The 72,089-nt window shown below is 38.7% G+C and overlaps 1 protein-coding gene and 1 non-coding gene across 3 annotated transcripts; one reads left to right on the forward strand and one right to left on the reverse strand.

The window, feature by feature from the left end:
- Positions 1–417: 417 nt before the first annotated feature.
- On the forward strand, positions 418–28,434 carry GPR180 (G protein-coupled receptor 180). 2 transcript variants are annotated; one of them, XM_055542781.1, is made up of 10 exons: positions 418–689; positions 2,810–2,968; positions 9,985–10,185; positions 15,859–16,039; positions 16,182–16,231; positions 19,269–19,426; positions 23,046–23,237; positions 24,982–25,028; positions 25,113–25,190; positions 26,194–26,351. In XM_055542781.1, the coding sequence occupies exons 1-10, from the start codon at positions 545–547 to the stop codon at positions 26,204–26,206; spliced, it is 1,224 nt and encodes a 407-aa protein (XP_055398756.1). In that variant the 5' UTR covers positions 418–544; the 3' UTR covers positions 26,207–26,351. The 2 variants fall into 2 exon arrangements, with proteins under 2 accessions (XP_055398756.1, XP_055398755.1); XM_055542780.1 differs by lacking the exon at positions 24,982–25,028 and having other exon boundaries at positions 424–689; positions 26,194–28,434.
- Positions 28,435–62,669: 34,235 nt separating this feature from the next.
- On the reverse strand, positions 62,670–62,860 carry LOC129624872 (U2 spliceosomal RNA). The gene has a single exon (XR_008701199.1). It is a non-coding gene; the product is annotated as a U2 spliceosomal RNA (small nuclear RNA).
- Between the last annotated feature and the right edge of the window lie 9,229 nt (positions 62,861–72,089).

Below are 72,089 nucleotides of genomic sequence, written 5' to 3' on the forward strand. Positions count from 1 at the left end.
GTCGGACACGACTGAGCGACTTCACTTTGACTTTTCACTTTCATGCATTGGTGAAGGAAATGGCAACCCACTCCAGTATTCTTGCCTGGAGAGTCCCAGGGACGGGGGAGCCTGGTGGGCTGCCGTCTATGGGGTCTCACAGAGTCGGACACAACTGAAGCGACTTAGCAGCAGCAGCAGCAGCCACGCGCAGGCGCATGCGCAGTGGCACCACGCGCGCGGCGGAGAGGAGGGCAATAATTTTTCCGTAACCAGAAGCAACATCCTCCTGAGTCTCCATAAAAAAGGCGGGAACTAGCCAACAGGCCAGGGAGTGATGGGACTCCCGTATCTGCAGTCCCGCCCATGTTAGCCTCTGATTGGTGAATATCCTTGGCTCTTGGCGGAAGGGCCCACCTCATTTGCTGCTAGTCTCCTGGGGGCGGGCCCGCGATGCCGGTCCTTCTCCCATCATCCCCCTCCCCCTCCATCTCAAGCTGTCGACGTGGGGCCGCGGCCGCGGGCGGTTAGGGGTTGAGGTGTGGGTACCGAGCAGGAGGCGGGGATGGTGGGGCTGCGGCTGCTGGCAGTGGCCCTCACCTGCTGCTGGTGGCCACCAGGCAGCCAGGGTAAGACGTTGCGGGGCAGCTTCAGTAGCGCCGCAGCCCGAGACGCTCAGGGCCAGAGCATCGGCCACTTCGAGTTCCACGGTAGGTTCGGGGCCGGGGAGAGGGATGAAGGCGCGTGGGCCATCCCGCGGGCCCTTCTCTCCCCGCCTCCCTTGGGGAGCCCGGAGCTGGCAGCGGCAAGGCTGGGGACTTCAGCCAGCTTACCTGCGCTTCCCCTGTCGCCGGTTGTCTCCCCTACCGCGGCTTCCCGGAATCGTGGGATGCGTTTATAGCCAACCCCTCTGTTGCAGCTCCCCAGATCCTCGTCAGCTCCCTCCCCCATGAGGGATTGTATCCTGCACCTAAAAGACCGTTTCCCCAATCCTCTCTTGCTGACGAATGTGCTGTTCTCTATCCTGCTGCAAGTTTCGAGATCCTTCGTTCAAAGAAGCATCGTTTATTCACTCCTGTCAGCTTGATTGTGTACACTAAGACACCGTAATTACATGTGAACATAAGTTTCAGAACTGAGATTTTCTGGGTTTTGTCCTTTATGTTTTAGTATAAATTTGCTAAAACCTGCTTGCAGCACAGAAATTTAGGATTCCCCTCTTCAACACGTCTTATAATTGTCAGAATTGTGGCAATAGTTTGGTTACTCCCCTAGCTTTACTGTGGACCACGAGGCCTAGAATGAACCGGACAGAAATGCACCCAAGTGCGTCCTGGAAGCTTCTTAATTTGTATCCTATGTGACCCTTCTAAAATGAGATTGCATTTGATTCTTCACTTCTGGTCTCCCTCAAAAATCCATAATTATTAAATGAATGAATCTGCTTTCATTCTAATTTTTGCTTCATTTGCACCCTCAAAGTCTGAGTGTTTTTCATGATATTTAACTGTTAGTACTCTTAATTTGACTACTACTATATTTTAAAAAATTATTTGCTTTGATGAGGTTAGGACCCTTATGTTATTTACTTATTTATTTTTTGGCTGTGCCGTGTGCAGCATGAGCAAGTGATAGTAATGTCACTACAATAAATGGCACAATCTGGACAGTGTCGGAAAATCTGGCATGTATGGAAGGTATGACATGGCTTATTCATGATTTGCAAACAGGCTTAGACAGCCCAGATATTTCACTGATGGTTACCTGATAGATACAGAGGAGAAACAAGTAATAAATCCAGATTTCTGAGAAAAGATTGAGGAATAGAGTGTTCCAAGTATATTAACATACACACTTTCTCTTGTGTGTGTTTTTACTATTATCAGTTTTCAGTGAATTCAAATTCAGTAAAATAATAGTACCAACACCATACTTAGGAATTGTAATTCAGAACATGATTCAAAATGTTAATGGGGGATAGAATCACTTTTAAGGCTGTTGATAATTTATAATGTGATGAGTTTATGTCAGAGACTTAAATGATTTTTTGATACACACTATACATATAAATTTGTTTAAAATGTTTTGTCAAAGTGATAATAGTATAAAACAATAACAAGATAATTAAAAGATCTTAAGATGAAAAAACTGTCCCTTGTTTTGCTTTTCCTTACTCAGAGTCCCTTTCCCTAACTCAGAATCCCTTTCCCTAGAGGGACCTACTTTTTGCCATTTCTCTTCTAGGCCTTAAATGTAGTTGCGGTGTGCAACAAGGCGCATTGTATAGTTGTCTTACAACATATATTGTTCTGAAAATTCCTGTGTAAAAGTCGCAGATGTCAAATGTATCTGAAATTCATTTATTTAAACTTTCTTGCTATATTATATATGTTTGCTTTTTATAGTAAAAGAATAATTAAATATTAGCATCCATGTTATATTAAAAACCAAAAGAAACTGGCAGGACATTTCTATAGATAATTTATAAACAAGTGTTACAGATTTGGAGTGGTTGTAAAATGAGGCGAAATTCTATTACAGTGCATGTCTACGTACAGCAGATGTTGCTGTTTATTCAGTGAAAAGCAATCAGTTATCAGCTGAAGTGTAAGGAAACACAGCACATTGTTTTGCATAATTAATGTGAATAATCACTTGACTTGTGCCTGAATGGGATGGTCATTCTAATATGAAGTACCTAGTTAAAATGAGATTTAAGAAAAATTGTGCTCTTTCAATTGCCATTTTGATAAAGAGTTATTGAATTGTCCTACCATTTCAGTTCGATACAAGATCAAACAAGTTGATAATTTTTGTTTTAATGTCCCAGGTGACCACGCTCTTTTGTGTGTCAGAATCAACAACATAGCAGTAGCTGTTGGAAAGGAAGCTAAACTCTACCTGTTCCAAGCCCAGGAATGGCTAAAGCTGCAGGAAGGAGGTCCTGAGTATAGCTGTAGTGAAAAATTATCCAAAGCTCAGTTGACAAGTGAGTATTTCCCCTTTTCTTTGATCATTATGTTGTTGTTTTTTTTCCTCAATGTTAGGAGTATTTACATATCAAGATGTTTCATGGCACAGCATACACCACACTCTGCCTAATACATTTTAAGCTAAATTTTAAGGAAACTAATCTCTTTGGTCAAAAGATAGAATGCTTTTTTTCCCTCTTACTCAAAATCTTTGAAAAAAATATGCAGATAATTTATAAAGGTATACTTTCCTTCGTTCAGACTTCTTACAGGCCACATAATTCCTGCCAATATGGCAGATGTATTTTGACCCAGTGGCAGCATGGAGTGAATGATTATATTTGTTGAGTGCTTATTATCTGGTAGCACTGAGCTAAACACTAAGCATGCGTTATCTCAATTAATTGTATAATTTACCCCAAGTGATGCTGTTTTGCAATATGCTGTACACTTGGGACCTAGTCACATAGTGCCACAGTGTGTCATTTTGGACTATCCCAGGACCACATCATTTGTAAACCGCTGGAGAAGGCAATGGCACCCCACTCCAGTACTCTTGCCTGGCAAATCCCATGGATGGAGGAGCCTGGTGGGCTGCAGTCCATGGGGTCGCTGGGAGTCAGACACGACTGAGCGACTTCACTTTCACTTTTCACTTTCATGCGTTGGAGAAGGCAATGGCAACCCACTCCAGGGTTCTTGCCTGGAGAATCCCAGGGATGGGGGAGCCTGGTGGGCTGCCATCTATGGGGTTGCACAGAGTTGGACACGACTAAAGTGACTTAGCAGCAGCAGCAGCAGCAGGTTCACCTCTGGAGAGGCTCTGCTTTTATTATTCTGGTTACCTGAATCCTTGATCTCTTCTGTTGTCATCTACATCATCCCGTGCGTTAGGGTGTTTGCCATCCAGAGTGAGTGCAGGTATTTTTAATGCAGAAATGAAGAGTCTATGCCATGCTACCCATCCTACCTCTTGGAGTTAACTGGTTATTAATTAGGAATGTGAAATATCCATGAGAAAAACTGGGAATTATCTTTCTCCCCATTTGCCCTGTATTTCCTCTACCATGTTCTAAATATTGATGAGTCTTTGAGTCTTCTTTTCGTCTAGTCAGTCAAGAACTTCTATTTCTAAACATCCGTTCTTTGTTTATTAGATAACAAGATCTTATTACAAGTTACTAACAGTGATTCTCAATTTAGCGGTCAGTCAGCAGATATCTTGTTCCCTCATAGCCTGAGTAGGGATGAGAGTACAAGTCCCATATCATCGCTGCCTATTGTGGGGATCTCTTGTCTAGGTTTCTGAGACGACATTGATAGTCTGCTGAAGAAGCCAGAATGACTAGATTCAGATATCAAAGACACAGTTACTTATTTACCCCAACCCTGAATTATAGAACTTATCTGGGAAGTTCATACAAAAGGTCATTGTCAGTTTTCTTTGCCTTTCTACACCAATTTGCTCAGCTAAGTGTTCCTCACAAGTATAAGAAGTTCTGACCCTCAGTTCCCAGTTCTCGTAATGTCCGCCACCATGCCATCCAAACCTGGTCCTCTTCCAGTGTTCCCTGTTTGAGACACTGGCATCACTATCTATCTAGTGAGTAAGCTAGAAACCAAGGAGTCTTCCAACACTCCTCTCTTTAACCTCTCTATCCCCTTCCTGTCTAGTAAGTTTCCTCTAAATATCCCCTTCCTGTCTAGTAAGTTTCCTCTAACTATCTCTTGAATTCATCTACTTTTCTTCATCTTAACCCCATCATGTTATTCCAGGAGGCCATAGTCTCTTGCCTGGCCACTGCAGCTGTGTTGCTCCCCCTCTGTAACCAGAGTTACAGAATAGCAGGTTTGATCGTCTCACCTTTACACCCTCACCACACCCTTAAATACTGTAGAAGGTTCCTACTGCTCAAGGAGAGATGACCCTCCTAACCTGATCAGGAAAGCCATCTGAGTCTGGCTGATACTAACCCCGCTACCCCCAGCTTCATCTCACAGTATTGCCCACTTTGGCCTCATTTTCTTTGTAGTGCTGGTTTTGTTTCAGAGCTCCCCTGGGCCTTTGCACTGGCTTTTCCTCTGTTTGCTCTTCTTTGACTCTTCCATCCACTAAGTTAACACTTGAGGTTTTATAGCCTATTTTCTTCCACAGCACTTGTTATAGTTACAAGTTTATATTTATTTGATATAAAATCAATCAGTGAAAGCAGAAGGACTCTTTTGACCTATTCATTCATTCATTCACAATACTTCCATACTATGCTAGGCACTAGTGATAAATCAAGGGACCAAAATCCTGACACTCTCCACAGTGCTTAAGGCTGCTAAGGGTATGGATCAAGTCACTGTGAGTAAATGCGAAACTGAGGTTGTGATAAGAAGTATGAGTGTTAGTTACTTTTATGATTGAGAGAAGGTAAGAATTTATAATCACCACAGGCTCAGTTAAGCATTGGCTAAGTGTTTGTAGGATGAATTGTCACGCAGCTTAATGCTTGAGGGGTTTTTGGTTAGTAGGTCATTTCCTTTGTATTTGGCACCTTAAAGTCTTTTTGCTTGTCTGTTAAAAATTGATCGGACAGTTTAAAGCTTTGAGCTATAGGAATCGATTTATTTTCTTATATTACGTGGTCAATGTTATACCATATTGTATATACACTTGCAAAAACATAATTTTTATATCAGTCAAATACCTTCAGTCACAGAACTTATGTATATGGAGAGACTTGGTGCACTAGAAAGACCGCTAAACTGAGAATCACTGTTAGTAACTTGTGATAAGATCTTGTTATCTTTCACCTGCACTTTACCTGTCTGGTCAACAAGGAAGTTGGACTAGTTTTCTCCAAGGTTCCTAAAAGTCTAAAATGCTGTGATTCTAATTATGACCCTTTAGGTGGAGTTGCATGTGTAGAGAGCTATAATTTATAAAACCTCTTGCTTTTGTTTCTTTTTCTATTCTCCCTTCCTCTTCCTTCTCTGTTATGTGAAGGGTATTCTTTGAACTTGTCGGAACGGAAGATCTCAGGAAACAGGAATTTTTGAGGAATGAAGATTGTTTTGTTAAATTTGAAGGTCTGAAATAAATTAAGCACTGATGGCATATATATTCCTTTCTACATATTTAATCAGTTCTTTTTCCAGTAACGAAAGCCAAGTCTTAACAAAATCTGTATTCTCTTTCACATATTATTTTCATATTTATAATATATTGTTATCTAGAAGCTTTGATGTATTGAAACAAAAAGCATATCCTTAAATTCATGACAGTGTAGTAGTATCACATATTTGAAGATAATTCCTTGTTAAAAAAATTCTCATTTCCTGACCATTAATGAGACTTTTAAATATTAATAGCCTTTCACCTGCTTGGTGATGAGCTCATTAACTGTGCCTGATTCCTGTGTAAAACCTTATTGCTGCCATGAACTATGAAAAGATTAGTAGATTTGAAAAATCTCAGTGTTGAATGTTGCTTTGATTATACGTTTTCCCCAAATTAATGTTTGAAGAATTATTTTTCAGTCTTCCTTTTTTCTCTTTCAGTAATGACATAAACCATCAGATTTTTTTAAATGGTGAAAAGTATTTTGTAGGGTTTTTTTTTTTTTTAGAGCAACCAAATAAGATATTTAAAGCACAGAAAAGGAGTTTTATGCAAAAGAAATTTGCTGTTAGATAACAAGAATTAAATGTTATTTTGTATATAAAACATTTTCAGTATTGTCTTTTTATATCATATGCATATATTTCCTTTTGTACATTTGATATATTTTATTAATTGCTTAAAAGTGTTAGTATCTTATTATTTTAAGTAATTTTGTTAACAGTATTCATTTCGTTTTATAATTCTATTGGGCAATTAGCCATTCAACACCATTCTCTGCAATTCAAGTTTTGTTAATATTTGAGGTACTAATTGCATCAGCATACAATAAGCATGCTGTGCTGTAGTCTTTTGTTTCAAAAACAATGAACATGCAGTTTTGTCAAGAGGCTTATTTCCTAGGCTTACTGAGAAAGGCAGCAAGACAAAAACTCAAGCCAGTATCTGTTTATGATGTGGTAATTTAAAATGAACACCTAATTTAAAATGAAGCATCAAAAAGTATATTGATGAAAATATAATGGTTAAATTCTTATTTTATCTAAGAGAAAATATGGAAGTGATAAAACCTCAACACAACAGAGCTTTTATATAATAAGCCCAGATTATATAATTGCAAGCTGCACATTTCAAAAGCCTTATTTCTGAACTGCTTATTGATCGTATATTGAATTCTTATTAAAGGTCTTCAAATATTTAACAGAAACTTGAGTCCTTGCTACTTTTCCCCAGAAGCTGTGCCTTAAGAAAAACAGTATAAATGTCAGCTAAATTAAGACAGCAAAAAAAAAAAAACCAATGCTGTGGTATTCTTAACAAAATCATCTTGTCCCTTTTAACTACTATTAGTGAAATTCCCAAATGTAAAGTTTTAAGTCCTCCAAATTTGAATCCTGTCTAGATAAGTCCCTGTCTCAGTGATAAAGACAACTTAAAAATAATGTTTTTCCAACTTTTTATTAGGAAAATTTTCAGTTATACATACAAGTTGAAAGCAGAGTGCAACCAGCATCTGAATATTCTTGGCTTATTATTTTGTTACATTTGCTTTATGTTTGTGTGTGTGTGTGATTTTTGTTTTGAACCGAATGAAAATAAGCTGTGGGTGTGTTGAGCAATTCACCATGTTTCAGCAGACATCTCATAAGAGTAAGGACATTCTTCTCCATAAATATTACCATAACAGTACCATCACTGCATCTAAGAAAATGAACGATTTCATAGTATCCTCTAAAATCTTTTCCATACGCAAATTTCCACAGTTATCTCAAGAAATGTCTTTTATTTATTAAAAAGTTTTGTGTTTTCACTTGAGTAAAAGATCAAGACTAGCTGGCATGCAGTGGGGGCAGTCTTGACTTGGGAATTGGGCCCATCATAATCCTATATTTTAAGAACACTTTGTGTAGAATCAGACTCTTCACTTAGGATTTTCATATACCATCTCCTTTGCTCCTCACAAGGATTCTGAGTCAGACAGGGCAAGTGTCTTAAGTTTTCTACTGAAGAAACACATGTAGAGAGGTTAAGTGTTGTATTTATATGATGAGTCCCAAGGTTATAAGACTGCTCCTCTAACTCTCCTACTGTCTTTATTACACATGGTGTTTGAGACTTCACTCTCCTACCACACTTACGGTGGTACTGAGTTTCTCTTAGGTCAGAATCATAGTTTTAGATCGAGAAGGGATCTCAGACATCATTTAGTGTTTCTCAAAGGGAGTGCTACTGGCATTTTGAGTAGGAACAGGTCTTTATCATGGGAGACTATGTTGGGTTGCATAAGGTTTAGCACTGCCCTGCTTAAAGTATGTTCTCAACTGCTATGATAGCAAAACTCTCCCTATACATTTTCAAATACTCTGTAAGAGAGTGCAAGAGTTAGACACTCAGTCGTGTCCGACTCTTTCCGACCCCATGGACTGTAGCCTTCCAGGCTCCTCTGTCCGTGGGATTCTCCAGGCAAGAACACTGGAGTGGGTTGCCATTCCCTTCTCCACAAATGCTCTACAGGGGAATAGAATTACCCTGGATTAAGAACCACTGATTAGTGTAATCACTTTATTTTAAAGAAACGAAAAGGACAACTTGTAGTCAGCAACCATGCTGAGTGTATAACTTAGTGCTTGCATTGGCTCTTTGCTCTAAGTATTATCTTCATTTTATGGATGGAGAAAGTGAGTGTCATTGCTTATGTATCTTGCCCAAAGTCATATAGAAGGTAAATATTGGAGCCAAGATTCAAGTACAGGTCTGTGTGAGGCCAACAGTTTCCACCCCCCAATACATTATGTAGATCTGACCCAGTGTAACAACTCTTGCTGCTGCTGCTGCTGCTAAGTCACTTCAGTCGTGTCCGACTCTGTGCGACCCCAGAGATGGCAGCCCACCAGGCTCCCCCATCCCTGGGATTCTCCAGGCAAGAACACTGGAGTAGGTTGCCATTAACAGCTCTTATATTCCTGTAATTTCTATTTTTCTGCTTTGCTGCTGCTGCTAAGTCGCTTCAGTCGTGTCCGATTCTGTGCGACCCCAGAGACAGCAGCCCACCAGGCTCTGCCATCCCTGGGATTCTCCAGGCAAGAACACTGGAGTGGGTTGCCATTTCCTTCTCCAATGCATGAAAGTGAAAAGTCAAAGTGAAGTCGCTCAGTCATGTCCGACTCTTAGTGACCCCATGGACTGTAGCCTACCAGGCTCCTCCATCCATGGGATTTCCCAGGCAAGAGTACTGGAGTGGGGTGCCATTGCCTTCTGCTTTGAGTACCTTTTAAAGGAATAACCAAATAGGAAGAGATTTTGGACAATCTTTTGAAGGTGTTTGTCAGCCATAGTTTTTAGATATAATAGTTTCCAAAGTTGAATGCTCCATATTTAAATATGACTCAAAAAAGTAATTTTCAGAAATGTCACCATGATGGTTCACACAGCATTGTGAATGTACTTAAGACAGAGCTGTACACCTGAAAATGATTAAAATGATAACTTTTGTGTTGTACACATTTTACCACTGCAACAAAAAAATTTTTAGTATTGCTCACTTACTTGAAAACTTTGGAAATATTTAATTGAAATTCAGGATTTCAATGAAACCTTCCTAGTCAGTTGTGGCATTTCATAGAACTCTTTTGCTTTGGAGTATAGCCGATTAACAATGTTGTAATAGTTTCAGGTGCACAGCAGAGTGACTCAGTGTGCATATTTTCATAGAACTTTTATAGTGGTTCCTTTGGTTGGTTAAATACAGTATTTTTACCTGCTTTTTGACTTACAGAACTTATTCCAGTACTACATCAGGGTTTGGATTGCTGAGGCGATCAGAACTAAGCAAAAGAATTCTAATTTCAAATTGATTGTGTGACTAAAACAATGAATACATTTGAGAGTTTTGCTTTGAAAGTACTATTTTTTTTTCCTTTGAAGTGGCCGTGAATCAGACGGAACATAACCTGACAGTGTCCCAGATTCCGTATCCGCAAAAGTGGCACGTGTTCTATGCAGACAAGTACACGTGCAGAGAGGGCGGTGAGGAGTCTCAGATGGAAGATGTCTCATTTGAAATGATGTTACTAAACCCAGATGCTGAAGGGAACCCATTTGATCATTTCAGTGCTGGAGAATCTGGTAAGAATATGTATTTAGATATCCCAAGTGTAGAAAAAGATTTATGCCGAAGAATCTTCATGTTGTGTTATTTGAATACTGAAAAATTAAAAACAACTTGTGTCCAACAGTAGAGAAATGGTTAAATAAACCTTACAGAATCGTAACAGCTGTACTATTAAGTTTAAAGGCAGAACTGGAAATTTTATGTTGTATGATTTCAATTATGTTACAAAATGCAGAGAGTCAACAGAAGTACAAAAATATGAACAGATTGTTTCCATACTTTGGCTGGTAGGATTATGGATAGTTTATAGTTTCTGCATTCTAAAATCTGTTTTTATGATAAGCTAGCTTAATTTTTATGAACAGAAGAATGTTGATAAACTGAGCAGTCTAAATTGGCAACCCAGTGATTAAGTAGGATAGAAACTCCATCACTTCCTATAGCTGTCCTTCACTAGGGTATTTGAATATTTTTAGGAGTTGCCTTCATTGGAGCTTGCATCCATTTTAGGAATGATCAAAATTGATGGAGTTTTCTGAAATCAAATCTACTCCTATAAAATATTTCATCAGAGTTTTAGGTTGACAGAATTTGAAGTTCTGACTCAGTTCTTAGTCGTGACTCCTTCTGATCTATCTTCTGTAACTGATTTTGATTTGATACTTACAGTGTGTTTAAAATCTTTCTTTTGCTCAAGTGGGGAATGTTACTTTGATCATGTCACCAAGAGTATTTAAATGAAGGGGAAAAAATCTCACTAGAATACGGATTTCCATTAAGCATGGGATTCTTTGCAAGGCTATTATGTGGGGGTTAATTTTTAAAAAGTGCCGTAAGTACTCAAAAATATTCATTGCTAGGTAGCTGGTGTAACTTCCAAGGATCTCATCATTTCTTTCTTTAAATATCTAGATACCTTAAAATCTGAATAATTCTACATTGAGGGATTAATTCATTAATTCTCAACCCACCGCTGTGGGTTGTATCTGGAGAGCTTAGGGAAAAATATAGATGTCCGCCCCCAGAGACTGAGATAGACTTGATTTGGGAGTGGAAGTGAGGCATTTAGCTAATTCTACTGTGTAGACCCACTTATCTAGAAGTCCATAGTCCATGTTGTTTTAGAAATGTGTTGGTTTTAACATAAAGCCTGCAGAAGGATTCTTCCTAGTCTGTAGCCTCAGGTATAGAATTTGTTTCCAGAGAATAATTCCCAATTAGTTCGGTTTAGAAAGTTTTCCTCATTTGACTAATTTTCTGCCCTGAGTAGAGAAAATTGATTTGCTATGCTTTTTACTCAGAATAGACTGTTAAACCATGTATCTTAGAGGTTCAAATTAGAATAACCTGGTGCAAAAAGCTGCAATTAATGTTACATGTTACTCTGATTGAATTTTATAGTTTCCTTTCAAACCAATTAGGTATTTTATATATCTACCAGACTTCAGTTACTCCTATATTTTACAGACATAGGAACTTAGGGGTTTTTTTGGATATTGACTAAGGCAAGTTTGATGCTATTTGACAAAACACTACATAGGAATATCATGCCTCAAGGTAGAATAAAATAAAATCGCCTCTTAAAAAATTAGAATCCTTGTTAATTACTTGTAGTTGGTAGAGACCAAAAGAAGTGCACAGAATCCTGAGAGTTAAAGCATCATTGTCTAAAGTAGACTTGATTTTTCTTGGAATAATATTACAGGCTCTTCTACATCTGCCATCTCACTGTCTTTAAGACTTCAGATATGTTTATTATTTTCTCTTGTTCCTTTTTTCCTCTCTGTTATCGATCTTACTTTTAGCTCTGTAACTTTAATGGAAAAGTCTACTGCAAGTAGTATAGACAGTAAGGAAATTAATTCTCTTACATAACAATAACATCTGAGATTTCTTCAAGGCAGTTTATTTAGCATTTCTCTACCCTCATATCCTCTGACTGTCAGCTTGTTAGCTCCCTCATATTCACGGTTAACTGCAGTTATCTCGTCCTTGTATCGGGACAATGGCCAAATTCAGTGTCTCTTTGTTAAGAGCAAGGAAACTTTTCCCAGAAGGTCCCTCATCACATTTCATTGGCCAGAACTCTACACATGACCTTGTTATCTAACATGGTAAGAGAAATGTTAAGTGAAGGTATCAGAAAGGAGATAAAGGTAAACCAACAAGTCAAAGTAAAGGATTAGGGTTAGGCGTACATCTTTGGGCAAAGAGAGTATTGGAATTCTCTAATTGGTTTAGACTCGTCAGGAGGTATCTTGAGACACCTGCGGGTGGGATGGACCTTGGGTTTTGAGACCACAGACATCACTGGTAGGCCAGACTGTTCCAGGGGCTGCCTTGTGACCCGTTGACTCTGTCCCTCTCTTACCCTCTTTTCTCCCATCTCCCATCATTTAGCCAGAGGTAAACTTTTTTAAAGCTGTCCTAAAAGTTTTCTTCCCACTGAATTTTTTTGCTAATGTTTCTTCCCATTAAGTTTGCCTTAAAATCTACTCATTCCCTTATAAGTCTTTGTCACCCATTGCATGGTGATTTAAGAGTGTTTTTCTTCTTTTGTGTATAGGCAAGACTTAATACCTAGTATCCACCTGTTTTAAAATTAGATTTTAGTTTCAAGGTGAACATAGATTGCTCTCCTCTGAGGGATGTTGGCAGAACAAAGTAAAGTTGAAGAGGAAAGAAACAGACTTTTTTCCTAGAGGTGGTTTGTTTAAAAGAACCCTGAGTGCAAAAGCAGAGTTTTAACTTTAAAGAATCAGAGTCAAGGTAAATAATTTATGCAAAATGCAATGAGCAAAGTATAGGACAAATGTCCTTGTTCAAGTTACTTAATATATTATCTCAATGAAGTAATTTGTTGGTTACAGTGTTAGCTTTTTATGGAAAATACATTTAGTCTTGAATAATCTGAAAACATTTTTTACTAGTGACATATGTCTTATTTTCAAAAGTCCTTTCCTCTATTATTCTGGTCGCGGTTGTTGTTTAGTCTCTGAGTCGTGTCCAACTCTTTTGTGACCCCATGGACTGTAGCCCACCAGTCCATCTTTCTCAGGCAAGATTTCCCATTCTTGCCTGGGAAACCCCATGGGATTCCCCAGGCAAGACTGCTGGAGTGGGTTGCCATTTCCTTCTCCAGGGATCTTCCCGACCCAGGGATTGAACTTGGGTCTCCTGCTTGGCAGGCAGATTCTTTGCCACTGAGCCGTCTGGGAGGCTCACTATTCTAGTTACTCAATAAAGAGTTTGAGAATGTTCTTTTTCTAGTGCATTTCTAACCTAACAGAGCCTGGAACCTTAACTTGTAATGAACATTCTGTAAAGTATTATAAATAAATAAAAATTTAAGTAGAATACCATATTTAATTCTTTATACTAAGAAGGAAAGACAAAAACAGATTCAGAACACAGGATAGCATCAAGACTTTTACTGACCCACCATTTTAATGGTGTGCTTAGTTGCTCAGTCGTGTCTGACTATTTGCAACCCCATTGACTGTAGCCTACCAGGCTCCTCTGTCCATGGGGATTCTCCAGGCAAGAACACTGGATGGGTTGCCATGCCCTCCAGGGGATCGTCCCAACCCAGGGATCGAATCCAGGTCTCCTGCATTGCAAGTGGATTCTTTACCAACTGAGCTACCAGGGAAGCCCACAGTTATATGTTTAGCTTATTTTCTGCCTTGTTCTATTACTCTAACAATCGCAGGCTTATGGTCCTATTATTTCTAAAACTAGAATACTCTACTTCTCTATGTCAGGAATTTTAAAAGAACATACACCCATTCTGTTATTTGATATTCTCTTCCTGAAGTCTGAACGTGCTTTCTCACCTGGACTAGCAAAGAGGATGATCAGCATTTATGTACGAAGAGCAGGAGAGACACCCAGTGGCTGAAAGACTTTCTGTTTTCTCCTAACCATGCCTAAAACATGATTGAGATTGAACTGTTTATTGAGTATTTTTCCTACTATTGGTATCTCCTGAATTACTTTTCCAAAATGATTTTCCATATAATGGAAACATTTCCTTCTGTTGTTTCAAGTTTATCCCACATGGGAAATTGGAGCAGGTTCAGGGGTCACAGCTGGATGAAAGTGAGTGCAGTTTAGACTGTTCATTCACAGATTCAATAGAGACAGCTGTCTTCATAGCCACTGTCATGGTGTCCAGTGTTATTTAGATAGAATATAAAAGCCCTAATGTTAGGGACTAACTTTCAGTGTAACGGAGTAAATGTAAACTGTTAAACTCAGAGCTTGCCCTGGTTTGTTATAAAAAAATTTTCTGAAAGCTCTGAAAAACGAAGACACAGTCAAAAGATTCCATGTAACGCAGAAACTCCGGTACTTTGGCCACCTCATGCGAAGAGTTGACTCATTGGAAAAGACTCTGATGCTGGGAGGGATTTGGGGCAAGAGGAGAAGGGGACAACAGAGGATGAGATGGCTGGATGGCATCACTGACTCGATGGACGTGAGTCTGAGTGAACTCTGGGAGTTGGTGATGGACAGGGAGGCCTGGCGTGCTGCGATTCATGAGGTCGCCAAGAGTCAGACACAACTGAGTGACTGATCTGATCTGATCTGATCTTGAGAATGTGTGAAGACCATCCTGAAAAGTTGGTGGTAGAAACTAGAGGTCGTTAAATGCATAGCACCTTTAAAAAATTCTGCACATTTACTTTGTTCTTGTCTTTACCAGCCAACTCCCTTTGCTCATTCAAAATTTCTGCTCACTCAAAATTTTTATTTCAGTGTGGCCTGGCTTGACTCCTGTGACCTGCCCTAGCATCAGTTCTTTCCATCTTCAGTTTTTCTTGCTTCATCCTTTCTGTGTTTTATGGTTTGATGTCCCAAGAGAACGTGCTTAGCCTCTTTGAGAACCAAGTGGTGCTGTTGGCCAGTGACCAGTCTTCGGATTGGTAGCCATTTGGTCAGGTGCTTTAGTCTCAGTCGCCTGTGGAGTGGAATCATGTGGTCTCCATAGGTTTTCCTCTTTGACAGAACAAAAGCCCTTTCCTTCAGAAGGAGGATCTGGTCATGACACATATTGTGACACTTTGTCCTAGTGGGAATTTAAGGCTTCCATCCATCCCGGAGCTGTGGCTCTCAGGCTTTAGCTGCATCAGAGTCACTGAAGGACTTTTTCAAACCCAGAGTGCTGGTCCCCACTCCCAGGGTCTCTGAGACCCTAGATACAGGATGAGTCCCAAATGTGCTTTCTAACTAGGTCCCTAGTGCTGGTGCTGCTGCTGGCCCAGGGCTCACACTTTGAGAGGCATTGTCAGGGTATGTAAACTATTATTGACTGACTAAGTCTATTTTTAAACGTCTTATAGAAGAAACCCATTTTGGGGGTAAGAAACATATGTAACTGAATGTTGAAATCGTTGTTTTTTCGAACAAAACTTATTATTTTGTGGTTAGTCTGTGGGCTTATTTCCTGACCAGTATTTTTTTTTTTTAATAGACTGACCTTAGTTTAAGCTGTGCTCTTACAGTTAAGGCTTTATTCCAGAGTAGAAGATTATTTAAGTTTCAACGGGTTTTCCTTTTTTCTCTTGCAAAAGTAAATAAAGGCTATGACTCCAATTAAAAGACGAGTTCTGAAAATATATTGATGGGAAGATTTGAAAGCAACCCAACACTATAACTGGCTTGTTCCTTTCTTCTCTTCACAGGGTTACATGAGTTCTTTTTCCTCCTAGTCCTAGTGTACTTTGTGATTGCTTGCATTTATGCTCAGTCATTGTGGCAGGCTATTAAGAAAGGAGGACCCATGCACATGGTTTTAAAGGTTCTGACAACTGCATTGCTGTTACAAGCTGGTTCAGCTTTCGCTAATTACATTCATTTCTCCAGGTAACTCACAACCATTAAAACTGTGTTCATCATTATGTCTAATTAATCCTAATTAGTCCACCAAAGTTATGTTTGCTTTGATTATGAATAATTTTGTTCACATTTGTAATTTATGCTAATATTCTCCTCTTCAATTCCTCAGTTACTCCAAAGATGGAATAGGGGTACCTTTTATGGGAAGTTTGGCAGAATGTGAGTATCTTACTAAGCATTTCTTTAAAACATAAACTTACTATCTGCTTCTTGTATGTTTTCCTTTTTCATCACTTATTTTCTGTCATAATACAGTTTTTTTATCTGAGGTTGATTAGATTTGGCTCAACTGAAAATAAGATTACAGATTTAGTTTCCACATATCCTGTTTAGTTTCTGTAGGGATAGATAATGTGTTTAGCTATTCATTGTCTTTAGAGCATATTTATGCCCTTTCTGTCGTTTTTATCCTCAATAAAGACTCAGTGAAGTAGGTATGCTTATCCCTATTTTGCAGATAAAGAATCTGGGCTCAGTGACAGGAAATACATTTCCAAATGTCAGTCATCTGGTAGATGGTAGAGCCAAATTTAGACCTAATTTTCTGACCACAAAGCTAAAGATTTTTTTTTTCCCTTTTATCATCCCCTTTTTGACTTTTTCTCTCTGTTTCTAACCTGGAGACATAGAATAAACCTATAATTGAGCTGACTTCTCAGCTTTGTTCTTTGGTTTATAAGAGGAACTCTTATGAGGTAATTTTTCAATTAAGCATGATGGTGAAAAAATAAAATTTCCTATAATCATAACTTTTAAAAGAGAACTTCAGAGGTACATCAGGTCATATGCCATTCTCAGTTCTGAAAAACAAGTTAAGATTTGCTCTAAAAAAGCAGGTCCTGAATACACAGCCATTCTAGGATTTACTTTCCTTATATTTTCCACATTTCTCTTCTAGTCTCCTCACTCTTTAATAGGGTGTCTTACAGTAATCTCTGTAATCATCTCAGGACCCGCTTATCCTGATGCTGCCTATTTTAAGATTCTAAAACTTCTATAGCCTCTCCTTTTCCTTGTGAAGAGGATGTATATACTGTTCACCTCTTGGGCATGAGCAAAAGTTGACTCTCTTTCTTTTGACATTACCAGAACCCTTCTTTGTCCCCCTGTTTTCTCTTAGATGACTCAGGATGTTTATAATAGAGTCCTAGAGTTTTAAAGCTGGACAGAACATAGAAATAATTTAGCTCATGCATTTTAGATGAGGAAATTGTGGTCCAGAGAGGCAAAGCATACAGAGGCCCATCAGTAGCAAAGCTATTACTAAAATCAAGGACTTTTGAAGTTTTTTGAGTATCTACTATATACAAAACAGTTTCAGGTTGTCTGGCATCTTCATGGTAGGTTAAAAGCAAAAGTCTTTTTTAAAAATCTACAGTAAATCAATATTGATCATTTTTTGTAGTTCTGACAACAGGTTTATGAAATGATAAAATTTCTTTTTAAAAAAAATTTTGGCTGCCTTACATGGCATGTGGGATCTAATTATCAGTTCCCAGACCAGGGATCAAACCTCTGCCCTCTGCAGTGGAAGTGCGGAGTCTTAACCACAAGACTACCAGAGAAGCCCCTAAAATTTCAAGATTTTTAATTAAATTCCCAGGATGGGGTTTTTGTATGATCTGTGTACTTTGTCTATAATTAGTTACTTTTCCAAGAACAGATAAGCTGTGTTCTGCCTCTCGTCACAGTTACAGTATATTATATCAATATGTGCATTAGTTAGTACACATAGAAATGAACCAGAAAATCTATGTACCCCCCACACACTGTATTTGTAAAAACAAATAGCAAAAGCTAAGTAGCAACTTATGTAGGTATATTCCTTTGGCTGACTTCTTTAAGTAACTGAATATGTATTTGTAAAATGTTTAATAAAAATAATTAGCATCACAGTCTAAATCTCTGGTGAAAGTAAATTATCCTTGATCTGAAAGGTCATGATGTTTCATATCATTGAAATGTGATGACAGTTTGTTATTAGAATTCACTATTACAGATAAATAAGCCCAAATGTAAAGTATCTAGTTCTAATTGGGGTTAGGGTTAGAAAAATATGTCAAAATAAATCTGAGAAGATCTATTATTAATAGGTTTTTGGCTTGTGACTTTTAATATAAGTATTATACTACAACTAGTTTTATCTGTTTCTCTAATAATATCTTGGTATAAAAGAAGTAAAAGTTTAAAAAAAATTATAAAAAAGTTTATACTTTGTATAAAAAAAGTAAAAGAAGACATCAAAGTCATACATGGCAATTGGAAGGAAGTTTTATTTTGTTAAATTGGGATCAAACATTTATTCCAAAATCCACATCGAAATACACTTTTATGAAAGGTTATAATTTTTTAAAAAAATCAATAAATAGGACTTCCGAAAAAAAGACGCGTGTAAGTGGAGGTAAATGACTGATGGTTGTTTACCAGTAGCGCTGCCCTGGACGCGGGCGGTTTTGTTGCGTCCTTTCCACAGCAGCAGACCTCCCTGAAGTGTGAGTGATGGCCGCCTGGTGGCGCTTCACACCAATGCATGGAGCACTTCATCTGCCTTCAGGACTCACACTAAGGCCGGCATAACTGGATGCTACAGAATCTCTGCGTTTCTTTATTGTCATGCTATTTCTTACTAATAGTTTCAGCAACTGTTCTTCACATTGTGATTCAGCCATCAAAAAAACATTAACAACCCAGAAATATGTAGTGTTCTCCACACTGCAGAAGTTATATTTAAAATGTGTTTTCATAAGTGGTGAGTTATAGATAGTAGTTAGAAAAACTAAGAAAAATAAGGAACACGAACAGATTTAAAGCTGGCCTTAAAAATATGTACAGGTACATATATATATTTTTAAAAATAGGAGTTTTGCATTTGTGTTAGCTATTTTCAGAAATGTTTACAAATTTAATGGCAGAATTTTTATTCTTTAGATTTATTATTGAATTTTGGTAGTTTCTTTTTGAAAGTGCCTGTCTTTTGTGCTTAATAAAATAATTATGTTCTCAATGCAAAAAGGATAAAATTTGGGAATTCCCTGGTGGTCCTGTGGTTAGTACTCTGAGCTTTCACTGCCCAGAGTGCGGGTTCATTCTTCACTTGGGGAACTAAGATCCCACAAACTGTGGCATGGCCACAAAAAAAAAGGAGATTTGTTGTATTGCAAAAGCTCAGCTGACTTTGGTTTTCATTTCCCATTAGTTTTTGACATTGCTTCCCAAATTCAAATGCTATACCTACTTCTGAGTCTGTGCATGGGTTGGACAATAGTCAGAATGAAGAAGTCTCAGAGCAGACCTCTCCAGTGGGACTCTACTCCTGCATCCACTGGTATTGCTGTATTCATGGTCATAACACAGGTGAGTAGTGAAACCAAATATTTCTGTTTTATACTATTCAAAAATGCAGACTTGAACACATCTCCTGTCAAAATTGAACCCCGGGACCCATGAGAAATTTGTGTCGTTTTAAACTATGAGTTTAAAGTGTGATAGATCATAAGTGAAGTAAGTCAGAAAGAGACAGATACTATACGGTATCACTTACATGTGGAACCTAAAATATGACACAAGTGAAATTATCTATGAAGCAGAGTTTGTTCTCAGACACAGAAAACAAATTTATGGTTACCAAAGGGAAAAGAGGGTGGAGGAGGGATAAATTAGGAGCTTGGAATTAGCAGATACACAGTGCTATGTATTAAACAGCAAGGTCCTACTGTATAGCACTGGGAACTATATTCACAATCCTGTAATAAACCACAATGGAAAAGAATATGAGAAAGAGTATGTATATATGTGTAACTGAATCACTTTGTTGTACATCAGAAACTAAGACAACATTGTAAATCACTTATAGTTCAATTTTTTTAAAACATGGAAAAAAAGAGTGATGGATCAAATAACCTGTTAATTTTCTGAGTGCTAGTATATGTAAATTGTAAAATTTCATTGTAATTTACCTGAATATGAGCTTCCTATCAGCTTATTTAAGCACAGTATGTTTAATATTCAGTTAGATTCTCATTTTCTAATTAAGAGCTTTCTTTCATATTTTCTAACACTTTGTAAGTACTCAGTATTAAATCAGTCAGTGAATGAAGATTCATTCATTGGCAGGAATCTACTTTATACATGAAAGAATTCAAGTGAATATCAGATTAAAGAAAAAAACAAAATGTAGAATAAAAAAGAAGGGGATCTTGTTTTTGAAAGCAAATACACCCATGGCAACCCACTCCAGTGTTCTTGCCTGGAGAATCCCAGCGACGGGGGAGCCTGGTGGGCTGCCGTCTATGGGGTCGCATAGAGTCGGACACGACTGAAGCGACTTAGCAGCAGCAGCAGCAGCAGCACACCCAAAACAAATTTGGTCTTTTAGAAGGGTCCTCTCTGCTCTTGTTTTGTTTTCCTCTGTTGTGATATGTAGACATTCTAGGATCTCTGTATGCTTATATACAATGGATTTATAAAAATTTAGATGAAAGAGATAAACATAAAAATTTGTACTGAATTTGTGACCAGTATAAGTTACAGATGAAAATGAAATATACACTTGGGTTCTATGTAGGACATCATAATTTGTTTTAATGCATTAAATAAATGGAAAAACTCAGTAGTGGAGGGTAAAGCCTGTGCTTTATTCATCTCTGTACCTCTAGTACTTATTTAGGACTGTAAGTGCCGAGTGATGGTCTATTGAATTTACATGATTGATTTAGAAAGGGACCATATCTTAGGTATTTATATTTAAAAAGAAAATAATGCCAGTAAGGGAGAGTTAATGTGAAAGAACTGAATTGGAGATGATTAAAATAAGGGCAAGATCCTACCAACTTAACATTTCTGATCCAGGGTTTAGGGAGAGTAATGTTACATCAAGTTCAAGTCTCATTTCTCAGTAGCCTTTTTTAAAAACTGAATTTTCATTATTTCACTATAATTTAAATTCATTATCATAAACATACAAATTGAGATTATAACTCTACATTAGACTTTCTGTGAACATTTGTGAAGACTGTGTTAGACATGGCACTGATACTCAACAATAACCAGACTAGGAGGACGAGACAGGCAAACAGAGATCATGTAAATATGTACACCATATTCCACAGGTCACACATTAGCATATGTATGTGAAAATATGGGAGTGCTGTGCTTAGTTGCTTCAGTTGTGTCTGACTCTTTGCTACCCCATGGACTGTAGCCCGCCAGGCTTCTCTGTCCATGGGGATTCCAGGCAAGAATTCTGGAGTGGGTTGCCATGCCCTCCTCCTTCAGGGCATCTTCGCAACCCAGAGATTGAACTCAGGTCTCCCACATTGCAGGCGGATTCTTTACTACCTAAGCCACCAGGAAAGCATTTGTGAACAATGTGTTAGACATGGCACTGATCCTCAACAACAACCAGACTAGGTGGATGAGACAGGAAAAGAGAGATCATGTAAATATGTACACTGTATTCCGCAGATCACGCCTTAGCATACATATGTGAAAATATGGGCGTATGAATATGTAAAAATGTGAATCATGGGAAATGGTTTTTTTTTTCTGTTTTGTTGGATTATAATTGAAAACCAGAAATTGTATAGATTCAAGCTACATGAGTTGATGTTTTGGTATATATACATTTTGAAATGATCACCAAAACCTAGCCAGTTAATATCCATCACCTCATGTAGCAGGAGATAATAGTTCTATGATAGCACTTTTTTGTGGTAAAAAGTCAAGTTTAGAAATGCATGTTGAGGAATCAGATGGGTATAATTTGGTGGGGTAGAGGAATAACTTTCAGTGAAAAAAAGATCGAATATTTGGTCCAAGAAGGAAATTCATCTGTGCAAGAGGAGAAAGGAGTTCACCTAGCAAGAATGTAGTAGGAGTAAAATTAGGGTGGAAGATTCAAGAATGAGGAAACGAGGTGGTTGCTGGTAAACCCCATAAAGCCTAAAATTAGATTTAGTAATGGAGTTTTCATCTAAATCTTTTGGAAGCCACTGAAGACTCAATTCTGAGGGCTGAGTTGGTAAATGAAGGGAGAACAGAGGACCAATGACTTGTGTGATCGTAAAAATTATCATAATTTAAGTGATTGATGTTTAGTAAAGATGGAGAGTGTGTGGGTGCTGATTTCTACTGAATAGCAGTAAACAGAACAGCTTAATCAGGACCTTGCTGAGCTTTTCACTGGTGTAGTAACCACGGGGGAGAAAAGGTGAACAAACACATAAGCAAAGTAACTCTGCCCTGGGTGCCATAATGAATATTAAAAATCCACTCTTCTTGGGACTTCCTTGGTGGTCCAGTGGTTAGCACTTACCTTCCAATGCAAGGAGTATGCCTTCAATCCCAGGTCAGAGAGCTAAGATCCCACCAGAAGCAATATTGTAACAAACTCAGTAAAGACTTTAAAAATGGTCAACATCAAAAAAAAAAGAAAATCTTAAAAAAAATCTACTCTCCTTTAACCAGAGAGGTTAACGTGGGAAAAAAGAGTGAAATCAAGAATTCAGACTTGGTAGTTTGTGTATTATAAAAGATACTGAGATATTTGAAACTTTATCCTGAGATAACAGGCTTGAATACAGAACAGTTTGATTCATAATAAGGTGTTGAAGTAAGAAAGAGATTGATTTAGAAGAAACTTTGTGCTTATTCTGTGCCTCTTTTCAACTTATTTTCATGGTAAGAGATGTGTTACTTGAATCATGGTAGCAGTAGTATTTTTTATCTCTGATACATGGTCTCATATGATAGCAAGCCCCTTCCTCCAGCTTCAGGGTGTCAATGAGGGGAAAAACTGCCCATACTTTATCAACACCTTATATAGTTTGATAAATCTTAGAACCTCTTAGGAATGAATGTACTGTTTAGGGGGATATATAAAAGAGTTGAATAAAGTACTTTATTGTAAGTAGATAAGACTTTTTTCTCTAAAAATATGTATTTATTATTATTATTATTTTTTTTTTTTTTGCAGAGTATTTTGCTACTTTGGGAACAGTTTGAAGAAACCAGTTCTCACAGCCACCATTCGCACCACAGCTTAGCAGGGATCCTTCTTATCGTTTTAAGAATTTGCCTAGCGTTGTCCTTAGGCTGTGGACTCTACCAAATCATCACAGTGGAGAGAAGTACACTCAAAAGGGAGTTCTACATCACCTTTGCCAAAGTATGGGTTTGCTTAGAAAATGACTTCTTTGCATTGTCAACTTCATTCTGCATTACTGGGAAGTTAGTATGCAACCCTACGCTAATACTTCATAAACTTTTATTATGTGCCAGGCACCACTCTTAAGCCCATTATGTGCTTCAGCTCATTTAATCTTCACAATTTATGAGCTGCAGATGATACTATCCCCATGTTACAGAGCCCATGGAACAGTAGTTTCCATGTAATCTTTGGCAGGACAGTTTTGCTTGAATTGTAATTTCTCGATCAATAGGGATTTTACATTCTTTTCTGTAGTATCAGAACTTTTTAATAAAAAAATAGATTACTGTTTGCATTTCTCAAAAAAGCAGTTTTTAATTGACTATGAACTGTTTACTCCCAGAATTATGCAATGTTTTATAACGAACCATGAAGAGCCATCCTTCAGCGTAAGCAGAGGGAGCCAGGAGACTGAGTACATGCTACACTTCAGCCATTTCATGGCATCCATATGAGAACGTGTTGACTTCATCCCCCCTTTTCATGTCCTTCCTATGCCAGTGAGAGCCAAAGGCAGATGAATTTTTTTTTTTTTTCTGTACCCATTTAATAAAGGAAAAGATCAGGAGAGAGGTTGGGGCAGTCACGTTACAGAAGCCTCCCTCCCTGGAAGGTAATACTTTTGGTATACAGATGGAGAGAATCCATAACCCATCCTCTTGGCAACTCTAAACCGCATTCTGACAAGCTGTTTGGTCACCCACCCTAGTCCACAGTCTCAGAAGAGTGAGGCTGCTATGGACAGAGGGCCAGGATTCCTTCATTATTCCTGATGTGGAGCTTTGTCAAGCTGCTGCCACAGGCCTCTTGTGTATCAAACAGGCAAGGATATGCCTTTCACTTTGGAATTCTTCACAGATACAGTAGTGCCTGTTGTCTGAAATGTTAGTTTATACTTTAGTTGTATGAAAACTAAATTTTTTCTTTTCAATGTTATGAACAGTACCAAAATTTTTCTTACAGTGAAATTTTTATATGTTTTCATATAACTATTTGAATAGGTTCAGACATCCAGAAGCATTTAAAGAGTAGCAAACACATTCTCACCTCTCTCCCATCTATGCAGTTATCACCTCCTTACATAATCACAACTATTAATTCCTAATTTATTTTTCAGAGAATTAAAAATATATATTATTAAATATTTTATATTGCCTTTTGCATTTATACAGATAGTAACTTACTAAACACATATTTATATATCTTGTTTATTTTTCTTACAACATCAAGGTACTAACCCTGTCAAGAGCTAGTAGTATTAACTTATTATTTTATTTCAAGTTTAATTTTGGAAAAGGATATTTTGCCATGTTCTAGGAAAAATAGAAAATATATATTTGAAAATATAAGTATTAAAAGTTTCCCATTCCTACTTTCCTAATTCCAGTGTCTTTTGTACTAAATCTCAAACAAGTAGCCACTGTTAATCAGTTTTTTGTGTTATTCTTACAGAATTTCTTTGTGTATCTATATGAAACTATGAATGAGTATTCTTATGTCTTTTACAGAAATATTGCACATTTGTACCTCGCTTTTCTCAATTATCGATTTGTTACTTGTTTAAACATGTTCATAGTATATCAAAATGTGTATATGTGAAAGATGGAAGATTTTAAATACTCCTAAAAAAACCACCCATTTGATTAGAAACAAAGTATCATTGTCACAACAATAGCAAACTTATTTCTGTCTTTTGTTGCAGTTTCTACTGTACAGGCCAATTGAGATCAATCAAGACCTCCTAAATAGGCTAGTAATGTTTTCTGTCTGGTACATAATGAAGACAGAGCTTTCACAGCTGCGCTTATTCAACGTATTTTTCATTTGTTTCAGGGCTGCATCTTGTGGTTTTTATGCCATCCAGGTCTTGCGTGCATTTCTGTCATTTTTGATGACTACCAGAGAGATAAGGTAAATAATATACGTGATCAAATAGTTTTGTTTGTAGTCTTTATTGGGAAATTAAGTAGGAAAAACCTATTTATCCACTCAGTAGTTTCTTTGGATTCTGTGAAATAAAACTTGGAAACAAAATGATTAAACCAGTGAGTATTTCAATTTAGTTTATAAGCAAAATGATGGAAAAATAGCTTTTGTTATTCCTATTTTATCTCATAGTACTATCTTATAAATTAACTTGTAGAACACAGCTTTGTTAAGAAAAAATGATTAAAAATGTTCACTACATAATGTTAAATATCAAGATTGCTTTTAAAAAAAAATCAGTCTAGTTGCTTTAACACTCTGCAGACTGGAGTGCCATGCTCGAGTATGTCACATTTTGGTTGTGTTAATACCTACCATCTTAGGTGAATGACTCCATCATTTCAAAGTGGAGTCTGCCAGGAGCTCTTTACAAGCAATGCCATATGTGCTTGAACACAGAAGGGTTTCTTGAACCTGAGGTATTTACAGAGGGTAAATAGATAGGAAGGTAGTCTACAAAGACAGAGAAGCTACCTGAGAATTTCTGAAAGGGCTTTTAGAGTACTCGTCAAGACTCAGGTAGGGGCATTCTTTATTCCTATTACTAGATTAGCCAGGAGCCTGATTTTCCTTATTACTTTCTTATTACTTATTACTTTTTTCAGTGCATGCACCCTGAGGAGAGAATGGTTTCGTAAATTATTCTTTTGTGTCTTATTGTGGCATCTATAAACTGCTAAAAGAATTTTACTTTTGAACAATTACAGTCCTGAACATTAGTTGTATTTTTCTCTTGAAAATTTCTTTTTAAAAATTTACCCTCAGTAAAGATGGGGAAGATATAATTTTTTATTTATATATATTAAAGTATATGTAAGTTTATGTATGATGTTTATGTATGTATAAAGCATATATAGGTTCATGATAAATTGAATACAATTTCTCTGTTTTTGCATGCAGTAAAGCATTCCCTTTCTTTTCTTTTCAGGTCATTACAATAGGTGTTATCCTTTGCCAGTCTGTTGCCATGGTCATTCTCTACAGACTCTTTCTATCCCACAGTCTGTACTGGGAAGTTTCTTCACTTTCCTCAGTAACACTACCACTGACCATATCATCTGGACACAAAACTCGGCCTCACTTCTGATACTTGCTTTTCTCTAAGGAAAAGTGAATTGATTCACCAGAGTGCAATAAGGATCCAAATACAGTGACTTTTTTTTCATACTTGTGGTATGAAAAATTGAACAGAGAAGGCAGAGCATGTTATATATATATAACTGCATTTAAGCAGTACCAAACTGAAAACTGAAAAAAAGGTAACAAATGTTTTGAAATATACTTAATAAACTTTCAAGAAAGAGCGTTGTTATAAGGTGATTTATGCAATTTCCATATGGAAATAAAGCTGAAAAGAATTGTATAATATTTTTATAAGAGACTCACCACTTACAATGCCTCATCCTACATCAGTAGTTAACTCAGGTTTGATGGTCCAAAAGAAGTGATCAGTTAAATGATTACTTACTTATATGTATCTAAACTAAGTCCAGTTATGAAATCAGTGTAATACACTGGTTAAAAACTGCTTCTTTTTATGCTTTAAGGAAAATGCATTTCATATTGGAGTTTAAAGATATTGAAAATTAAGTTACTTCAGAAAATTAATATAAAATATATTTGTAGTTAAGTGAATAAGCTTTTGTTTATTTGTGGATCGGGTTATTCTCCATTTTCTTCTATTACTTTTCGCTCTCTAGTTAGGATTTAGCTTGATTAGCAAAGGGTTTTTGGCAGATAATTTATGAAAACTTAGATACATTGCAGCAGTTATACAAAGGATTTTAAAATCTGAGCACTTAGGTGAAGGGACAAGCAGGTTAACATGTTTAAAAAGAAAGAAGGAAAAAGTACTCTATGATATGGTTACTAAAATTTTAATCCTGATATAATTCATTTCTCTTACATTGAATCCCCAATCATAATTAAGCTGTATACACAGATTAAATTAACAGAAGCATTTCACATAAATGTTGGTTTCAGTCATCAACTACCCATGAATTCCTGCCCAAGGATACTTAATCAGGATTAAATTTTCTATGAATAATTGGAAAACAAAATACTCACTGGATTTGTTATAATCCGTGTTGGCACTGGATTCTAAGTGGTTGCCATCTTGAATCCTTTGTAATAAAGCCATATTTTTTGCAAATGATGCCCTGGTATTGAGTATTCGAATACTCTATCAAGTGCCTGTTAAAAAAATTGCTAAATGGTTGTTGGTACTTGCAGTATAAAAAGACTATTCCCATTAAGAGTAACTGATCACAAATTATTCTGTCTTGCAAGTCCTTCAGGCCTTTTCATTTTTACCTCTGGCTTATTTTAAAGATTTTTTTTTTTTAATCTACTTTCAAAGGTGTTATGTTTTTAAGCAAGAAATAGTGCACTGATCTGGTAATTAACCTTTTTTAATTAAATAGTTAAAGTAACATAGCAGAACTTAAAAAATATCTATTTTTGTCTTTGTTTTTCCTTTGCATTTAGTCTCATTGAAAGTGAATAGTATTCTGCTTCATTTTAAAGGCAAAATACATGTGTTCGTGACTAGCAAAATGGCAGAATGACAAAGTTCAACCTACTCATTAAATCATCAACAGCTCTTTGTAAATTATTTAATAAATGAGAGCTACAGGTTGAGACTAGAAAGTCGACAGTATGTTTTAGATTTATGTGATCTTCTGAGTGGTCATGACCTTTTCTTTTACCACATCTCACATCTAATAACCCCAGTTATTGTCTGTTGTATTCAACTGAAGGGCAGTTAATTGAGCTGAAAAAAAAGACTGAAGCCTTTTCAAAAGTTTTGTTAACTTGCAACAATGGGAAGAGAATAATCTTTGTGTTACCTACACAAAGAACATGGAAACTGTAATCAACATGTATGAAATATATTACTGTGCTTGCATTTATGAGGCTTGAGCAATTTATTTTTTACTTTTATTTTTTAATTTATGGTTGAATTTACTGATAATTTATTTTGTTATTCAAGAGCCATTGTTAAATGAAGGAAGACAGTTTGTTAATAAATGTATAAAACAGCTGTGAATAATTAGTAATCCAAGTTCAGAATTCATAGTTTGTAAGTCATGACATGGTATCCTCTGTTTTTTCTCTTCCCGAATGTTTACATGGAGATTTGTTACCACAGATTACAGAAAGATAAGTGTATACTGCAAACTCTAATTAAAGATCAGAACTTTGCTACTTTTCTTTATTTGTCAGATAATGCTTTTTTTTTTAATCTATGTTTACATTTTTTCTTGGAGAAGTTGAATGGTCTTTCCACAGCTTTTTTTTTCCAGAAGCATTTTCTTTCTTCATGTACTAAGGTATGTGTGCTCAGATGCTCAGTTGTACCTGACTCTTTGTGACCCCATGGACTGTAGCCTGCCAGGCTCCTCTGTCCATGGGGATTCTCCAGGCAAGAATAGTGGAGTGGGTTGCCATTTCCTTCTCCCGGGGCTCTTCCTGACTTATGGATCGAAACTGTGTCTCCAGTCTCCTGCATTGGCAGGCAGATTCTTTTCCTCTAGCACCACCTGGGAAGCGCTATATAGGAAGGTACATGAAGGTGTTTTTATTGATATGTATAATCGGCACATATCACTCTAAGTGCTACTGTGATAATCATGCTCCCCTGTAACTGAGTATGAAACAGAATAAATGATTCCCCATAGCCACCTGACTTCTCTTTCACTTTTCTACTTTACCCTCATGATTTAATGAGCACCTATTACATATTGTGTTAAATTTTAGTGAGAAAGAATGGCTAGCCATAGTTAACTTTCGCTGTTGGTTTTTAACAGTAAACCTGAAATTGTGCTGAAAGTTAGAAATGAGCTTGACTATCTCTGTGTACCTCAGCTCACTTCAATATTTGAACCTTGGCTTTCAGCCAGATAGTGTTGCTAGCAGGGAGAGATAATCCAGGCAGAAGAACTTGCTTTAGGAAAAAAAATTTTCATGATCTCAAGTAAAGTAAGCCACGTCTGATGAAAATGGGAGATATACGAGTCTAAGGCCAATTCTAACGTAAGGAAACTAGAATCTATGTATCAGTATGAACATTGGCCCCTTCAACATGTTTCCCTTAGGAGGCTGTGCATGTTCTCTGAAAATTCTTTGGAAATCTGGAATTATTTGTGAAACATTCATTTTAAATAGCTTCAGTGGTGTCAAATCTTTGAGGTTCTTTGTTTTTGAGAAGTGAAATGATACAGCCAATCAGTTTGAGACTAGATCTGAAGGGGTAGCAACTGACTTTTGTTTCAACATGTATTTATAAATTGAGACTAAAATAATGACATTGGTTTTCCCATGAGATCTGAAAATTAGTGCATGAACGCATGCAGTGGTTTTCTAATAGTGCTGCTTCCACACTTGGGCACCTTCTCTGCACAACTCCAAGGGCATTGTGCTATAGGAGTGATATGAGTCCCTTCAGTTGTGTTTGGCTCTGTGCGACCTTATGGACCATAGCCCGCCAGGCTCCTCTGTCCATGGGATTCTCCAGGCAAGAATACTGGAGTGGGTTGCCATGCCCTCCAGGGGATCTTCTCAACCCAGGAATCGAACCTGCATCTCTTACGACTCCTGCATTGGCAGGCGGGTTCTTTTCCACTATAGCCACCTGGAAAGTACCCCAGGGATGACAGTTACATAAGAATAGCAGGAAGCCTGGAGTTGCAGAAGGAGTGATCCTGCTGTCTACAGCCCGGTCTCCACACAGCAAAGGGAAATCAGCTGGATGATGGAATTCTTCATGCTAACTGTATGCCTTTTGTATATTTGAAATTATTTTAAAATTTAGAAATGTAAATGAGCTCAAAGTGACTGTCTTATTAAAACTCTATTTGCTTCCCATTGCACTTGGGAAAAAGTGACTCATGCTCATGACTATGTTCTACAAGGCCCCACGTGATCAGGGCCCTTTCTCTATGTCTAATCTCATTTCTAATCTCTTCTCATCATGCCCCAGACTTATCCTCCCAAAATACCTCATTTACGTCACTGCCTCAGAGCCTTTGCATTAGCTATTTCTTCTGCCTGCAATATTCTCTTCCAAATCTTGATGTGGTTCATGGTTGAATTCTCATCATTCAAGTTCTCAGATAAAATATCTTTCAGAGACCTCTGACCATCTGTGGTGAATTTATATGGGACCAATATAGCTAAGCTGCTCATAGGTTCCTCTGAATTACATCTGCATAATTCCAGAATAGTGTGGGTCAAAGAGATGTTTGGCATGAGACTTAGAGGACTAAGGGAAAGTAACCAGATCCAGATTCTTATGATAATTGAAAGGTGCAAGCAAGGCATGCTCTGTTGCTGCCCACCTGGTTTTTTTCTTATGTGCTGGTTCACTTTCTTGGTTTGAGGACCAACAGGCAGGCCCACAGAACACCAGCTCCAGGTGGGTCACCTCCTTCAGCTTCTTTAACTCCTGGGCCAGATGTGTGTATTGTTCTGTGACAAAGGGTGCTGGGTTCTGCAGGACAACCGCGTTATTGAGGTTGGAGACTTGAAGGCAATGAGGCTGGCCTGGGTTCCGGTGCACCCTCATGAGTTCCACTCACTGCTTGTGGATCTCCTCATCCTGGCAGGTCCCAGTGCATCCTTGCTTTCCCCACTTCACATCCATCTTCCCTTCTCAGTTCAGTTGAGTTGCTCAGTTGTGTCCGACTGTGTGTGACCCCATGTACTGCAGCATACCAGGCTTCCCTGTCCTTTACTATCTCCCAGAGTTTGCTCAAACTCATGTCCATTGAGTCAGTGATGCCATCCAACCATCTCATCCTCCGTCGTCCCCTTCCCCTCCCACCTTCAATCTTTCCAAGCATCAGGGTCTTTTCAAATGAGTCAGTTCTTCGCATCAGGTTGCCAAAGTATTGGAGTTTCAGTTTCAGCATCAGTCTTTCCAGTGAATATTCTGGACTGATTTCCTTTAGAATGGACTGGTTGGATCTCCTTGCAGTCCAAGGGACTCTGAAGAGTCTTCTCCAACACCAGAGTTCAAAAGCATCAATTCTTCTCCGCTGAGCTTTCTTTATAGTCCAACTCTCACATCCATACATGACTACTGGAAAAACCACAGCCTTGACTAGATGGACATTTGTTGGCAAACTAATGTCTCTACTTTTTAATAGGCTATCTAGGTTGGTCATAACTTTTCTTCCAAGGAGTAAGTGTCTTTTAATTTCATGGCTTCAGTCACCATCTGCAGTGATTTTGAAGCCCCCCAAAATAAAGTCTCTCACTCTTTCCACTGTTTCCCAATCTATTTGCCCTGAAGTGATGGGACCAGGTGCCATGATCTTCGTTTTCTGAATGTTGAGTTTTAAGCCAACTTTTTCACTCTCTTCTTTCACTTTCATTAAGAGGCTCTTCAGTTCTTTGTTGCTTTTGGCCATAAGGGTGGTGTCATCTGCATATTTGAGGTTATTGATATTTCTCCCAGCAATCTGGATTCCAGCTTGTGCTTCATCCAGCCCAGTATTTCTCATGATGTATTCTGCATATAAGTTAAATAAGCAGGGTGACAATATACAGCCTTGACATACTCCTTTTCCTATTTGGAACCAGTCTGTTCTATGTCCAGTTCTAACTTGCTTCCTGACCTGCATACAGATTTCTCAAGAAGCCAGTCAGGTGGTCTGGTATTCCCATCTCTTCCAGAATTTTTCACAGTTTATTGTGATCCACGCAGTCAAGGCTTTGGCATAGTCAATAAAGCAGAAATAGATGTTTTTCTGGAACTTTCTTGCCTTTTCCATGATCCAGTGGATGTTGGCAATTTGATCTCTGGTTCCTCTACCTTTTCTAAAACCAGTTTGAACATCTGGAAGTTCACAGTTCACGTACTGTTGAAGCCTGGCTTGGGGAATTTTGAGCATTACTTTACTAGCATGTGAGATGAGTGCAATTGTGCGGTAGTTTGAGCATTCTTTGGCATTGCCTTTCTTTGGGATTGGAATGGCCTCCTATAAGAAAATCCCTATAATAAATACCTTATTTTGCATATTAAAAATGGAATGTGTGTGTTGGGGGGGGATGTCCTAGTGGTGTTCATTTTGTGACCAGACCCTACAGATACACCATCCTATTTAATGCTGTTCCCCATCCTAACCTCTATTACATTATTTTCTTTTTATATTACTGCTTTCTCTTTGCCATTGCCTCTCTTCTCAATTAGATTGTAAATTCTGAGGGAGTTTGGCCCATTGTATTGTTTATTGCTGTATCCCTAGGACCTAGAACATTCTCTGATTGGTGTACTCTAGGTGCTCAAAAATACTTTTGAATCAATGGATAAAAGAAATTCTGAAAAAATTTTAAACATATAGTTAGCAATTGTGCTATTCTTTGAAAGTGAAAGTAAAAGCCCCTCAGTTGTGTCCAACTCTGTGACCCCATGGACTATACAGTCTATGGGCTTCTTCAGGCCAGAATACTGGAGTAGGTAGCCTATCCCTTCTCCAGCAGATCTTCCCAACCCAGGAATCGAACCAGGGTCTTCTGCATTGCAGGCAGATTCTTTATCAGCTGAGCTACCAGGGAAGCCAACATGCTGTTCTTTATTAAGTTATTAAAATATGGAACTGAGAATGTGTAAAAATCTTGAGTAGTCAAGTAGTTATTAATAAAGTCTAATCTCTAAAATTCATCAATTGTAAAAGGATTTTTCAAGTTATCAGAGAACCAATTTCTCCCTCTTTTAAATAGAGAGACCATGTGACCGGCATCTTAGTCCACCACAACTAAAAGCATCGATTTAAAAGATGTTTAAGTTAGCTAAGGGAAGGAATGTTGACAGTAGTCTGAAGCATCTGGGAGAAGACAGAAAAAGTATAAATGACCCTAACACTCAAATTCCAGCAGCCTGGGGTCATTTAGTGTGGGTGAAAACAGCCCTGCATGCCTTGATAGACACTTAGAGCTTTGTTGTTCAATATAGCTCATGACAGGAATTCCCTGGTGGTCCAGTGGCTAGGACTCTGTGCTGTCACTGCCAAGGGCCTTCTCTTGATCCCTGGTCAAGGAGCTAAGATGCCACGAGTTGTGCAGCCTGGCATATACATATATATATATATATATATATACACACACATACACACACACACACACACACATACACATATCATGGTAATAATCCTTAATATTCAAAGATTAAATAATGTTCAGTATTCTCATAGAAATGTTCAAGTACACTGTTAATGTTTTATCCTTGTTAAATTGGTAATACATGTACACTGTACAAAAATTAAAAGTTTGAAAATAGTAAAAAATTAAGAAATTAAGTCCCTATGGCCACTTATTTCCCTCCCTTGGATTCAGCCTCTACTACCAGTTTCTTGTGTATTTTTCTAGAGATGGCCCCATGTATATGTAAACATATGTGAAACGTAAATTGGAGCATCCCATACAGATTGTTACGCACATTCAGCAGTCTGTTTTGTATCCCTACTTACTGCATCACCGCATCTTTTCACTGATTGCTTAGAATTTCATTATATGAATGAATCTTTTTTAAATTAGTGATTCAATTAGTGATTTTAAATTAATTTTTAAAAATAATCCTCCGTTACTGGACACTGTTGGTTTCAAGCCTTTTGCTATTACAGGTAGCCCCCTAAACTTTTGGAATAAAAAATTTGCCTGGCACTCTTCCCCTATTCCCAGACCCTCCCTGCCCTCCCTGTCTTACTTTCCAGGATCTAAATCATTGAAATTTCCAGAGTGATAGAAGTGTTTTTGTTATTCATGGTGGAAACTGATATTTTGTGCTAATGAGATGACTCAGTATGAGGGTTGACCACACCAGAAAGGCCAAACATGTGATTAGAGGGCTGGGGCTTTGAGTCACGAAAACTTCAGCCTGATCTCCAAGGAGGGAAGAGGCAATGAGGATTAAGTTCAGCCTTGTGGCCAGTGAGCCAATCTATCATGCCCATGTAGTGAAATCCCAACAAAAACTTGGCACACTGAAGCTCAGATGAGCTTATAGATTTTTTAAAATACAGGTAGAATTAAAAGCATGTGTTTAATGGTCACTGTGTTCTACCTGTGTCATAGGTAGAAAAGCCTAACCTCTTGGAGATTATGTTTAAACCCCTATGTTTTCCTCTAGCAGTCTTATTTTTTTATGTTTAAAGTTTTGAGCCACTTAAAATTAATTTTGCTGTGAAATATGAACTAGGGATACAACTTAGTTTTTTTCAGATGGTTGCCCACTTATTGCAACATCATTTATTGTGTAATCCACCTTTTATTTATTGATTTGTAGCTAGTCTATTTTGAAACTTTTAGGCCTTTCAGTAAACTCTATTCATGGTCTAATACCACACTGTTTTAATTATTGTAGCTTTAAAATATGCCTTACTGTCTGGTTGGGATAATTTCTTGCTAGTACACTCGTTTTTCATAATTTTTTATTATTCTTGCCATTTTTTTCATATGAGCTTTAGAATCAATTTTTTTTCTGATTTTTTTCAAAAGAAAAACAAATCTGCTTTCTGTTTTTAGTGGAGTGAATTAAATTTCCATATTAATTTAGGGAGATTTGACTTACTTAACATGTTGGATGTTGATTTCACAGGTGGTAGCTTATCCTTTTGGCTCCTTAGCCAAGCATGTCATCAACTCTCTGAATTGTGGTTGCTTCCATAGTGATCCAAGAAACTGGTATGAAATACCTTTCTATTTCTTTCTAATGTGAGCATTATTTGTCATCACTTTTTAAAGCCTTTTTTATATAGAACTTGAACGTTTCTTGATAATCCCTAGATATTTTAATGTTTTCTTTCACTTTATGTTGCATATGACTGTTGTTTTATATGTGAAGACTGTTGGTTTCTATATTTTAATTTTGCTCCAATCACCCAACTGAAATCTCCTAACAGTTGTAATAACTTTTTAGTTGGTTCTCTGGTACTTTCTAGATAAACAATCATGATATCTGCAAAGAATGATCATTTAAATTCTCTTTTCCCTTTGTACCCCTCATTTTCACTCCTTATTACTAGTATCTCTAGAACAAGAATAATTAGTTTTGGTAATGTGGTGTTACTATTCCTACATGCCACATTAGGTGGTTCCAAGAGACTTTGAAAAATTAAATATGTATACTGTAATGCCTAGAATAACAACTAAGAAAAAAACCAAGTTATATATTTTGTCAAAATGCAATAGGAAAATTGAAGTAAAATAATAAAAAATGTTCAAAAAAAAAAGAGAGGAAAGAGGAAACAAAGAAATTAAAGACAGAGAAAAAGAGAAAAGCAGAAAACAACAAAATGATAGACCTAAATACAGACACATCAATAATTACATTAAATGTAAATGTTTAGAATACACCAATTAAAAGAGATAGAATAGGCTTTTTAAAACTGTCCCAACTATATGCTATGTATAAGAAACACACTTCAAGTATGATATAGGTGTGTGTGTGTGCGTGCTCAGTCACTTCGGTCACGTCCGACTCTTTGCAACCCCATGGATGTCACCCACCAGCCTCCTCTCTCCATGGACTTTTCCAGGCAAGAATACTGGAGTGGGTTGCCATGCCCAATAATGGGAAAGATATACACATGCAAACAGCAATCAACTGAAGATTGTTACTACTGTTGTTGTTTAGTCACTGAGCTGTGTCTGATTCTTTGTGATTCCATGGACTACAGCATGTCAAGCTCCCCTGAGCGTGGAATTTTCTAGGCAAGAATACTGGAGTGGGTTGCCATGCACAATAATAGAAAAGTTACACACATGCAAGCAGCAGTCAATTGAAAACTGGAATTACTATTGTTGTTCAGTCACTAAGTTGTATCTTTGCGACCCTATAGACTGTATTGGACTTCCCTGGTGTCCCAGATGGTAAAGCTTCTGCCTACAATGCGGGAGACCCAGCTTCAATCCCTGGGTTGGGAAGATCTCCTGGAGAAGGAAATGGCAACCCACTCCAGTATTCTTGCCTGGAAAATCCCATGGATGGAGGAGCCTGGTAGGCTACAGTCCATGGGGTCGCAAAGAGTCAGGCACGACTAAGCGACTTCACTTCACTTCAGACTGAATGCAGCCTGTCTGGCTCCTCTGTCCTCCACTATCTCCCCAAGTTTGCTCAAAATCATTCAAGTCCATTGAATTACTATATTAAGATCAAAGTAGACTTCAGAGTAATGAAAATTGCCAGGGATAAAGAAAGGATGAAAAAATAAAAGGGTCAATTCACTAAGACAACATTGCAGTCTTAAATGCATATATCAAACAATAGATCTTCAAAATACATATTTCAAAAACTGGCAGAACTGAAAGGAGAAATAGTCAAAGCTCAATTTGGAGACTTCAACACTCTTCTCTCAGTGATCAACAGAACTAGTAAAAAAAAAAAAATCAGCTAGAATATAGAAATGAACACCATCACCAATCAAGCAGATCTAGTTGATATTTATAGATCACTCAACCCAACAGCAGAAAAATATACATTCTTTTCAGGTACACATGGACCATTCATTAAGATAGACTATATCCTGGTTCATAAACCATAACAAATCTAAAAGAATTGAATTTATACAAAATATACTCTCTGATCATAATCAGGAACAGACAGATAACTGGAAAATCTACAAACACTTGAAAACTAAATACTTTTTAAATGAACCATGGCTTACCAAATATATTTTGAATTGACAGAAAATGAAAATACAGCATATGAAAATTTGCAGGAAGAAGCAAGTGTGTTTCTTAGAAGAAAGTTTATAAAAGCTTGTGCATAAAAGAAGAAAAGTCCCAAATTAATAACTTCCACTTCCAACTGAAGAAAATAAAAAAGAAGTGAAAAATAACCCCTCTTTTTGACCCTATGGACTGTAGCCCGCCAGGCTCCTCTATCTAAGGGATTCTCCAGGCAAGAATACTGGAGTGGGCTGCCATGCCCTCCTGCAGGGGATCTTCCTGACCCAGGGATCTAATTCACAGTCTTCTAGGTCTCCTGCATTGGCAGGCGGGTTCTTTACCCCTAGCGCCACCTGGGAATCCCATTTAGCCATTTGGGAAATATAAAGGGCACAGTGATAAAAGAATCTGCCTGCCAATGCAGGAGACGTGAGTTTGATCCCTGGGTCAGGAAGATCCCCTGTCCATGGGCATGGACAGAGGAGCCCGGAAGGCTGCAGCCCATGGGGTAACAAAGAGTCGGACACAGCTGTGCATGAGCGTGCACACCAGATATGCAAATTAAAATTGTGGTGAGAAATACCACTAGATACCTATTAGAATGCTAAAATAAAAATAATGAAAATAACAAGTCCTACCAGGGATGTGGAGTGTCTGTTACTCTCCTATATTGCTGGTGGAATTGCAAAATGGCACAGCCATTCTATTGCAGTTGCTTATAATGTTAAATAAATTACTGTATCACACAGCAATCCTACCTCTGAGTATTAACCCTAGAGAAGGGAAAACTTATACTTGCATAAAAATCTGTACACAGACTTCCCTGGGAGTCCAGAGGTTAAAACTCCACCCTTCCACTGCAGGGAGCACAGGTTCTATCCCTGGTGAGGGAGCTAAGATCCCACATGCTATATAGCACAGCCACAAACAAACAAAAAGTCTGCACACAAATGTTGGTAGTAGCTCTATTCACAATCACAAAAAACTGGAAACAGCCCACATGCCCTGGATTTACAAAGTAGGATATATCCATGCAAAGGAATACTGTTGGTAATAAAAAGAAACAAACTGTTGATTCACACAACTTGGATGAGTCACAAAAGCATTCCAGTCTTAAAAGGTTATATACTATATTATCCCATTTAGATGGCATTTTCAAATAGGGATTCCCTAGTGGCTCAGTTGGTAAAGAATCTGCTTGTAGTCACGGAGAAAAGATCAGTGGTTGCCAGGAGTTACAGGTGGGAGAAGGGTATGACTGTGAAGGGATAACACGACGGAGTTAATTTGGACGTGATGGAACCTTTCTGTATCCCAGTTGTGGTTGTGGCTACATCAATCTGTACACGTGTTAAGATTCAAAGAGCTGCACACTGAAAAGGTCAATTTTATTGGGTCATAATTTAGAGACGAAAATAAATTTTACAAAGTGGATGTTGGATGTTGTCTAATGCCTTTCAGCATTTAAGAATATGATATGATTTTCTCTTTTGTTCTATTAAATACTGAGTAGTATTAACAGATTTCCTGAAGAAGAACCGTCATTCAGTACATTCTTTAAAGTTTTACTATCCCAAACCAATGAGATTTTTAAAACTGGGATAATTAACGGTATAAACTTGAGCAGTTTGAAGAATGAAAATATTCAGATTCTCTTATTCTTTGAGGATGTCTTAGAAAGACAAGACTCATATGTGTTTGTTCTGAAAAGTGCATTTAAAATCAGTTGATTTATTTTGATTTTTTGCTTTATGCATCACTTATATTTCAGGGGTTTTGCCACTAGATGCTTTATAGAGCTGGTTAGTTGTAAAAGGTGCCAAAATCTGTCATATTTAGAAAGTAGTATTATCTACTAGAAAGAGCAGAGACTTTTTGACAAGACAGTCTGATTTCAAATCTTGGCTCTGCCAGTTTTCAATCATTTTCTTGTATGTAATCTTGTTTTGGAATGAACAGTGATTCCTTTAGCATGGCAAAGGGGTCATACTGAACAAAGTGAGGAGTGTTCAGATGTGAGAGATGGGTTCTGATGTTACTGACTCATGGGACTGGTGTAAAGATTACGTATGGTGCTTGTGCCCGCACAGTGCATTGTTCTTTATTTATAGGCTTGAAGGTTGTGTGCAAAACTTTCAGTGAACCAGAGGTTCTTCCTAATCTATTCACTCACAGAGACAATATTTAAATGTCCATGAGATGAAAGTGTGTGTTTTAAATAATGGTACATATGTGGTTAGAACAGAAAGTAGGTGTGATTGGAATATATTCAAGATTCTATCTAATTCACACACGACTACATTCCAACATACACCCACACAAAATAAACTTTTAAATCTCTTGCCTAGCCTGTGAGCCTTAAAGATCTTTCAGAAGATTAGCTTTTAAGACTTACCCAGAAGTTAAAGCATTTGTGAAAGATTTGGTGGTGGAGGGGGGAGGCAGAGAGGTGTTGAAGTGCAAACTGGTTTATTCTCAGATATACCAATTTCTGTGACCAAAGTTCCTTATCAATTTAGTAAATTATAGTATTCTTTTGTTCCTTTTGTGAAGGCATCAGGTTCTGTAGAAATAAATGACATTCCATAGTTTGTTAAAGTTTACTATTTCCAAACTAACAATCTTGTTAAACCCCTGTAAATTCTGTCTTTGTTCCCAAATGCATAGAGAGTGGTTCATACGCTTCATTTGAGAATTCAGGATGGAAGGCATTCTAGATGTAGCAGAGTTAGGTTTTACGAACAGTATCAAAAGTCACAAATTACAGCTGCTATGTAGATTTCAAGGTCATAGGTATCTCACCTTTTAAAATATAAATTCCTTTCCAGAGAGCAACATTTCACTGCCTGCCCTTCAGCTTCCAAGATCCTGTCTCTCTCACTTTATCCAGTAGTACCCCTTCCTTGTGCTGAAAGAATCCCTTTGCTCTGAACCAGATGTTTTCCCCCAGGGCTCGGCTTTAAGTTGGTAAGGCAATATTTCCTGCCCTTTGTCTTCTCATTTCTTGTGCTTCTACTCTTTATCATAATGTTGTTTTGGTGTTTCTAGTTCTTGATGATACACCACTGTCAGCTCAAGCGCACGCTATGAGTTTCAACAGCTGTGACATGTCTAAACTGCATTATCTTGAAAGTGTTGGCACCAGTGAAAAATAGAAAGGAGCCAAATTAATAAAACAAAACATTTCAAAGGGTTCCTATGGATACACCCTGAAACCGGGAAGTACCCATTGGGCTGAGTTGACTCATTCCTCCTGTAATCGCCTCTCCTAGCCTTGCTGCATCATTTATGTCCACACCGTATAATGCATGCTTGAGGAAAGTCGGAGCATCTGATGATTGCAATCACATCACCAAAGGTGTGCCTCTTTGCCTATAAAATCCGTTCTTAAATGGGTTATTGTGTTTGAAGTGATTGATTACAGTCTTTAGAGATAAAATATGAATACTGTACAAGGGGTGTGGAAACCAAGGTACAAAAATGGTATGTTTTATGTAAAGGAGTAATCAGAAAATAATGAGTATGCATTCTAATGAAGGTAAAGTCACCGCAGCAGATTGAAAAGACTTCCTTTTATTGCGAGTAGAACCTGTGCAGAGCCGGGCTCAGGCAGTAATAACACAGTGTTACGTTCCTTTACATCTGATTTTATGAGACCTTTAAGTGTCGGTGCTACTCTCCTCTTTATGTATTCGTATTTTAGTTTTAATATATTTGCTTAGAGTTTGATTTTTTTTAATGAGTTGAAGCTTCAGGGTATAAATGTAAACGCCTCTGAGTTATGAGTGGCAGGAGAGGAGTCAGGAAAGGAAGAATATAGTCTGAAGTGAAGATCAGTTTATTTTTCATTTAAAAAGGAAATGCTTTTTATCTCCATATGTGTAGTGACTTTTTTTTTTCTGAGTGATTTACCTATACCTGACCTTTTCTATTTAGTTCTTCATCATTCCCTTTATACTTTCTAAGAACTTTGCCTATAATGCATATTGAAAATTTTTCCTTGTTTGTGGTTTGCTTTTCCATTTAGTTTGTGATTTTTTTGGCATTCGAAAATGTAGTTTTCACATAGTTAAATATGTGAATATTTCCCTTTGATGTTTCTACCTTTAGTGTTCTTTAGTACCCTAAAGATTATATATACAGTTATTTTTTTATTCACTAATTCCATGGTTTGTTTTGTTTTGTTGCAATCAATTTCTTACCTACTTGGAGTTTATCTTGATGTAAAACAATACTTCTCATCCGGGGCTGTGCATTAGAATTACGTGAGAAAAACATTTGTGTGTCTAGCTAGATGCCGTCCAGACTAATTCATTTAGACTTTCTGAGGGTGGGGTCTGGCCATTGTATTTTTCTTGAATTTCTGCAAGTGATTTGTAATTTATAACCAGGGTCAAGAAACAGTGTTTAAAGAATCAGGTATGGATGCAACGTTTTGTTTTCCATATTGTTTCAATATATATTACAAAGATGTTTTTGAAGACTATTTGCGAATATGAAAATGGTGATGATAAAATGTGCGTAAGTGAAAAAAATTGACATAAACTTTATACATGTGTGTCGAATATACCAATACCCCCTTATTCCAGCTTTACACTAATGTATATAACATTATACAAAAAACTGAGAAAATACATTTAAATCTTTAAATACATCTAAATCAGAGATTTAAATCTCTGATGATTGTCTCAGAGTGGTGGAATTCAAATGTTCTTATTATTCTTTTCTGCATTTTCCAAATTCTCTACAAGGAGAATTATCATAAGAAAAATCAGTTGCAGAAGGACTTTACTTTTTTAAAAGATTAATTTCTAGTCGTTCTTTTTAAACAGTACATCGAAGAGTATGGGAGATGTTTCGGCTGTGACAGTTTTCATTCGATCAGATCTGTGGCTTGTGAGATAAGGACATTGCACTTGCATACCTAGGTTTTACTGTTTGCTGCTTTTATTTTATAAACAAAAACATGGTTATTTTATAGACATATACTGATTTAAATTATAACCGATTTTAAGTTTATGAAATGTTTGCTTTTTAGCATTAATTTATCTCTGAGAATAAAACGCAGTTTTGGAAAGACTGATAAAAATAATCTGTAGAGTTCAGCATCTGATTTCTTTGGCCAGTAAGGAAATCACAGTGGCCAGTATGGTTTTATCTTAGCTTGTGTTTAGCACATTTCCTCATTCTACAGAAGAGATTCAATTTAATTAAGATCTTGCATTCATGTAGGACTTCTGTAGACATTAGAAACTAAGAACTTTAGACCATATTCAGAATATTTAGAATATTCATCATTTAGATGAATTCATCATTTAGAATATTCATCCATTCTCCTGATGACAAAAACAATATTTTTAAAATTGAAGTGTAGTTGATTTGCAATATTGTGTTAGCTGCAAGTATACAGCAAAGTGATTCAGCTTTTCAGAATCTTTTCCATTATAGGTTATGGCAAGGTATGGAATAGAGTTCCCTGTGCTATACAGAGGTCCTTGTTGTTTATGTTGACAATTGAGAAGACTGTTTGAAGGCCATTTATTTCACTGGAGGCTTACAAAAGTTCTTGTATTGGGTTGGTGGGATTTTACGGTGTGTAATCGAATCTAGGGTTTCATTGCTTTTAAGATTTACCATTAATTTTACCAAGAAGCAAATTATAACAAAATGTTTTCCAATCACATTGACTATTAAATGCATTCAATTTCAGGATCTTAAAATCGGAAACACATATGCATCTTAGAATCAAAACACAAGCATTTTTCTCTTTAAATGAGAATACAGGAAGATGAGGAGACTTTCTTTTCCAATACATCCAGGATTTAAACTTTAACATTTCAATGTTCTATATCATACATACAATTAATCTGTAGATGTTATAACAGATTAGTGAAGAAAGGACGTGTATGATCATTTTTTGAGGAGATGTATTTAGTCCAAGTGATAAAAGTATTATTGTGGGAGGTCAACCTAAGAAGGATCAGAAGCCACGTCTTCCTACCAATCCAAGTGACACTGGATTTCTGCCATATGAAGGGTGATATCTTATGGCTAGTGAGAGTTCTTCTACACAAGTTTTCTAATTAGCTAAATGACTCAGGCCCTACTTTGCTATAGCATTGGCATCTTCCCTAAGTGCTAGAGGGGAATGAGGGGATGCATAAATATTTAACTAGTTAGATCTGAGCAGAGTGGCAATTACATGACTCAGTCAAATTTTACAGTTACAGCTTTGAAAAGGAATCCTAAAGATTCTCCTAAAACGGTCCCCTCATTTTGAAGAATCTAGAGGCTCTGGGCAGAGGCGAGGGGGTGTAAATAATTTGCTCAAGATCACATGGTCACATAGAGGCAGACCCAGGCCTGGAATCCAGGCCCCAGGCTCCCAGTCTGATATGCCCTTTCCACTGTTACACATTCCCTATATTCAAGGATATGAAGAAGGTGTGTTTTAAGTAATTTTAAGCACACTGAATTTATAAACTATGTGCTGATTTTGGCATATTTGTTTTGTAAGTGTTTGCTTCATCTACTTTGGGAAAATCCAAAAAGGAAACTGGCAGTGATGACTTATTTATCACTCACAGAGTTCAAGGCAAGGCCAAGTACTTTTTCTAATATAATCCTCTCAACAACCTTGAGAGGGAATGAGTTCAAACAGATAAAGTAATTTACCCAAAGTTACACAGTTAAGTGACAGAACTGAGAGTGTATCAGGCTCTAAAGCTTATTAACTGCTACACTCAACTCCCTTCTTTTGATGAAGTCAAACTTCAAGTGAAGTATTTTATACTGCACAGAAGATGGACACCCTGAGCCTCTCATATTTGCAGAGGATACTTTGACAGACTTGCCAGAACATTCATAGCCCCAGCTGGGAGAGGAGTAGGAAGGGCAGCTTCTGTTGGGAGGAAACTTTCACTGATGCTGTTGTGTTATATTTGCGGGGAGGGGAAAGAAAAGGCCTTCAGATCTCCCAGATCAATCAAACTGATAAGCTGATTTTTTGTTGGTAGCATAGCATCTTTCTCATCAACCAGATTATCACTCATTTTTATTAAATAATATGGATTTGCTGAAGTGTATTAAAGAAAATAAAAATCTTTATATTTTTATTATAAGTTGTAAATTTGCTTATCCCATTATTACGTGTAATTTTTAAGCATTTTTTATCCCTTTGCAAATATATGCCATAAAAAAGTATTAAGCATGACCTCAAAAATAGGTGTGTCCTTGGTAAGAGCTGTAAAATGCTTTCTTCAGGAATAGTAGTAGCATTAACACATTGCTCTCTCATCACAACTTTTTCTTTAAAAAAATTTTTTAATGAAATTCTAAAATTTGAGCCCAAGTTTGTTCTCTTCACGCACATTCCTGAATGATTTTTTTTTCTTGGTTTATTGAGATATAATTGACATGTAACACTGTATAAGCTTAAGGTGTACAGCATAATAATTTGACTTACATATACTGTGAAATGATTATCATTACCATAATAAGTTTAATTAACCTCCATAGATACAAAAGAAAAAAGCAAGATGGCAAATGAAAAAAATCATTTTTTGCTGATGAAAACAGCAAAATGTTGAAGAGCGCTCTTAGGAGGTACTCTCTTAACAATTTTCAAATATAGCATAGAGCAGTGTTAACAGTGGTCATCATGTTGTATGCTACATCCTCAGTACTTACCTATCTTAAAACTGCAAGTTTGTATCTTTTGACATCCAATTCCCTGTCTCTCCATCCCCCACCTCTGATAACCACAAATCTGATCTCTTTTTCTGTGACTTTGGTTTTATTGTCATGTTATTGTTTCAGATTTCACATATAAATAGAATCATACTGTGTTTGTCTTTCTCTGATTTATTTCACTTAGCATAATGCCCTCAAGGTCAATCCTTGTTTTCTGCAAATAGCAAGATTTCCTTCTTTTTTATAGCGGAATAATATATATATATATAGATAGATAGATATATCTATCTATATATATATAGATAGATAGATATATCTATCTATCTATATATATATATATTATCACCATTCATCTATTGATGAACACTTAGGCTGTCTCCATGTCTTGGCTGTTGTAAATAAAGCTGCTGTGAACGTGGAGGCACAGAAATCTCTCCTTGAATGATTTTATGTACACATGTCAACATAGGATATAAGACTACTGATCTATTTAAGGGGCTTCCCAGGTGGTGCTAGTGGTAAAGGACCTGCCTGCCAATGCAGGAGATGTAAGAGATGCAGATTCGATCCCTGGGTCAGGCAGATCCCCTGGAGGAGGGCATGGAAATCCACTCCAGTATTCTTGCCTAGAGAATCCCATGGACAGAGGAGCTTGGTGGGCAGTAATCCATGGAGTTGCAAAGAGTCAGACATGACTGAAGTGACTTAGCTCACAATCTAAACAGACTTGTCAAGACCCTCATGACAAAGAGGATCTTTGTAGTCTCAGTATGTATGTGTTGGCTATTGTTTTGTTGGCCAAAAGCTGTGTCTTGAAATGTTTTGTTTTAGAAAAATTGACTTTTTCCAAAAGTTATATTTATTAATATTAAACAATATATAATTTTAAAGGTACTGGGAGTTAGCATCCCACATGCCTCATGGCCAAAAAACCAAAACATAAAACAGAAGCAATATTGTAACAAATTTCAATGAAGATTTTAAAAATGGTACACATCAAAAATCTTAAAAAAAAAAAAAAATGGCAGAGGGGACTTCCCTTGTGCTTCAGGGGCTAAGGCTCCACAGTCCCAGTGCAGGGGGCCTGGGTTAGATCCCTGGTCAGGAAACTACATGCCACAACTAAAAGTTCACATGCCTCAACTACTCGCCTCAAGATCCCTTATACTGAAGGTAAAGGCTTCCCAGCTGGTGCTAGGTGTAAAGAACTCGCCTAAAGAATGCAGGAGACTCCAGATACACAGGCTCAATCCCTAAGCCGGGAAGATCCCCTGGAGAAGGAAATGGCAACCCACTCCAGTATTCTTGCCTGGGAAATCCCATGAACAGAGGAACCTGGTGGGCTATACTCCGTGGGGTCGTAAAGAGTCGGACATGACTGAGCGTCTGAATACATACATACTGAGACTAGAAAGATCCTGCATGCTGCAACTAAGACCCAGAGCAGCCAAATAAATAAATAAATAAAATAAAATTTTTTTTAAAATCACAAAAAGGATGTAGTCAAAATATTCTTGAAAAATAAGAATAAAATTAGACTCACATGACTTGATTTTAAGGCCTATATAGTTACAGTAATCAAGATGAGATGGTTTTGGTGTGAAGATACAGATAAATCGAACAGAATATAGAACCCAAAATTGACCCACACTTACATAATCAAATGTTTTACAACAATCATGTCAAGGCAATTAAATGAGGAAAGGAAAATCTTTGCAACAAATGATACCAAAATGACTGGATCAGATCAGATCAGATCAGTCGCTCAGTCGTGTCCAACTCTTTTCGACCCCATGAATCGCAGCACGCCAGGCCTCCCTGTCCATCACCAACTCCCGGAGTTCACCCAGACTCACGTCCATCAAGTCAGTGATGCCATCCAGCCATCTCATCCTCTGTCGTCCCCTTCTCCTCCTGCCCCCAATCCCTCCCAGCATCAGAGTCTTTTCCAATGAGTCAACTCTTTGCATGAGGTGGCCAAAGTACTGGGTTTTCAGCTTTAGCATCATTCCTTCCAAAGAAATCCCAGGGCTGATCTCCTTCAGAATGGACTGGTTGGATCTCCTTGCAGTCCAAGGGACTCTCAAGAGTCTTCTCCAACACCACAGTTCAAAAGCATCAATTCTTCGGCGCTCAGCCTTCTTCACAGTCCAGCTCTCACATCCATACATGACCACAGGAAAAACCATAGCCTTGACTAGACGAACCTTTGTTGGCAAAGTAATGTCTCTGCTTTTTGAATATGCCATCTAGGTTGGTCATAACTTTCCTTCCAAGGAGTAAGCGTCTTTTAATTTCATGGCTGCAGTCACCATCTGCAGTGATTTTGGAGCCCAGAAAAATAAAGTCTGACACTGTTTCCACTGTTTCCCCATCTATTTCCCATGAAGTGCTGGGACCGGATGCCATGATCTTCGTTTTCTGAATGTTGAGCTTTAAGCCAACTTTTTCACTCTCCACTTTCACTTTCATCAAGAGGCTTTTGAGTTCCTCTTCACTTTCTGCCATAAGGGTGGTGTCATCTGCATATCTGAGGTTATTGATATTTCTCCCGGCAATCTTGATTCCAGATTGTGTTTCTTCCAGTCCAGCGTTTCTCATGATGTACTCTGCATAGAAGTTAAATAAACAGGGTGACAATATACATCCTTGATGAACTCCTTTTCCTATTTGGAACCAGTCTGTTGTTCCATGTCCAGTTCTAACTGTTGCTTCCTGACCTGCATACAAATTTCTCAAGAGGCAGATCAGGTGGTCTGGTATTCCCATGTCTTGAAGAGTTTTCCCCAGTTTATTGTGATCCACACAGTCAAAGGCTTTGGCATAGTCAACAAAGCAGAAATAGATGTTTTTCTGGAACTCTCTTGCTTTTTCTATGATCCAGCGGATGTTGGCAATTTGATCTCTGGTTCCTCTGCCTTTTCTAAAACCAGCTTGAACATCAGGGAGTTCACGGTTCACATATTGCTGAAGCCTGGCTTGGAGAATTTTGAGCATTACTTTACTAGCGTGTGAGATGAGTGCAATTGTGCGGTAGTTTGAGCATTCTTTGGCATTGCCTTTCTTTGGGGTTGGAATGAAAACTGACCTTTTCCAGTCCTGTGGCCACTGCTGAGTTTTCCAAATTTGCTGGCATATTGAGTGCAGCACTTTCACAGCGTCATCTTTCAGGATTTGGAATAGCTCAACTGGAATTCCATCACTTCCACTAGCTTTGTTCGTAGTGATGCTTTCTAAGGCCCACTTGACTTCACATTCCAGGATGTCTGGCTCTAGGTGAGTGATCACACCATCGTGATTATCTGGGTCGTGAAGATCTTTTTTGTACAGTTCTTCTGTGTATTCTTGCCATCTCTTCTTAATATCTTTTGCTTCTGTCAGGTCCATACCATTTCTGTCCTTTATCGAGCTCATCTTTCCATGAAATGTTCCTTTGGTATCTCTGATTTTCTTGAAGGGATCCCTAGTCTTTCCCATTCTGTTGTTTTCCTCTATTTCTTTGCATTGATCGCTGAAGAAGGCTTTCTTATCTCTTCTTGCTATTCTTTGGAACTCTGCATTCAGATATTTATATCTTTCCTTTTCTCTGTAAATAATAATGAACTAATGAAACTTGAACCCCCTACCTCATACCAAACCTCAAAAATTAATTTGAGAGGAATAATAGGTCTAAGATATAAAAACTAAAATTACAAAACTTCTAGAAGAAAACATTGTGACTTTGGGGCAGGAAAAAAATTTCTTAAGACACAAAAAGCACTAAGCATCAGAGAGAGTGACTTCATCAAAATAAAAACTTTTGCTTTTAAAAAGATATCATGAAAAACTGAGTGGCAAGACATAGATCAGTAGAAAATATTCACAATGCATGCAGCCAAAAAAGGACTTTATCCAGACTAAAGGAGCCTTATAATCAAATAAGAAAAGCACAACCTAATTTGTAAAAATGGGCAAAAATCTTGAACACAAAAAAGATAAATGAATGATTAATAAGCCCATGGAAATATGTTCAACATCATTATCATCAGAGAAATAGTAATGCACATCAAAGCTGAATACCACTTCACACCGACTAGAATATCTGAAATTAATAAGGCTGTTTCCAAACAATGAGGCTGTAGAGCAGTTCAAATTCATATACATTAAATTACTATTAGGAGTGTAAACTAATACACTCACTTTGGAACATTTATTGCCAGTTTCTTATATGGTTAAACAAACATACATTGATCCTAGGACCCAGAAATTCCACTCCTAGGTCTTTATCTTGAAGAAAAAATATATGTCCACAAGACATTTGGTTTAAGTAAGAATGTTCAGAATGGCCAAATCCTGGGAACAACCCAAATATCTGTAAATAGGGGAATGAATTAATAAATAGTGCTAGATTCGTGTAATCAACTATCACGCAGCAATAAAAGAGAGTGAACTATGACATATACAACAACATGAATGAATCACTAAAGCATTATGTTAAACAAAAGAAGCCATACATGAAGGAGTATGCCCAAATTCATACCAAGTTTTAGAGCAGGCAAAGCTAATGTATAGTGATGGAAACATAAACAGTGAGAACTGATTAGAAGGAGACAGAGAACTTTGTGGGGTACTAGACATAGCCCTGTACTTCCCAAGTGGTACAATAGTAAAGAATCCACCTGCCAATGCAGAAGACGCAGCTTCAATCCCTGGGTGGGAAAGATCCCCTGGAGAAGAAAATGGAAACCCACTCCAGTATTCTTGCGGGGAAAATCCCATGGACAGAGGAGCCTGGCAGGCTACAGTCCATGGGGTCTCAAAGAGCTGGACACAACTTAGCAACTGAGCACAAGACATATCCTTATCTTGATTGGATGTTTGTTACATGGATATGCAGGTTTATCAAAATTCACCAAATTGTACACTTAAGATCCATGCATTCTAGTCTGTATACATTTTACCAATAAGTATTTTTAAAAGATGCCATTGTATTCATAGCTATGAAGGTAGCTAACAAAATTGTTTCTCATAAAATAGGGGCATAGTTAAGTATACACAGGGTATAGAAGAAAAATTCTTATTGGACTGCTACTGAATATTACTAAGCAATGGAGTATATTTTACTCTGCAAAACCTATATGTACTAAATAGAAACATCACACGGAAGAGCTGGAAATGCGTTATTTGTTACTGAAACAGGTTTGATTCAATTGTAGTATTTTGAGAGGACTACGGATATATTGGGGCTTCCCAAGTGGCTCAGTGGTAAAGAATGTGCCTGCCAGTGTAGGAGACATAGGAAATGCAGGTTTAATCCCTGGATTGGGAAGATCCCCTGGAATAGGAAATGGCAACACACTCCAGTATTCTTGCCTGGAGAATTCCATGATCAGAGGAGCCTGGTGGGACAGTTCCTTGGGGTTAAGAGTCGGACACAAACTAAGTGACTGAGCAGCAGCATGTATGTATTGAAGAGGATAGAAGACAAAGCAAGGTGAAATAGATTCTTTGAGAAAATGTGAAATGAGTGAGAGTTACAGGATTCAAAAAATGGCAGAAAGGGATCTTTAAAAAGCAAACAAAAAATGTGAATAAAGGAGCATGTGGAAGAAATACCTCTTTTTATTTCACAGCTGACATTATATGTAATAATTCAAAACTATCATAAGAGCAATTTAGTTTAGACTTTTAGAAAGAAATTTGTGATTGAACAAGCTCGCACCAGCCAAAGGTCAGACACTGGAGCCTTGAAAGTTCGGTGTTGGTGCTGCCTGCAAGCTCATGGAGAACTACCAGCAAGTGGAGAGCCCCTCTAGGCCCTGAACTGGAGAACTCAGGACATCTGGGCTCAGTCAAAGGAAACCCCTAAGCCAGTACACATCCTCATTCATTTCAGTTCTCATGAACTATGGAATAAAGGAAGATGTTTGTTAACATTTTTCATTAAGAAGAATCCCCTGACTTTTGATCTTTGGGACTCAGCCAAAACATCAGCTCCTATGATGTCAACTTCCCTATGGGAAGCCTCTCTGGTTCACCCTTCTCCCAGGCTGTGTTAGATGTCCCCCCTTTATGCTCATGCTTATGAGTTCTCACCATAGTATACTGTATCGAATTTTCTAGTTCTCACATTAGCATGAACTTACTGGCCTAAAAACAACATACATTTATCATGTCAGTTTCCGTGGGTCGGCAGACCAGGTGTGACTTAGCCATGTCCTGTGCCCAGAGTCTTATAAAGCTACAGTTAGAAATCAGCTGGCTTGTCTTCCTTCCTGCAGCCCAAGGTCTTACAAGCTCATGTGGTTGCAGGCAGTCCCTTGCATCTGTAAGACTGACTTGCATCCCCACTCCCTTGCTGGCCAGGGGTCGCTCTCGTCTCCTACAGGCCATCTGCACGTGGTCCTCCCACAGGTCCTCTCCCAAAATAGGAACTTCCTTCTTCAGAGCTAGCAGGAGAACCTCTCTGACTTCTAGACCTCTTTTAGAGGGCTCATCTGATTCAACCAAGTCCGTTCAGTTTCATCTCTCTCTCTCTTTTTTTTTTTTCTTCCATCTCTCTTTTGATGAAGCCAGGGTAAACCAATTAGGGGCTTTAATTACATCTGCAAAATCCCTTCACCTTTGCCATTCAGTGTGACATAGCCCCGGGAGGGCTGTCCTACCATGCTCATAGGTCTTGCCCACAGTGTGGGGGATTATTGGGGTGACCTTAGGGTTCTGTCTACCACTGATAATGTGTCATGAGTTGAAATAGAAAATACATGAAGATGGGCAGTTTTTATTGGTGTTAAATATTGAGTTTAATATTGGAGGGGTTGAGTTTGAAATGCCTGTGTTACCTGGGTATAGAATATTGTGTTTGGTGACATTCCCCACAGTGCCTATATGCTTTGGTAACCATTCCACTCCAGCACAAATACTGCCAAGTCATCTTCTGAATAACTGTATTCATTCAATGGGACAGAGGGCTTCCCTGGTGGCTCAGATGGTAAAGAATCCGCCTGCAATGCAGGAGATGTAGGACTCTGCAGGTTCGACCCCTGGGTTGGGAAGATCCCCTGGAGGAGGGCATGGCAACCCACTCCAGTATTCTTGTCTGGAGAATCCCCATGGACAGAGAAGCCTGATGGGCTGCAGTCCCTGGAGCCACAGAGTCAGACACGACTGAGCAACTAAGCACAGTACACAGTAATGGGACAGAAGTAGTACTTGCACGAATGATAAGAACACCTTAAAATTTCTTTTGACTGTGTCATTATAACCTTGATGTAAATTTTCAATTTTATACACTTTATGGTTTTGTGCACATGTGTTTGCACACACATATCTTGAAATAACGTAAGTTCTTTCCCATGATGTATGTGCTTCCAAGCAGTGTGAGATATATTCCTATGAAAGATGCCTACACAAACCACCTGTTTCATGTATTCCATCAACAGTATACATTTATTTTCTAATATTTCCTAGGTTCTCTGGCTCTAGGATAGAAACTAAAACACATTCTCTCTTGAGCTTTGAATTCTAAGAAGAAGCATCCTTATAATGATATGTTATTATGTCCTTCTGCAGAGTGTGATCTCATGCAATAAAATGTAGTTTATGTGATACCTGATATTACACAGTTGATGTCCATGAATATTGTTGTATTTTGCACTTACAGCGTGTGGGTTGGCATTTTATGGGAGAGTCTGCATTACAGCTGCACAGTGGCCCCACAAAGGTTGAAAGAGCTGCCAACTGAGAGTAGGCACTGCCCGAGGCCTTTCAGAGCTCCTTTTAACTACAAGCACAACATCAAACAAGATGGCGGATGGCTTCATTAGCAGCCTGTTTGAAAAGCGCTTTCTCACTTTGAGATAAAAATGTTCTGAAGAGTTTGTTTCGGTCTACTAGTGAATATTTCATCCCCAGTGGAGGGAACACACCAGGGAATGCGACGCAAACAACCCTACCATGAGCTCACCCACACTTTGTGTTCAAGTGGTGTGGGTATCTGGAGAGGAGTGCTGACTCTTTTCCAACGTGGTTTTCCTGCTGTTTGGTTTGATTTGCCATGTGAAACAACTGAATTCTCACTTGCAGTCTCCAAGTGTGGTACATATGTGAGACATTAAATGAGAGCAATATTTGTTTAGTAAATATCTAATTTCAGGGTTTTAAAACCCTCCCTCCTAAAGATTTTTATTAGGGTGAAACTTCACATGGAATATAAAATTAAAATGTTTACCAATAAGCATGTTTTGCTGTCTTGCATGATGACTTTAATTTTTGAGTTAAAAAAAAAAAATCTTTGAAGTGTATCAGCCCTTACATGTTCACGAGATCTGGAGGATGAGGCCCTTCATTTGCATTTTTGTATTTTCTTTAGCTCAAAATAGATTTGATTAAAAAACAAAATTTGGCACAAGATTAATCCATAATAGGATTTTATTGGTTCTGTTATTTAAAAGAAACAAACAAACAGTGTTACTCTTTGAGGTGTGATTAGCACATAAGTACAGCTGCTACTTTTTGGATATGTCTCATTTCATTTTATTCTGTATTCACTCACTGGATTCCACATTTGTGGAGTGCCATGTTGGAAGCATACAGTTTAGTTCACTTTCCTTACATCCACCAAGAGACACAAAATATAATACCATTTGCTTTTCCCTGGTTGTAACAAATGAGTATTCACATTTACTAGGTGTGAGGTCTAATTTATTGCAAAAACTAATAGGTTTGCCAGGGCTTCGCAGTTGGCGCCAGTGGTAAAACCTCGCCTGCCAATGCAGAAGATAAAGAGACACAGGTTCCATCCCTCAGTTGGGAAGATCCTCTGGAGGAGGGCATGAGAACCCACTCCAGTATTCTTGTCTGGAGAATCACATGGACAGAGGAGCCTGGTGGGCTATGGGCTATAGTCTACCGGGTTTCAAAGAGGCAGACACTCTGAATTGACTTAGCACAGCACACACAGCACAGGAGGTTTGCCTAGAAGTAGATTTTTTTTTTTTAATTTAAAAAAATGTAGATTTTTGAATTCTGAGAAATTTAAAGTTATGGTTGAAAGGCTAAAATGAAATTGCCCCACCCTACCTCAGGGGCCAGATTTTGCACCATTAAACATCTGCATGGGTAAGGATTTCAGAAATCAGTACACTTCCTGTAGTGTAATCTACTTGGAGCATTGTTCTTTTTTCTTATAGTCTATTTTGGTTAGGAAAGTTAAGATCACAATGACTGTTGCTTTTCCGTAAATGGCCAGTTTACTTTTTTTCTAGACATGAACATGACCTTTGATTTTGAATTGTTAACTTTGTTTTCTGTAACATTATGATCATAATTTATTCTTTCTTGAGCACAAGCTGAGAATTAAACAAGGTTCAAGACTGGAGGGTAAACTTGGTTCTTGGATTTATGATCTAACTTAGGCATATACTTCAAAGACAAGCTGTTAAAGTATGTAGTTAACATAAAAAACTCATTACCTGAAGAGGTGACTCAGCTTGTGCTTCAGGTTGGCCCAATGACACTTGATTTCACAAGTTTTGCTGGCAATTTGGGGGGAAAAGGAGTTTTACCATTGTTGTTCGTTTTTCTGTCTTGTTTTGTTTTTACTTTAGGGCTTCTGAGCTAATAGTGTATATGCTTAGAGGCTCTGAAGGCTAGTACATGGATTAGACCTGCCTGAGAGTGAATCCAACACAGAAGATAGTAGAAGCAATGGAGGAAGAGGTTGATGTCCAGCTCCTGCCCATGCCAGAAACCAGTTAAATTCCCCTGGCTTCTTCAGTGATAAACCAATGAGTAACAGTCTTCACCCTTTACCCCCAGTCCTGACTTACAAATGACTTAATCAAGAAGTGTTGATTACCCACCCATGCTAGGTTTAAAGATGCAGCAATGAACATGTTCCATAAATGTTTGCTTATTTTGATTTTTATTTGAATGACCTTGGGATTGGAAAGTTATAATTTTAGCCTCTAATGATCTTTAATGTAGATACCTATAAATGAACAGTTGCCAGCTTCCTCAAAAACAGTCAAATATTCATTCAATACGTTACAAATGGGCTTCCCTGGTGGCTCAGATGATAAAGAATCCGCCTGAAATGCAGGAGACCAGGGTTCAATCTCTGGGTTGGGAAGATCCCCTGGAGGAGGGCATGGCAACCCACTCCAGTATTCTTGCGTGGAGAATCCCCATGGACAGAGGAGCCTGGTGGGCTATAGTCCATAGGGTTGCAAAGAGTCAGACACGACTGAAGCAACTTAGCGTGCACGCACACACACTACGAATAGTGAACCAACACATTGATATTCTGGTACGGAATGTAAAGAAGAGACCGTCTCTACCGTGGAGTCATTCACTGGGTCATCTGATAGAAAAGAGAACATTATCACAGGGAAAGCCTTCGAGCTCCTAAAACCAACAATGTGCACAAGCAAGACATGTAGTTCAGAGACAAAAGAGGCTGGCCTAGGTCCTAAGAAGGTTCTGGACTAAGTGAATGCTCACATCCAGGTTCAATGGTAAGAGACTGGGAGCAGGTACCAATTTTGTGGAGCCTGAAACTTATCTAATTTGGTAGAGAGGGAGTTCTCTTTGAGAAACACAGGCAAAATTAGGTGTAAGTTCTTAGAAATGACCCATGAGATAGGTCCTGAGGTCTAGGCTTCATCAGATTGATGGTGGATTTGTCTGTGCAGGAGGGGTGTGTGTACATGTGAAAATCGAAGTCCTGGTTCGAGGAAGAGCAAACTGGTTTATCCAGGTATGGTCTAGCAGATAGAAGAATGTCACAGTTGCATTACTGAATGACTGAAAAGGCCCCATACCTTTGGGGGGCCTCAAAGTTCAGGACATGAAATTTCAGGGTAATAGCATTGGGAACTAGAGCTCACTTCTGAGAAGGGACGTTGCATGTTTAGGTAGATCTTTCTTGCCACTGGAATTAGGATGAATTAATTAATAAATAAAAAGGGGCCCTGGGGCTCCCAGAGATGTTTCTGGCAAGAAATTATGATTTTGTAAACCAGGATGAAGACTGCAGAAACTGAAAGGAAGGAAATTAAGCCAAGTCCAAGTGTTATTGAAAAAATAAGTCTAGACATTTGGGAGAAACCCAGACTTAAAATAAGTCCAAGCTGTCAAGGCTAAAGTGCAAGGAGGTTGGCAACGGGTTATCTTGTTTTTGGCCACGCCGTGTGGCATGCAGGGTCTTACCTCTCCCACCAGGGACTGAACCTGTGCCCCCTGCATCAGGAGCACGGAGTCTTAGCCATAGGACCACCAGGTAAGTCCCAAAGGATTCATTTTGTGATGTCACTATTTCCTAATGTCATAAGCGTCCTGTGAGTCAAGCCTTAGGGTTTTAGAATTATTTTGTGCTGCTTTTGGTAGATGCGTTTTTAGCAAAGATCTAAAATTCTTCTTCTTCCACGTTCCACCGCTGTGCTCTAAATATTTGTGTGCCCCTCCTGCCAACCCCGACAAATTCATATGTTGAAATCCCAATGCCCCCCCTGCCCCCCCCCACCATGTATTAGGAAGTGGGGCCTTTGGGGGGTGGTCGGCTCTGTCCTCATGAATGGGACTAGTTTCCTCAAAGAGACTCGAGGCCTCCCTCCCCTTCTACCCTGTAAGGACACAGCGAGTCTGAGTCAGCAGTCTGAAGAGGGCCTTCTCCAGAACACAACCATGGGGGGTGATGAGTAAATTTCTGCTGTTTCTAAGGTACCAGCCTGAAGTATTTTGTTGTAGCAGCCTGAACAGACTGGAACACCCAGTCATGTAAGAAATCTTGATACTCTCCCCATCTAAGCCATCCAGGGCGATGCTATAGAGCCTCTTCCACAATCAGTGGATGTGCTGGATTCCATTTCTATCTGGTCTGTAAAAGCAGCAGGACTGGGAACACAGCTGAGGGAAGGGAACCAGCACTCAGGGGAGTAGAGTGTCTCCTCTTCTCAGTGTTTAAGGCTTGAAATGCTCGGCTGGCCTCAACTCGGGGAAAGCAGGCTTCCTGTGTAGGCAGAACCTAGAAGGAAGCCGCAGAGGGTGTCATCTCACCTTCAAACACTGAAGGAAGGAGGATTCTTTGTGCAGAGTCAAGAAAAGGATTGGACACTGGATGGCAACGGTGACCAGGCACTTTCTGAATGGTTACACTTGAGAGACAGGATTCTTTCATCATATAAAAGTAATTCTGTCCTAAAGGATTGAAATAATCCAGTTTGGGCCAAACCTTCTTGAAAGAAAGGTGCAGGCCATTTCCATGATTTACTCCTCTTCCCTTCAGAAACCCAAATCCAGTATTTTGAGTGCATCACACCCCTGGTCTATTCCTTGATTTCAGCGAGGGGAATTGTAAACACCAGAGCTCTCAGGTTATTTGTCAGTTTTGAGAAAATCCTTGAAAAAGAAAGCTGGTTTTATGGTAGGATTTAGTCCCATCAGTTTTTGAGAAATGAGGCTCTGTCTGAGCATAGGAAAGGAGGACTTCAGGGAAAGCTCATCTCAACTCTAAATAATCTGACTTTGTTTGTTTGTTTGTTTTTTTCTTCCAGTTTCTTTGCTGTGAGCCTATAAACACACCAAGTGGGCAGTTTTGAAAAGGAGAGTGTTCATAAATCACAGGAACAGGAAACGGACCACTAGAGGGGATTGTTAGGCCATTTTGTGCAAAAAAGAATGACTCGTAACTTTTGAAAATGACTGCAGTTTCTTTCTTTTAAATTGTCTTTAGTCAACTTTAAGCAGGCGCCGCACACCAAAACTGGAATTCAATCTCAGGAAGCAAACTCATATCTCCCCCCATCCCACAACCACCACCCCCGAAAGCGATCGAATGCCTGTGAACATCCCTTTCTTGTTTAATTGCGAAAGGATTAATGCAGGCTTTGAAGAAATAGCTGTCCCCAGTACCTGCTTCCAGAAGCAGCTGTTCCCACAGCATCTCGGCAGGTGCAGCCCAGAAGCTGGCCCTGCCCTTATCATGTGGCAGAAGGTATATTTGCAGAGTCCAATGTGCGTTCAGCTCTGAATTAGTCAACTTTGTTATCTAAATTCTCCTAAACCCAAAGCCTAACAAGAAAATAGCAGAGAATAATTGCCCCACAATGATTACAGAGGGATGGGGATCAGAGAGGTATGGAAGAGGCTGGACTGAAGAAAGCATTTTTCAGACAAAGAGGCAAAACTCTAGATGAGAGAGAGAGAAATGGAGAGAGAAAGAGAGAGAGAGAAAGGCAAAAACACACATGTGGGGATTGTTTATAGGAAATATCGTGTTTTTAGAATTACTTTCCCATAGGATAGGATATCTTGCTTGCAGTGTGTTAATAATCGTTTTCAAATCGGTAGCTGGAAGTGGCTCTCGGCAGGTGGCAAGTCCCGGGTTTGGTGTCAGTGCAGAGTCGCTGGGAAGATATTTTGGAAGAGAGCGAATTAGGTAAAGGTGCCAGAAGGCGCCAAGGGACACAAAGGGGTACATGCAAAAGACTCACGATTGTTTCAGTCATTAAACACTGATATTTAATTTCAGTTTAGTAATCCAGGGCACTATTATTTGGACTCAAGCAAAAAAAAACGGGGGGGGGGTAGGAGAAAAGAAAATTAAATAAGTATAAGAAAAGATTGAGGAGGGGCCAACCTGCTTTGGGCCAAGAAGGGCAATAAAGGAGTCTTTATAAGCGCCGGATGGTGGAATACGCTTTTCTCCCCGCCACCCCACCAAGCAGAATGTCAAATTCTGTCCCCCTTTTTTTCCCCTCTCAAAGCATGCTAAAAGGAAAATTCTTCACAGAATCTTAAAGAACTTTTTTGACACAACAGCTACAGAATCTATTTTCTAAACAAAGATTTATACATATTTATATGAGCTTAATCCAGATTTTTTTTAATAAATCATCCTCAGAACTGCAGAGGTAAACTATATGTAAATACCTCAAGTAATAGGCTTGTAGTGTAAATCACATCATTTTATCTTCAATTTTGCATTCGTTTTTCTGGCTTAAAGGTGCATCAGAGATATGCATTTTAGCATATTCAGAACACGGGGCGTGAAATTAAATGTTTGACAGAGTGAGAAAAATATACAGACTTTGGAGATGCCTTAAAAATAGTAATTTATGCAGATCTAGAGGAGTGAAATCATTTGCAATGGAGTGACCTCTCTCCAGGAATTTTGTGCTCAGTGTTCTTCCCTAATCTCCCGCTGTATCTTCATTTTTCATTGAACTAGCCAGTTTTCTGCGAAGCCGTCTTGTAGATAAGGGGAGTGCTAAAGAAGAAGAAAGAGGACGCTCGGTGGGTCCGTTTCCATTGCACTTTTACCCAAGGCAATGGGCAGAATTTAACGGATTCCTTCCAACATATGTTTTTGCCAGATAAGTAAACAGTGTGTGTCGGAAATGAAAAAGCATTTGCAATTTAATGACATTACAGCTCTCAGCTTAGGCTGGCGTGCTGCGAGGCGAAAAGCAGAAAAAGAGAGGAGAGTAGAAAGAGAAAAAGAACAAAGTTCATCTTCCCTTTTGTGCATTTTTATCAAGGAAAATATTACTTCTTTCCCCCTCTTGTTCTCTTTTTTCTTTTTCGTCTTTTGGCTTTTTTGTCTCACTCATTTACATTTTTTTTCTTTTCTGCCTTTCTGTCCTCTGTTCACTTCTGCCTTTTTCTCATATTGCCATGGACTCATTTCTTTTTTCCTCTCCATTGTGTGTCCTTATTCATCTATTTTGACCATTCAGTTTTACCTTCTAAGAAGCTGTTTATCCTACAATGTATCTTTTTTCCTGTGTTGTACTCCTAGCGCTATAGCTCATAGTCAACAGGATTGTCGAGGGATTATAACGTTTCATTTCAAAGCACTACAAATCTGCTCTCTTGCCTTCAGTCTCTGCCCCTGTTTCCTCTGATACTTGTCGTTTTATTTCACATTCATTTCAGTCTTTAGTTTCACCCCCACACGTCACAGCACCCCAATGTCTAACCACTGATGCTCACTGTCTTTGCACTGTATGTTAGTATCGCAAGGTTCTAGAACCTTCCTCTTGAAATGGCAGAGCCCTTCTCTCACACCCTCACTCAGGTTCAGAAAGGTGCAGACGGTGAACGTGTGGTCAGAATGGGTCCTCCCAGAGGCTGGTGGCCATGACAAGGCATCCTGCGGTCTATGCTTGTAATGAGCCATCTTCCAATAGAAAATGAGTCCCACCGGGTCCTGCAGCTACGTTTGCTGCTACTTTTCCTTTGTGTGAGGGCAATTACTGAAATATGTGTAGATCTGAGTTCTGTGATTATGTAATCAGGTGTGTACGTGTGTGTTCATATGTGTGTTTGAAACCTGACTGTGATAAGCATGTACAGATTGTTTAAGGCAGTACACTGTAAGTCTTTGAATACAGACATATAGAAAGACATGACTAATATTTCACATCTGATTCTACCTTAAATTCCAGCAGTAAAAGTTGAGTGCAGAAAACAGTATTTTCTCCCCACTCAGGTCCACAGCACTCTTATTTCTAGGGTTATTTTGACTGCCCCTTTTACAAGGAGGAGTAAGATTTGGCACCTGGGTTCATTTTTGTAACAGACTAACTATTTAAAGGCCCAAGCCACCCTATTTAAGGGAAAGGAATGTGTCTGAGTCATTGTTGCCACTTTGAGTTGTCAGTCTGTCAATCTAAGCAATTCCTGAAGAAACAACTTTTAACATGAAGATTAGTATTCAGAGTTGCTTTATATTTTTGCAAAACAAGTTCACATTATTTTAGATACTGTTATCACAGCATTTGAATATTAGTACTCCCAATGTTTAACATAGATTCCATTCCAAGAATACACTTGAAAGTCACCGATTAACCTGCAGGTTGAGCGTAATTGAAAGACTCAGTAATCAAATTGTAAGCTCTATCACAGAAATACTGTACAGACTTTAAAAAGATGCTTAAATAAAATGCTCTTGTCTAAAGACATGTGCATGTTTTTACCATAAAATTACATCTTCAGCATCTTCCAGATCCAGCACTTGGTAAGTAAAAAAGAAAATCTATTTGGACAGAAGGATGTAAAGTAGCTGGAGGTGGTAATTTAATCAACCAAGGATATATTTCAATGTTTTTCTGGTCTTCTAGGCATTAGCACTTTAAATTCATTATGTCGGTTTGACAGATATATGCAGCCTTAAGGATCTAAAAATGAAATCCTAGAAGTATAGCCTGCTAGAGGATATATATTGAACTTAAGAGATTAAAATGGTATAACCATTGCAACAGAATGGAACATATCACGTTTCTCATTTTTCCCCCACTAAGCATGAGTCTTTTGCAGATGTAAAATGCAGTCTTGTCTAATTATAAAACCTGGCTGAAGAGCTGCAGCTTTCTAACTTTTATACTGATGAAGTGGATATTAGAAAGAAAATGTTGGCTTCACATACAGTCTGAAGAAGTCCTCCGTTTGGGATTTTCCATATCAATAATTTATTAAGGAAAAATGACACAGGTAGTTACATGCAGCCTGCTGTTAAAAGGCTCGCTTGCATGCTTTCCCTATTTAAGGCAAAAAGCAAAAGAGCCAAATTATCAAGCAGGTCTTAACATAACTGGGACGTTAAATCTACTATGTCATTATGCCAATTTAGTAACATTAAAGATCTGTAATATTAATTCATCATCCTGGAAAATAGGGAAGGTTTGCCATAATTAACTATATTAAGCCACAATTAAAAAGTCATCCAAGTTGTTGTAAAGATTCGAGTGATGATAAGGGTGTTCGTTATGTTGCAAACCTTTCTGACCATGGACATTTTGAACATAAGACTTTGTTACCAACAGCCCCCCAACCCCGCTTCAAATTCAGATGCGTCAAAAGAGCAGCCACCCACGGAGGTGGTGACAGCGACCAGTCGCCTTATCAGCCATTTCCATCGCCTTCTGTGGTTTAACACTTTCTTACAGGGAGAATCAGCTTTGAAAGAGGTACAACCTTTTAGCATATCTACTTTAATTCCTCACGGGGGAGCAAAAATGGGCTGTCTAGCGAAGTTCACATCTGTGGGACAGACTATCTACTCCCCTGAGATTAGGGTCATCTTTGAAATTCACGTTTCAAACTGCACAAAATGAACATTTTGATGTTTTAAAATGAAGATCCTGTAACATCTAAGCCTAAATCTGAGTCGCCTATCACCAAATGTCTACAAGCTCCTAATTCTCCTCCCCACCTATTTGAAGTCTTTATCGTGGATGGGAGTCTTTGAGTCACAGACAATATTGGGTGAAAGATAAATGGGACCAGGAAAGGGGTGAGCTGCAGCCCAGACGATGACTGATGTAACCATCCAGCCCAAAGGACCCCCTTTATCAGTGAGCCCCAACCTTTTTGGCACCAGGGACTGGTTTTGTGGAAGACAGTTTTTTCAGGGACCGGGGATGGGCAGGGGTATGGTTCTAGGATAATTCAAGCACATCGCATTTATTGTGCACTTTATTTCTATTATCATTACATCAGTTCCTCCTTCAGATCATCAGGTGTGTGTTAGATCCCGGGGCTTGGGGGCCCCTGATGGGGCAAACCAGCAGATGATAAAGGACTATTTCCTCCCACACCCCAACTTTTCTTTATACCCACTGTTATTAGCCTTGCCATTAGTGGTCATGAATTCTTCCTCCCTAAAGCAACATTTAGGATGCCGCTATCTGTGTACGAACACCCCCCACTTCAGTTGCATTTATAATCACTGTCACTGCTGTGGAAAGCTGAGGCAGGAAGGAAGTGTAAATGGTAACTTGCACACATGTGTAACTGAAAGTAATTTAGGACAACCGAAGGAGGAGGCACATTGCCAACTTGGTCTGAAGGAAGGACTGCGGTTGGTGTTTGCAGAGATTCATAAAGGACTCCTGTGTATCTCAGTGTGGCTGTTCTTTTGCCAGTGAAGCCTAGAGCCGAATCGGAAATCCGAAAGCCTGCCTGACAGAGGATTGCTCAACATCTAATCAAGACTTTCAAGGAGAAGAAACTGCACTGAGTCCCCTTACACCATGTGCCTTTCTTTCCTTTTTTTTTTTTTTTTTTTGCACTTTTACTGGAGGTACTGCAATACTAGGTCAATGCATGGAGTGGACAGAGCAAGCTCCTATTCCAACTCCCTGCTCCAAAAATCCATAGAGTACATTGTCCTCAGATAGAAGACATATCAGATATTAAACAGATAAGAACAGATACTACACTTGATCTTAGCCAAAAGACCAGGAAGTGATACACCATGTACCTTTCCATCCACGTTATGGTGTGTGCTTTTGTGAAGATACACATATGCTCACCACTCTGATTTCTGCAACTCTGATTTGTGTCATATGCCGGAGAAGTCCTGACAGTGGTATTGATGCTCTATCTCGGTGACAGGGGACAAATCACTTGACAATCTTAGTCTTACTGGTTTGAGTAGTGACAATCCATTCCGGTGTTCTCACTCAGCAGGAACCAGTAACTCGTTCTCAGAAAGAAAAAAAAAAATCTCTGCTCCATGCTTTTAAACCAAGAAGCTAGTCTAAACTTCCAGCCAAAGAAGATTCATATCCCTTCATGGAACGCTGGAAGCTTTGTGACTGTTGGCTTAAAAGTGTGGTACTAGATAGCAAAACAGCAGCTACTGCTTCTGATATGAGAGAGCTCCAAAGAACCTGTCTTCCAGTAGACATTGCCAAATGGAAAGCAGGGCTCTCACATTACCTCTCTGAAAATTCCAAGAAATTCACCACACCAAACCTAACTTCACTCCTACTTCTCTGTAGTAATTGCCACCAAGAAGCCTGATTTGTCCTTCCTCGGCAAACGATGTTAAGGGATATAAAGGTGAAAAGACACAGTTTCCTGGACAATTTTACAAAAACCCTAGCCACGATGTTGGAAAGACATTCTTGCCAAGCCTTCATCCATAGATATTCCTGGTTTCCGTTCTCTTCTGTGTGTTTTGAAGAAGTGTTCAAAGATTCAAGTGGGAGCCAGATTTGCAGTACTTTTCTGAGGCTCTCAAGACACTTTCCAGTCAATATGGACTGGAATCCTTGTGGAAACCAGTTGAAGTGGTGTCTCAGCTAAGGTTGCCAACAGTGTGTTCATTGTCACAAAAACATGCATGTGTTAACAACTACTCTATAGAATCCCGGTTCTGAAAAGACAAAAGTAAGTCTCTCAGCCTCGCCATCAGGCGTTTCTGAATCATCCTGGTGAAGGTGACTGGTGTCCCCAGACATGACCACTCTATAGATCGGCTCTTCCTCTGCACTTACGTGGACAATTCTTAATGTGTCCATGATCCTTTTAGTTCTCGGATACCTTTGCCTGTTAAGCCTTCTACATAGGTCAACCCACCTGTCACAGGCAAAGCCCTCAGCTCCCATTTCCCCTGTAGGACTGTCCACAGAGTAACTTCCAGTGCTGATAAGTGGAAAGGAAGCTACTAAGAGACGAGAGGAGCACCTTGACATGCTGACAAGTAAGAGTTCTTCTAAATTTCTCATTTCCTGTTATCAGTGCCTTGATATTTCCAGGACCCCATCCTTTCACTGTGAGTGGGAGTGAATGTAGCATTTATTGGCAGGTAAGAATTGAATCAATGGAGTATACAGTGTGCAGACAGCATGAATTAGGGACTGAGGGTCTCACCTTGGAGCACTGGAAAGAACTACTTCCTGTCCTGTCTCAGGAATGATGGGTGTATCTCACCAGGTCGTTCAGTGTGTAGTGGTGACGGATACATTAGTCTGGGAAGGAATTTAAGGATCATTTGCCCAACCCTCTTGAGGATGCTGGGACTAATAAATGCTACAATCATCGTTCCATATCCAAGGGGGATTGGTTCCAGCTCACCCTGCCCCCCCCCACCCCCCACAGATACCAATATCCGTGGATGCCCAAGTCCCTTATAGAAAATGTACAGAGTTTGCTCATAACCTATGCACATCTTCCAATACACTTTAAATCCTCTCTAGATTATTTATAAAACTGAATACAATATAAATACTATGTAGATAGTTACTGGCAAGTGGCAAATTCAAGTTTTTCTTTTTGCAACTTTTCTGAAAATTTTTTCCCCTGAGTATTTTCTATCCATGGTTGGTTGAACTCACAGATATAAGAGCTGCTGTAGTTCTCTTCCTAAAGCTACCAGTCAGGGATTTCCTGGGTGGTCCAGTGGCCAAGACTCCACACTCCCAATGCAGGGGGCCCAAGTTCCATCCCTGGTCAGAGAACTAGATGCTGTGTGCTGCAACTGTGAGTTCATAGGCCACAACCTAAGATCCCACATGCTGCAATGAGGACAAAGATCCTGGCTGCCGCAACTGAGACCCGGCGCAGCCAAATACAAATGAATAAATATTAAAAATAGCAAAGCTACCAGCTGTCTGAGGAGACCGTGCCCGAAAAGCAGAACTCTGACTTTGCCTGGGTCTCTTTTCACCAGCTGACTAGGCAATCTGTCTTTATAAGGAATCATGACTTATCAAAATCAGACCTTACTAGTAGCTTTCTAAATCAATCTTTTTGAAGCTTTTGATAACTTATTTTTGGTCATTGGGTCAGGAAAATGAGTTGCAATCATCTCCCGTCCAGCTCTCTGATCTAACAGCATCTTGTGGTGTGGCACTTGCCTTCCTGTCACTGTCTAGATTAAGAGGCTTTTGCATTCAAACATCCACTGTTCATGAATCAAAATTGAAGCTGAGGAAATCATACCAGCTTATCATGGCTTCCTTTTTTGAAACCCAAAAGTATTTGGATGGTTGTCCAGTACCTCTTAATCTGAGTTGAATTGTGTTCCCCAAAAAGATGCTAAAGTCCTAGTCCCCAGAATCTGTGAATGTAGCCTTATGTGGAAATAGGTTCTTTGCAGATAATCAAGATGAGGTCATTAGGGTGGGCTCTATTCCTTTTTTTCTTTGCTTCATATGCAACTATTCCCTATTGTTGTTTAGCCCCCAAGTCGTGTCCAACTCTTTTGTGACTGCATGGACTGTAGCCAGCCAGGCTTCTCTGTCCATAGGATTTTCCAGGCAAGAACATTGGAGTGTCCTTATAAAAGGGGGAACTTTGGGCAGGAAGAGGGTGTGAGGACAGAAGGAGGCTGCCAAGTTAAGACAGAGGATGGGCATGATGCATCTACAAGCCAAGGAAAGCCAGCGATGTCTGGCAAACCACCAGAAGTCAGGGGGTCAAGCCTGGAGCAGATTCTCCCTCACAGCCTCAGAGGAACCAGACCTGCCGACAACTTGATCTCAGGCTTCCAGCCTCCAGACTGTGAGACAATATATTTCTATTGTTCGAGTCACCCAGTCTGTAACTCTGTTGCTGCAGCTTTAGGAAGTTAATATATCTCCCAAAAGAAATATGAAATGCAGATTTCTTTTAGTGGGTTACTTCCTATGTGTTTGGTCTTTTCTTTTGCTGAAGGCAGTCTTGAGGTTACTGGCCTTAAATGTATTTGCAGAAAGGCACCCTAGACACCCTTGGTGTGATGTGAAAGTACGGATGTGAGAGTTGGACCATAAAGAAGGCTGAGCGCCAAAAAATTGATGCTTTTGAGTTGTGGCACTAGAGAAGACTCATGAGAGTCCTATAGATAGCAAGGAAATTAAACCAATCAATGCTAAAGGAAATCAACCATGAATATTCATTGGAAGGACTGCTGCTGATTCTGGAGCTCCAATACTTTGGCCACCTGATTTGAAAACCTGACTCATTGGAAAGCACCCTGATGCTGGGGAAAATTGAAGACAAAAGAAGAAGGGGGTGGCAGAAGATGAGATGGTCAGATAGCTTCACTGACTCAATGGGCATGAATGTGAGCAAACTCTGGGAGATAGTGAAGGACAGGGGAGCCTAGCATGCTGCAGTCCATGGGATGGAAAAGAGTCAGACACTTAGCTGCTGAACAACAATCCTTGGTGATCTTAAAAGGAAATGAGATTTGTAACCCTTAGTTTGTAACTATTTAAACTCTATTCTTCAGGGATTCTTTGACTTTCCAGTATTATTTCCTTTTTGTTTCTAAATAGGATTCAATAAGTATCCTTAGGATTTGTCACTGTGCTGGGTTTTTAACTTGATAGACCCTCAATGCCTGATTTACTTAGTACACTTAATAAGGCTCTATTTGACCTTCTGTGTTAAAGTGCTAGAAAACACTTTGTGTAGCACACAGGAAGCTTGTCTAATACTAAGTGAGTGAATTACGGAAGAGGCATACATGTACACGTAGGACAGGCCAGGAGACTTTGTGGCGGCTAGAGCTGACATCACTGTGTTTTAGTTCTTTGACGAGTAGAGACGGTTTTGTTCTTTGCAGAGTTTTCTGTTATTTTCTAGAATATTTCAGGGTTGAGGCAAAGACTTTGTGATATTATTTAATTATATATGGAGAAAAGCTACCCACTAAATATTAATGAATTGGGAACATATGATCAACTTTTTCACACTTGTACATGCTTTTAGGGGAGTGAGGGAAAGATGGCAGTGGAGGTTGTATAGTGATGTAATTTCTAACACCAGGTAGAAAGTTGTAAAACAGAAGCTAGCGTGTTTACTTGACTCAGAGATCTAAGAAGACCAAATTACATCTGCTTCTCAGAGAGGTTTATGGAAGACTACCTAAAGGGACTGAAATTGACAGCATTTAACAGGCAAGAGTTGAATCACGTGCCTCCACGGGACACCTCGCTGGCCAGTGCAGTAGGTTTCCCCCAGAGAGGATCTTTCAGGACCCCCTGCATGTGCCATGACAGGCCCGGCCGATTCAGGCTGAAATAACCAAGAGGAAAGCAGAGATTGAACATACACAGGCTTTATCCGCCAAAGCCTTATTTAAGCTTGTTTTTCAAAAAAAAAAAGCAAATCTTTCTGGAATTAACAGCTCATATATTTCCTGAGAATCTTTCTTGGGTTTGTTTTTTTTTAATAGTAATTGAAAAATGGTATTACATTGAAATTTAGCCTCTGGTTAGTGTACTGCAAAAACTTTGCTTTAGGCAAGATAGAAGGCATGAAATATGATACCTACAGGTCATGCAGGGGCCTGGGGCTCTTGGCTGTCCCATCTCAACTCATCCACTGCCCTTCCATCGCCTCCTGTCAGCCACCTGACCCCCTCCTCCCAAGAGGTGACAGCCTGGCCCATCTCAAGGCCTTCCCACAAGCTTTGGGCTCAGGTGCCCACCTGGGATTGCCAGATAAGAGACCCAGTCACATTCAGATTTCAGAGAAACAACAGATACTTTCTTTGTGGAAATGTATTCCAAGTATTGCAAACTTCTACTACAAAAATTACTTGTTTATTGAAAGCCTAACCCACTTCACTCATCACCTGGCTGCCTCAGGTTCATCCTTCAGGTGATTTAAATGTCACTTTCTCAAAGATACCCACTCCAGGCACCAGATAAGGTAGGTTATTCTATTATTCTCCTCCAGACAACCGAATTAGCCCTCACCTCATCTACATTGCTTCGTAACTAGATTCTTATTTTTGTGTTTATTTGATTCAAGTCTGTCTTTGCCATGAAGGCAGGGATTTATGCCTCTTGTCTGCTGAAATAATGTCCAGTGCCTGGCCCTTATTAGACAATAAATATTGAATCATTGAATGGATGAGTGGATAAATGAATGGGGAAGGGAAAGTTAAACTGAGACAATGCCCTTGTCTTGCCTTCCTTCTAATCTGTTTAATAGAATAGCTAATAGTTTAAATAGGTTTACAAAGAAAAATGAGATTCTTCAGGAAGTAAATGTAATTTTCACAGAGTATGTTGAGAGTAGTGTTGAAGCAGATCATGTCGTATGTAATTACATGTTAGAAAGTAGATGTTCAAAGTATTATATATGAACCAGGGCTTCATCTCATTCAAATAATTTTGCTAATAGATCTGCTGTTTGTTCTAAGATAGAATTCTGAATAGAAGGGTTATTAGCTCCTATTCAGTTGTTAAAATGGTCAAATTGAAACCATCACCATTTCTATCCATTCATCAGAGAGTGAGCTGCAAATAGCTCGTTCAGTTGGACATGTAAACCCATCTAGTAAGTGGCAAAATGTGTCTTATACAAGAATTTTTGAAAAAGAAAATAGTCATAATGTTTCATGGAAAATGTCAGCTTCTCATCAGCTACAAGAACTAAGTAACCAAAATGGCTCATGCTTTTAGAGAAAATAGCTTCAAAATCACGTATACAGAAAAACAGCAAAGATTTTTCTCCTACTGCCGATAGCTCTAGCAAGATGCATATTTTCTAATTAAGAGTCCAAGATCAAGTTCTGACTGTTTTGTGGGGTTTTTTCCTTCTTAATGACTCGTTACTAAATATTGGATTGCGGTTGTTGCTTGAAGAACAGTTTCAGAACTGACAGGTTAGGGTTGGATCAACTCAGAGGAAATGAAGAGAATGGTTGGACCAACAGTTTTGATGGAATATTGGCATGAGTTTAATTTACTGGCGGATGGTTCAATTTCACTTCTTCTTAGCTTTGTAGTCATGTGACTAGGACTGTAAATTGGATATCATTCAACAGTTGCCATTTACATATTTCCCCTTTTTTAAGTAATACCACAACCAGCTGTCAGTTAAATAAAAATCTCTTATTTTAATCCATTTTTACAGGATAATGACTTCATCACTGACTCTACCTATTTTATAGTTTTTTGATAATATCACAAACTTATACAGTAAAAGATAGAAATGCATGTATCTAAAATTTCCAAACACATTTACTTTACCTTTTTTAAAGCTGTCAACCTCTATTCACTGTAATTTTTGAAGGAAATAGGAGTAAGGAAAAATTATGAACATATGTCACAAATAATTGCTGAATATTTTTATACAGTGTTATGTATATACATATATATATATATATATATATATACATACAACACACATATATACAAAAGATAGCACTTATACTTGGCATACAACATATATGGTATATGGCACATAAGGTATACCAAAAAGTACTAATAAGATCGGATTATGAACTGATTCACTTTGCTGTACAGCAGAAACTAACATAACATTGTAAATCAACTATATACCAATAAAAATTAATTTTAAAAAAGGAAAAAGTTAGATCATGTTTAAGCCACAATCTGTGATCCGTCTAGTTAAAATATGCAGAATCCCAAACATGTATTTTTATTTTCTATTCAGTTCATTTCAGTTGCTCAGCCATGTCCAACTCTTTGCAACCCCATGGACTGCAGCATGCCAGGCCTCCCTGTCCATCACCAACTCCCGTAGTTTACTCAAACTCATCTCCATGGAGTTGGTGATGCCATCCAACCATCTCATCCTCTGTCATCCCCTTCTCCTCCTGCCTTCAATCTTTCCCAGCATCAGGGTCTTTTCCAATGAGTCAGCTCTTCACATCAGGTGGCCAAAGTATTGAAGTTTCAGCTTCAGCATCAGTCCTTCCAATGAATATTCAGGACTGATTTTCTATAGGATTTTCTATTATTATGCTTTAAATAGGGCAGAATTGCATTTTTTCCAAATATTCATCCAAAATGCATTGACATTGATATGGTGGTTCTGTGTTTCTTAATTCACTTGAACAAGCTGGTCCAAAATTCTAAAATGAACTTGAAAAAATTGCACCCACTTGCGGGAGAAGGCGATGGCACCCCACTCCAGTACTCTTGCCTGGAAAATCCCGTGGACGGAGGAACCTGGTAGGCTGCAGTCCATGGGGTCACGAAGAGTCAGACACGACTGAGCGACTTCACTTTCACTTTTCACTTTCATGCATTGGAGAAGGAAATGGCAACCCACTCCAGTGTTCTTGCCTGGAGAATCCCAGGGATGGGGGAGCCTGATGGGCCGTCTATGGGGTCGCACAGAGTCGGACACGACTGAAGCAACTTAGCAGCAGCAGCAGCAGCAGCTTAGCAGAAGCTGTCGAGTTTGCTTATGTGTAATGCTTTGTTTCAATTTTGTGGAAACAATTGTGGAATCTCCAGGGCCTTTTACTAAATCACAAGGTGGCTCAGTGGTAAAGAATCCGCCTGCCAAGCATGAGACACAGGTTTGATCCCTGGGTTGGGAAGATCCCCTAGAGAATGGAATGGCTACCCACTCCAGTATTCTTGCCTGGAGAATCCCATGGACAGAGGAGCCTGGTGGGCTACAGTCCATGGGGTCGCAAAAGAATCAGACATCACAATGAGCAAGCAACAGCAAAGTGGTCTGTAGACAGAAAAAATTAAATCACACAAAGAGGCAGAAAGCCTTCAGGACGACACGATATTTTTCACATTTTTAAAACCAGACAGTTCAACTGTTTAGAAAATGACCTCAAAGCAAATCATCATACTTTTAGGGCTGTGATGGAAGGCGTTACCCTGTCTGCCACCCTGAACGCACTGACGGTGGCCTGGTATCACAGGAGCAATGAAAAGGTCAGCCTGACATTTCTGGGTTCGCGTCTTTGTCACCACAGTAAGCGGCTTTGGGCTCAGGATTCCACGCGTCTTTTCTCTCCGAGTTGCAGGAGATAAATGGAAGTCTTCTTTCAGCCATTGTGGCAACCTGAAGGACATGTTCTTTGAGCTTTGCTTTGTAACTTTTAACATCCATTTACTTTTTTAGTTAGTAAGTCCAAGGACCAAATTAGGTGAAGTACTTGGTAGTGCTTGTTCAAGGAAGTTGAGGACCATTGACATAAGTGTTTTCTAAAAAATCAATAGTTGAGATGTGTCTCCACATAAGATGTAAGCAACTCAGAGGAGGGGAGTGTGTGTGTCTTTGTGATTGAGATGAAGTTTCTATGTATGCCATCTATGTTCAGCAGACAAGTACTTTCACACAGAGAAAACTCTTTAACCTCATGACGAGGACACGTTTTTCTTTGCAAATTAGCAAATAGATTTAATGTGAAAAGTGTTACTGTTTTTGCTGAAATGACACAGCTGCTTGCAAAATGAATAGATGCTGACTTTTAAAAATCTTTTTTAGTGATTAACAATACATTCATATGGTTTGAAAACAAATAACATAGTATATAATGAAAGGCCTCCTTTCTGTCCCCTTGCATCCTATTCTCACCTACTCATCCATGCCTGTTTTGTTTTTCTTCCCAAGTTTTGAAAGTGTTCCTTATATTTAAAAAATATATCAGCACTTTCAAAAATATGTTAGTCTCTCAGTCGTATCCGACTGTTTGTGACCCCATAGACTGTAGCCCATCAGGCTCCTTTGTCCATGGGATTTTCCAGACAAGAATACTGAAGTGGGTTGCCATCCCCACCTCAAGGGGATCTTCCCCGCCTAGGGGATCGAACCCTGGTCTCCTGCATTGCAGGCTTTGAAAATATGTGAAATCTTAAATTGTGATACAAAGTATTGGCTGGATTTTTAAATTTCCTGACTCGGTCTTTTGACTTCTAAGTTATAATTCTTTGTTAAAATATTTAAAATTATATACCTGTGTGAACTTAAAGTAATCCT

This window comes from Bubalus kerabau, chromosome 12, assembly GCF_029407905.1.
Source record: "Bubalus kerabau isolate K-KA32 ecotype Philippines breed swamp buffalo chromosome 12, PCC_UOA_SB_1v2, whole genome shotgun sequence".
Lineage (NCBI taxonomy): Eukaryota > Metazoa > Chordata > Mammalia > Artiodactyla > Bovidae > Bubalus > Bubalus kerabau.

Bases quoted from the DNA above. Each gene is read 5' to 3' on its own strand.
- GPR180 (XM_055542780.1), top strand. From the start codon at position 545: ATGGTGGGGCTGCGGCTGCTGGCAGTGGCCCTCACCTGCTGCTGGTGG. The intron at 2,969-9,984 runs GTGAGTATTTCC...TTTCCTTTGAAG, and splicing joins ATCCAAAGCTCAGTTGACAA to TGGCCGTGAATCAGACGGAA. The intron at 16,040-16,181 runs GTAACTCACAAC...TCAATTCCTCAG, and splicing joins AATTACATTCATTTCTCCAG to TTACTCCAAAGATGGAATAG.